Source organism: Benincasa hispida, unplaced genomic scaffold (genome assembly GCF_027475165.1).
Source record: "Benincasa hispida cultivar pf3 unplaced genomic scaffold, pf3_genome.v1.1 HicScf826, whole genome shotgun sequence".
NCBI classification, from domain to species: Eukaryota; Viridiplantae; Streptophyta; class Magnoliopsida; order Cucurbitales; family Cucurbitaceae; genus Benincasa; species Benincasa hispida.
Genome location: NW_028326961.1, coordinates 1 through 51,081, shown reverse-complemented (window position 1 = coordinate 51,081; position 51,081 = coordinate 1). Strand labels below are relative to the sequence as shown.

Below are 51,081 nucleotides of genomic sequence, written 5' to 3'. Positions count from 1 at the left end.
TTTTTTTTTTTTTTTTTTTTTTTTTTTTGAAAATTATGTTGTTTTTATCCCAATTTCTTATGATAATTTTCATCTTTTTTAAGTAAAAAAAAAAAATTGAATTCGTAGCAAAATTCTGAAAAACAAAAACAAATATGAAGAAAGTTACCTTTTTAAGTTTTAAAATTTTGACTTGGTTTTTTAAAACATTGGATAATAATGCAAAAATTTGAGAGGGGAAAGAAGTGTTTATATGTTTAATTTTCAAAAACTAAAAATTAATAACATCAAAATCCCATTTGGTAACCATTTTGATTTTTATTTTTGGATTTTGAAAATTAAGCCTGTTTACTTTCATTTTATTACAATGGTTTGTATCTATCTTCAGTAGAAGAGTTGCATTCGTAGTTAAATTCCAAAAATTAAAACAAGATTTTGAAAGCTACTTTTTTTAGTTTTCAAATTTTGGTTTGATTTTTAAATCGTTGGTAAAAAGTATATAAAAGAGGAAGAAAAGAAATTTGGAGGTGAAAGTAGTGTCTATAGACTTAATTGTCAAAAACAAAAATAAAAGAAAATGTTACAAAACGGGGTCCAAATAATTATCAAATGAGGCTTTACCTTTAAATACTACTTCCCTCTTAATTTTCTTTGTTTTATTGTACTTTCTAATAATATATTCAAAATTTATATTGAGTTTTAAAAACTAAAAATTAAATTCTAAAATTTTTTTGTAGAATTATTGGCTAAGAATTTAGATGTTTATTAAAAAAGTTTTAAAAAGGTTAAAAATAAATGGGATATAAAACAAACACAAGAATTAAAAAAAAAAAAAAAAAAAAAAAAAACAATTTTTGTTGTTGATTAAAAGTGTGTTTGGAATACATTTCCAATTGTTTAATTTAAAAAATAAGTTATTTCGAAAGAAATTGGAATGTTTGGCAACTACTGAAAATATCTTTTTAAGTATATTTTGATAAGTTTTTATCAAAAATGAATAAAATGAGTTTTTTTAGAAACATTTTTTGTAAGTAAATTCAAACGGGCTTAAGATTTCAATTATTTTAGTGAGAATTTAGAGGGTTGACGAGAAAAATATCAAAATTTAAAGTTTTATTTAGAAAAATGGCAAAAAAGTTTCAAAATTATAAAAATAGCAAAACGAATTTATTAATAGAAAATACTAATCAGTAAATGACAAAACTATCCTAAAAAAACAATAAAATTATGTACAAATGAGAATGCAAAAATACACTCCTTCAAAAATAACTCGAATAGTATAAATGTGTTCAACCTATACATTCTAGAACCACAAATACACAATATCTAAACATTCCAGAAGCAAAAATTAAAAATCACCCAATATGGTCCTTAAAGCTTTTGGCTACCTATAGAACGTGTGTATGCAAGGGAGGATGACAACCAAGCAATGGAGGTCATTAGAAACTTATGGATGTCCATAATGATGACTTTTTCCAAGGTGAGAATAAGCAAAGTTGAGGTACCAGTGAAGCTGTTGTTGGTATGTGAGTATTTGAAGGAATTGTAACTTCAAAACGATGTGACTATTGAAAATATGATTACTTTTGATACCAAACCAATTGTAGGAAATTCTATCATCTTCATTCCATGTGACCATTTTGCTCCTAGGATCTTGAAAGCTAAATTTAAACACTATCAATCCTAGAACGTCATTGTTGAAAACGATGTTCAAAGTAGAAACAAAAGCAAGAAACATGTGTGCGAGCGAAAAAGGTCAAAACCTGGTGAGAGTGGTTGTCAAAAGCTAGCCAAGACGATGAAATTCAAGAAAAGGTTGTTGAACCAACCATTGCAGACATGAAATTGAGAAGGAGAAAAAGAGATTTTGGGGAGCGACTAAGTGAAGAAGATGGGACTTAGGGTTTTTTGTTATCTTATAATAATAATAATAATAAACTTTTATATATATATATATAAACATGCGCATATTTCAAATATTTAAAGTTTAATTTCCATTTATATATTTCTTTTTAAGTACAATAAGCCATTTTTATGTGTTTCTATATGAAAAATTGAAAACATCGAAAATATGAAAAAAAAATGATCAGATTAATTTGATAGCAACATGTATAAAAAAATGAAAAAATAGTTAGATACAATTAAATTTGTAATAAATATTTAAACAAATTGAAAGTTAATTAGATAAATCAAATTTGGTAATAAAAGATAAATTCAAATATAAATTGGAGAGAAAAACTAGGAAGTTTTTATTTATTGTGATTAATTGGATAAGTAGTTAGATAAAATCTAATTTGATACTAAAATATGAATTTAAATATAATCCAGGGGAGAAAATCAAGAAAGAGGCTCGTTTATTTACAATTACATTGTATTCATAATTTCATTTTCATTTAAGCTTCAACAATTATACTGTATTTATAACTTCATCAACCACAAAACCTACAAACGAAGGCTAACTCGTTGTAGAGCATAGAAAAAAATAATAATATAATAAAATGATAATGAATAAAAGGTGGTTAAAAAATACGAAAAAATGATAAAATTTGAATGAAATATTCAATTTGATTGATGATAATATGTATAAAATACTAAGTAAAATCCTAATTAGAATAAAAGAATTTAATCCAAATTTAAAATAACAAAAAATAATAAAATAATGTAAAATCTAAAGATATATAATAAATTAAAATCAAAATGGTGATAAATAAATTAAAGATTGATTAATTCTGAATATTTTTTAAAAGTGGTTAAATCAAATAAAAACATATATGAAACCCCCAATTCAAAGTTTAAAATGGGAGAAAAATCCGGTATTTTTATCTCTTGAATCCGTTAGGTTGAAGTCTCATAGTCGATGATTCCATTTACATTGTATTTCTATTGAGAATTGATACATAGTCTCATAACAAATGATTCAATTTACACTATTTTTATTAAGAATTTATACACGGTATAACAATTACACAGTACTCGAAAAAACTGTTAATCGACCATATCAGGAGTAATTTGAGGATTAAAAAATATATGTTATGTGCGCAACACGCTTTTGCCAAAAATCTAATTATTTTTGTTTTTTTTTTGACAAAAATCAAAAGACAACCCCTGAATTCGCTTTTTCCTCCCATTTCTCGAATTTAAAATAAGGATGGTTAGCAACCAAACTCAAAGTTGGTCCAAATTGCAATGGGTATACCTTCTTGTTTAAATGTTTTGTTCTTAAAATAATAAACATATTTTTATATCTTACATCTTTTCAAAAATTGTTGAAATAATAAATATGATTGCATTACATTTAAAATTGATTTCATTCATTACAAAATTTGCAATGGACAGAAACTACCAAATGTCCCTTTTATTAGTCAAAAGTAACATCATCCCAATATGAAAAAGTTACCCATAGTTGAATTTGAGAAGAAAAAAAGAAAGTAAAAATAACAGAGTAGCTTTTATATGTTTTCTATCAAGATAATAATTTAAAACCTTAGTCAAAATTAAAATTTTTCAATGTGACATATCAAACTAATGTTCAACATCCACAGACAACTCACATTGTTTTAACTTGGAGGTCAAGTTCTTGATGGGATTGATTCCATCAGCTTTTTTTGTGAATGAAATTTCCTTACAATTTCACAAAAGCCAAGCAAGAACACTTTCTTGCATGTTCTGACATTTTTCCTTTTATATATATATTTTTTTAAAAAAAGGCATGTGACTTCAATTTATTAACAAAAGAACATCATAATTAGTTTAATTAATTAAGGTGTAAAATCATAGTGTCAGCCACCTGATTGGGCCTTATTCAAGAAACACAAATATATAAATAAATAAATAACTCTGTTTCAACAAAGAGAGCCTTCAGGAATCTCATTTCTTCTTTATTTATTTAGTTAGTTTGAAATTGCTATTCCCAAGTCTATATTGTTTTTGCACATTAATGATGTAAGTGTGATCGATAATTAGAGTTACATTGAAAATAATTTAATATATAATTAAGAAGATAAAATATTAATTACTATCTCAAATGTTGATGATTTGGTTCCTTACTTCATGTTTATTGGACTTCGAGGAATCAAATTATTCTTGATTAATTTTTTTCTACGTTTGTGTCTACCAAAATAAATGTTCGAATTTTTATATTTCTTATAGAGAAGTTGTATGCGGATTAGGAAGATTTCAAAAAAATAAAAAGAGAAAAAGTACATCCTACCATAATTTAAATGATTTCTTTTATAATTTTTTTAATTATTTTTTTTTTAATTTTGAGATCTACAAATAGTGTCCTTCCATTCTATTGTTTCAAATGAAATAGCTGAACTTAGTTCACCATAATTGACATGTACTCTTTTTCTTAAAGTCGGATATTCAAATTTTCATACCCTACTTGTTATATCAAAAATAATGAAATTGATAGAAATAATGTATTCAGTATATGCATTACTCTCTCTAATTAAAAAAATTTAAAACTTTAATAAAATATTATAATAACAAATGTTAATACTATAGGATTAAAAAAAAAAGATTTGAATTGTAAATTATGCAAAAATATGGAAGGGTTTTAGATTCAAATTATCTCTATATTGATTTCAACATTTCTATAAGATACCCTTTTTCTTGGAATTGTATTTTTGTAACAATTATGTGTAATCCATCTCATTCTATTTTAAATATTATTGGCTCCAAATAAGAAAGAAAGAAATTTGAGCAATTACAAAATATTTTTTAAATTCTTTGACTCTCTTCCCAATGTGAAAACCAAAATAGCTAATGGTATTTCATATTTACCTATGAAACTGGGTTTCCTAGAACTTTTCCATTCAAGTAGGAAGAGTGCTAAATATAATATTAAATACAGCTGCCTCTAATTACTTAGAATTAATTCCATTATTTATTTCATTAAATATTTTTTTTAGTACCACTTAGTATTAATTACTTAGTATTAATTCCATTATTTAACCATTAGATAAATAGATTATAAGCATTAAATTAATACTCAGGAAACCACAGTGAGAAACTAACACAAAGACTAAATGATATATATATATATATATGGTCAAATATCATAGAGCTTTATTCTATATATATCTTCAATGCAACTTATGAAACTTCTGGGAAATTTTGAATTTCTAGTATTAGAAAATAATATTTTCAATTCCAATTTATTTTTCACATGTGAATTTGTTTTTCCATGTTACAAAATTTGTTTGATTTTATAAGCCATGTGTACTTGAGCTTCATAACTTCTCATTTGAATTTAGGTGGTTCTAGAAAATACAAATAAAATGGTCCAAAATACAAATAAAATGGTCCTTACTCCTTACACATAAGTCTAAGAAGAATATTTATGACCTAATTCGGATTTTATTTTATGTATTTAGATACTCTGAATTTAATAAGTATGTGTTTAGCAGACAATTTGAATTATATTTTTGAAAACTACTTTTGTATTTATCATCCAAATATTGTAAATTTTTTAAAATAGCATTTTAATGTTTTCATTGTATCCTGATTTTAAATTTTAAATTTTAAATTTTAAAAGGCAAAATTATATTAAATAAAGATAAAACTATTTAGAAAAGCACTCTGTCATATTATAAACTCATTTTTTTTTTAAATTAAATAATGTATTATGTAATGTAATATAAATTATATAATATTATAAAATAATAATGTTACTATCTTTTTAACATAAAAAATGTTCATAAATAAATTATAGTTTATTGTCAAATTATATTGTGTGAGTAACTACAACTAGTTTTATGATTTATAAATATAGTATCAAACACATTTTAAACAATGGTTTAAATTGGAATTCAATTTTTGAATTTGCTACCAAATATATATTTAAAAACATGATACGCAATCTTATTTTCATTAGATCTCTTATTTTTAAATTTTTGTTTTTCTTACCCAACGGACCCTTAGATCTTATGCTAGACTCTCCTATGTGTAAAATGTAACTTAATGTTTGGATCCCTATCGTAATGAGGAAAAAAAAATCATAAGTTGATTAAATAGCCACAAAATCTTGAAGTTTCAAGAGACCAATTAGAAACATTTAAATTACATAGATACAATAGATACATCATTATGTTACAATATTACGGGTTCTTGTTCTATTTTTGATCTTTTATACTTTTAAATATTTTGGTACTTTTAATAAAGTTAATTTTTTCAAAAAAAAAAAAAAAAAAAAAAAAAAAAAACTAGTCTCTTCAACTAGGGATATTCGTGGATTGGAATGAGTTGGTGAAAAGACCTCTTAAACCCAACCTAATCATTCGGGTCGTTTATTTCTTCAACTAAAATAATCTCTTATTAAAAAACTAACTAAACTCAACCCAACCATAAAACATTCGGATTGGATTGGGTTGGGTTACTCGAGTCATTTATTTTAATTGTTATTCTATAAAGAAGTAAAGTGTTAATGCATAAAAATTTGGTTTAACTATTTTCATATATTGAATTAAGATTAAAAACTCAATTTCAATTTAATATAATAAAAATTGTCTTTTGAAAGTGGTGTAGAAAGAATTTTTAGGAGTTGTTGGAAAATGAATTATCTAGAAAAATAATGAAATTGAATAAAAATAAAATAAATATATGTATATATAATTATGTCATAACTAAAAAAAATATACATGTTAAAGTTAATAATAAGTTCGGGTTAGTTCGGATTATTTTAGGTGAACCCATGAACCAACCCAAGCCATAAAATTTCCATTTATCTGAACCCAATTCAACTCAAGTCATCGAATTTGTTTAACACCCCACCTTCAACATTCCTTTCCGTTTGAAAACAAATTCATATTGTGCCTTTTTATTGAATGAAATTTATTACTACTATTTTGCAAATTAAGACTATATCTATGACTCCGTAATCAAAATTGCTACAATCGTAATGAATTTTTTTATTATTCATAATTCACATAATATTGTTGGTTACTTTTTGAAATGTATTTAAATGGACCCACTTTTCATATTACGATCAAAGTATACCTGGCCTAACTTCAAGTTCAAACTAATCGCAAGGAAAAAATCTGAGATTTATATTAACAATATAATAACTAAAATTTAACCAAATTTGACCGTACAATAGATGAAAATGGAATGAATCTCGAGGAACATGAACCAAAACTATTTTTTAACCTAGTTAAAAGCCATAAACCTATAATTGACCATACATCCAAATGCAAGCTTTTGTTTTGCATTCAAACAATTGGCAGGATTAATAATCAAATCATCGACTTTGAGTATAATTGAGCATACCTTCAAATGGAAGATTTTTTTTTTTTCATTCAAATAATCGGTGGAATTAATAATCAAACCATCGAATTTTGAGATGTTAATTAGCGTCATATTGATTATGGAGTTATGATCCTTCCAAGCTCAAAACCCAAATGAGTATAAAGATGGCATAAATTCAAAGCAAGTGGAAGATTTAGTTAGGGTTTTTCACCAAACCTAAGAAAACGCGGTTGAGATTGAGTAAGAGCTAGAAATCCATCCATAAGCCTTTAAGCCAGTGAAGCAACAGCTGTTTTGTTTTACTTTGCCAATTCCCCTTTTGTTCTTATTTGATTTCAGAACCAGCAGCTCCACCACACACACACACACTTCAGTTTAATTTCTCTATCTCTTTTTCTTTTTCTTCTTTTCTTTTTTGTTTCTTTTTAATTTGTTTTGTTTTGTTTTCTCTCTCTCTTACACACCCAAAAAGTACTAAAAACTGCAAGATCCTGGAACCTGCCTCTCCATCCACAGCATCCTTAATTTGTCTCTCTTTTTTCTTGCAATAATTAATCACCCACACTACCCATTTTAATTATCTTTTTTTCCCTATGGGACCTTTCCAAACAATAGTAGATCTATGTCTTGTGTAATAGTAGATTTATCCCATCTTAAAATATTTTAGTTTAATTTTCATTTTTTCCTTTATTAATACTAACATATTAATACGATCATGCGATTCCAAGTGTTATAACTTAGGTAGAGATAACGGCTTGGCAAAGTGTATGTTAGACTAAAAAATAATATAGCAAATATCATTTAAAGTAAAGCTTAATTAGAACTTAAATATTCATTTTGAAATTTTTGGAATCAATAAGAAATAGACTTATAAGTTCAAAGTTTTGAAATAAGAATGAAAATGTAAACGAAGATCAATGGTTGTACATACTTTATAGTTTATACTGGGTATATCGGTTATAAATTTTTATTAATGATATATAAATAGATTAGTTTTTTCTATAATTTACGTTAAGTTAACAATTAATTATACACTTTATCGTTATATCAAAGTGGTACATTAGTAATATACTTAGTATATATATATATATATATATATATATATATATATATATATATATATTTATATTATCTGAAACATATGCATATATTACTCAATTAATGAATGTATTACTTATAGCTGCTTTAAAGGTTGTATGTTCGAATCTTCCATCCTTGTTAAATGATATATTTATTAATGTTTTGAAATTAAATTGAGAAAAAATCTCATATTTACTCGTTACAATTTTCTATTAAATTTTAGATTAAATTATTAAAAAGAAAACTTACCATTGAACTTTGTTTAAAAAATACTCATATACTTTCAAGAGTTGCAATATTTCTCCTAAGTTTTAAAAAATTAGAGTTATAAGTTTTTTAGAATTTTGGACCGATGATATTGAGACATGAAATGGTAGTGTGACAGTCAGTGACCTAAAACAAAATTTGAATCCAAGTCTCGATTTCTATTTAAAATTTCAAAAGATTTCTAATCTATCATTTTATGGAAGTTGAGGAATAATATTACAACGTTTGAAAATATAAAAATATTTTTTAAACAAATGACGAAGTTGAAACTCGAGTATATTTATAATAATAATTTAGCGTAGTTTTATTTTAATAGATATTTTCCCCTCAAAATTACTTAATTTCCTTCCAAGTCATCTCCCAAAATTTCCCTTTCCTTTTAAAGAAACAGAACAAAAGAATAATCCTCACCATATAAACGTAATTATAACTATAAGTTTGAGGACGAAGTTTGACTTCTTCAATAATAAAGAGTTCTGTATAACTTTTCTTTATCTCTTGGTTTTTTTCAGGACCCAAACGTCATTTTAACTTTGACGAATTTTAGATTTTCAAATCTGTATTTATATTTATTTAATCTAAAAAATATCTGTCACCCATATCGATTTGCGTGTGTTTGTAAATCAAACCATTTACACTAAAAATTAAACATAATTCACTTAGGAATCTAAGTGAAATAATCAAACCCACAATTATTATATATAAACCCCAAAAATCTAGCCCTTCTCTCTCTATAAATACACCACTCGTTTCATTTCTCCTTCCCTCAATATTTACAGTACTCATTTCTCCATTTTCAAGCATTATTGGTTCACAAACAAGCTTTATTTTACTTTATATTTTTTTTTATCTGATCAACATGGTGAAGAAGGAATTAGCAAATGATGACAATCATTCAACGACACTTCCAACAAGTAAAAAAAAATACAAGGGAGTAAGAATGAGAAGCTGGGGCTCATGGGTTTCTGAAATTAGAGCTCCCAATCAAAAGACAAGAATATGGTTAGGTTCATATTCTACGGCGGAGGCCGCTGCGAGGGCTTACGACGCGGCCCTCTTGTGTCTTAAAGGCTCCTCCGCCAATCTTAATTTTCCAATCTCTTCTTCTTCCTTTGCTCATTTTCATAATTTTCTCTCTTCCAATCATGATGATCATAATAATGTCATGTCTCCAAAATCCATCCAAAGAGTTGCTGCCGAAGCTGCCGCGAACACCGCCTTCTTCGATTGCAATGTTGACAGTAATACGTTGGGATCTAACGATGTGCTGCCATCGTCGCCACCACCTTCCTCCTCCTCTTCTTCCTCTGTCTCGTCATCGTCCAATAACGATTCGTTTATGATGACGGATCCATCGTGGTTCAACTTTGATGACATACTCTCCCCTAAGTATGTTGGGCAAATGATGGATGGGACTCTATTTGATCCACCCATTATTGATGATTTTTATGACGAAAGTGATATTAGTTTATGGAGCTTCTGTTGAAAAAAAAAATCAATGTTTTATTTATTCTTTTTTTTTTTTTTTTAATACATTTTTTGCATATTCATATTGTATGATCCCTCAGATTGTTAATTTTACAAAATTACTGACAAAAGTAAAAATTTACATAATAATATATAAATATAGGTTACAGCCGCAGATTATTTTTCTGGGTTGGTTGATCTCTTTTGTTGGATTTCATATATTGTTCTTCTGTTCCATTTTGAGTCTAATTTGCTCTCTACACTTTTAATAAGTTCTTGGATTTTTAATTTTGTGTCTGGATAAAACTTTGCAGATTCATGAACTTAAATAATATCAAAAGTTCAGATATTAAATTTTTAATTTTGAAAAATTATAAATTCTTAGTTTAAGAAACAAAACCAATGACTGTATGTAAATCTGACATTGATCTTGATGTGTGGTTTGCTGTATGATTGTCTCAAAGTTGTGTTTCCAATGGTGTGTGTTTTGGGCGGTGGGCAGGTTTTGAAACTAAGAAAACAAGTCATGATATAATGTCAGAACTATGTGGTGAGTCCAAAAAAATATTATTAAGGATAGAAATACCGTCACACATCTAAAGATAAACAAGAAAACGACAACTTCTTCGTTGAAATTAGAAAAATTATACAAATTTAGAGTTCATTTGAAATGACTTTCTCATCATTGCTTCAAAATAAATTCGTTTGGTGGTCCATAATGAAATAGGATTGTAATGTAATTTAACAAAAAATCTATGTTTAGATTGTACGTTGTGAGGAAATTCATTTCATTATGACAGTTTTAATCTAACCCTCTTTCTCATCGTTTTCATATTTTACGATCTCATTTTCATTTTGTCCTCGATTATTCACACTTTCCAACACTCTTTTAATTCTTAGTAATCTTGATTACATTTCAATTTCCCAAACGCATCCTAAGCTTTTTGCATTTAAAAACATTGCTGTAAGATAAGTCCATGTTAAGAATGTTGTCATTTGTAGAAAATCGTGTGGAAATTATAGTTTTGAATAAATAAGAGAGATTACCATAAAGGACTAGAGACGGGAAAATTGTCAAAAACTTGTGAGGGGGAGCAAAGGTTTTAGTTTTTGGGCAATGAATGGTGAAGCAAAGAGTCAAAATAGAGAAAAGGGTAGGTCCAAATAGAGTCTGAAAATGTCAAATCCAAGCCCTAAAACTAGACAAATTTTGTTGTGGGGGATGAGAGATAGATATTTGCATATTGCACATGATATGTTTATTTTTGTTTTTGATGTTTTTAGTTTTTATGTTGGGTAAGGGTCATGGAGTCCCATTCTCTGTTTATTTGTTGTGTTGCCTTTTACATTGCATCTAGTCCATCACTCATTCTCTCTATTTTCTTTCCTTTTCTTTCTTTCTTTCAAAGTTCATGCACGAAATCCCTCCCATAACTTTTCATTTCACTTCACAATCATCACAAAATCAATTAAGGGGCTATTTCAGCCTTATCTTTTTCAAAAACCAAAATAAATCAAATCAGAATCTTTTTTTTTATTATTATTATTATTTAGAATATCTGAAGTTATGGTCTTTCCTTAAAAAACATAGATTTTAGTTGTGATAGAATAACTTGTCTTTTTAACCCTAGCTAGCTAGTTTTAATTTCATATTAATATGCTAGTCATGATTTTAGTATCACACAAATATGGTAATGTATTGATTAAGGCTTTACAAAATATCTCCCTAACCTTAGTTAAAAGTTAGTACAAAACTACAACATTGAAACACAATCACAATCTATAGTATATATAAAGAAATTCTTACGGGAGAATCTTTATACATCTTCATATTTTGTCATTCGTCACAACTATTCGAGCAAGGTGGTTATATGTAAAGTGGTGTATTCTTTTATGTATGAACATGTCTAGACCATAAATATATAAAACATCACGATCTAATGGTAGAGACATATTTAAATGAACAATAATGTCATTTTTTGGTTACAACTATTTAAGTTAAAGTGATATATCTTTTCGCATATGGATGTAGATATAGATCTCATATATGAAAAATTATGATCTAATAGTGGAGATATATTTGAACAAACGGTCACATTCTTTGCTATGTTATACTTGAGTGTGATTTAGATCATATATAGGAAACATCAATATCTAACGGTGGAGATATATTTGAACGGACAATCATATATTTTTTCTTTTAAAATTTCATAAACTTTTATTTAGTTTTTCTCTTCAAATAAGTTATAATATTATTGGAGTCGATGTATTAATTATAACTTTTCTAAAACTTTTTTCTCTATATACTAAAATAAACTATAAATTTCACGTGTGATATACATTTATACAACTAAAAGCACATAAATTTGAAGTATAGGAGTTCCGATTAATTATTTTTGTAATTTATAATTTAAACTCATGCAACCTCTAAATTCACTTTAGGTTATTTCTCATAAAAAAATACTTAACTTTTAATATTTTCATATAAATGAAAAGGTTAAACCGTACTAAAATTAGGAACTTTAATATTAATATTATTGAAATCAAAATTTTCAAAACCATTTTTTCGTAGAATCAAAATAGATTCGAAGTTACTTAGAACCATTAGATTAGAAAGAGAATTAGTGGATAGATTAGGCAACTTGAAAGGTTGGATGGCATATATAATTAAGCATAGGATACCATATAACATGAAATGAGACTGAAAATGGAAAAAAAAAAAAAGGTGGAAAAGAGCATTTTATCCCCAAAAAATATAAAAATAAATAAATAAAAGTGGAAAATAGCACATGATCAGAAATGACAATTTCCAATGTTGTAATATGACACATCATCACATGTGCCCTTCTAAAGCATATATTCAAAGTTCGAGATTTTTGTTACATTTTTTGTTTATTATTTCATATTATTCTATTTAATTTACTTTGATAATTTATATTTTTATTTTTTGTTAGTACATTGCTAATTTAGAATTAATGCTGTATATGTTTTCGTGCATTTTGTTTTTAGAGATGGGCATTTTTGGAAGTTAGATCCAACACAGAGCGTGAAATTAATGATGTGGGCTTGGCTTTATTAAGACAAAGTTGAGGGATAATTGATTAAATCAACTTATAATTAATTGCCGTTTGATAATATTAATGATGGATTTTTAGTATTGTAATAGAATAACTAAATTATACAAATAATAGTAATAATAATAACAAAATTGAAGTTTGTGTTTAGCACCCACCAGTTACGTTCAAGCTTTTCTCTTCCCATTAATTTGAACATGATTGAATTGATTAAGACATTGTATTTTCCGACATTTTTCTAATTTAGAAGTTAGATATTTCAAAATAAAAAATAAATAGTTCTATAAAGAAAATTATATTTTTATGGAGAGAATTCATTTTTAGATAAATGAAGAGTTTAAAAGTAATTGCATATTACTTGTGCAAAAGAGTTATAAGTTGTTGATGCTAAAATCTAGACAAGACAACAATAGAAATTTTATTTTTGTGAAGCAAACGAGGAACCTGCAAAAGGGAGTAACTTTGTTCACCGTGTGTTTGATGTCATGTCTACTTTGATGCTTAAGTCTGAAAACAAGTAAAGTTTAAAATTTTGAACTACTGGAACTTAGAGAATTCACTTTTCTCTTAAAGAGTTCCCATGATATATTTATAGGACTAGTTGGCTTAAACCGCTTTTGGATTCAATTTCAAAGTCGCTTTGGGATAATCCTACAACTTTCAGGTTGAGAGGTGTACTCTATTTTGTGTTCGACCAGGTCCACCTCAGCCAAGAGCAAGGCCCAACATCTTCCCCTAAGTCCATTTTGGTCTTATGGTGATGCTTTGGGCTGGTGTATTTACTAAACATCCCATTAGCTATCTTTATCGGCTTGACCTCGGTCCAAAATGGACCCAAACCTTGTTATTTTATTGGCCTTATCTCTTCTCTCCTTATTTTTTATCGATTATATCATCCGATCCAAAATTAACCACAACATAAGTAAATGGCATAGCAAGTATAACTCAACTAACATGCAGTATGTGTTCGCGATCATGAGGTCCTTAATTTATATCTCTAACCCTTATTCAATTTCCATGTTCCTGCATCACAACTTGATCATTTTACTGAATACCTCCCTATGGGAATTTGGACGGTTGCGCCATCCAGGATATAAAGTATTACTGTAGGGGTTGTTTCTAATGAAGTAGATTGATTGAGGGTTCATCGGGCACATATCAAAACTATGTCGTTCATCGCATCCTATGCACCATGCTGCAACAACTTGGATCACTGCGTTGACCTGATTTATGCCATTGGCATTGACTTGATTCATCGTCATAGCTTTGAATAAGTTAGTAAAAGTGGTAATTTGCGTTGAGAGAGTACTAGTTGCTTCTGATTGTGATGTGATACTTTTCTTTCCACAAATTTTGATCTGAAACCATTATCAACCCATTCTTCATTGTTTCGAAAAATTCTGTCCAAAATTTGTTTGCCCTCTGTGTATGTTTTATCCATCAGACCCCTACTGTCATAGAGTCAATTACTGATTACGATGTCTTGTTCAGTCCATCATAAAATATTTCCATTGTTATACAATCAGGTAGACCATGATGCAGATACTTTCGAACGAGTCATTTGAACCTAGCACATGTATCACTTATGGTTTCTGAGTCTTTTTGTTTGAAGTTGGTTATATCCCTCTTGCGACAAGCATTAACGTTAGGTGGAAAATATTTTTGCATAAACTTTTCACCATGCATTCCCATGTTGAAATCTTCTTTTGGCTTGAGAGAATAAGTCCTTTGTCGCGCTTCATCCCTAAGAGTAAAAGGGAACAATGATAGTCTAATCCCTTTTGTGGTGATTCCAAGAATCACGAATGTGTTACAAATCTCCATAAAGCTCTTCATATGTGCATGTGGGTCTTCTCTTGGAGTGCCCCCAAACTGACTAGCTGCTTGGATCATTTGCAACATGACTAGCTTCATCTCAAATCTCATGTCATGAAAACCCGGAGGCACAATCCCAGACAAAAAATTGTACAAATTCGGCGATGCATAGTCCTTGATTTTTCTATTGCGATCATGCACTAAAAGAATAAGGTTTACTTGTATGTCTGCGTTGTTTGCAGAATTTGGTGTGTTGGGCTAATTCAGCTGAATTCCCATATTTCTCTGTCTTTGCCTCTTGTTTCGGTTTGCTTTAACTCTTCTATGTATAGTCCTCTCGATTCCGGGGTCAGTCACAAACTCTGGTTGGGTGTCGTTGCTCATATACCGTTTGCAATATTCCGGTAAACGTTGTACTAGTCCTTATGCTAAGGAAGTCTGTAGTCAAAGCTGAAAACCCAAAAACCAAATTAGTGAATTATAATTTTCAATTCTGGGAAGCAGTGCCGAAAACTTGTTGTGTGCTCAATCGTGTTCTATAAAGCATAATAATATTCTCGTAAATTGCACAAGTTTTACTCCTAATAGCCCAAGTATAAATTAATCAGGAGATAGTCTCGGTAAGGATCGAGGTCGAACACGGGGATTTGAAATTAAATAAGAACAAAATCAGTTAATGAATCTCTACTCTCAAATGCTAGGGTGATGTGCATGTTGATAGATGGTAATAGGTTTGTGAAATGCATGACTTAAATGAATGCAAGTAAAGGTGTTGAGAGAGTGGGTAGGTGAAAGTGAAATTGTGAACGCATAGCACAGAAGCAAATGAAGATGAAACAGATGAGAAAACGGAGTTGGGATAAGCAATCCTCAAACCTTTTGAGCTTAACAAAAACTCATGTTCATGTTCATAACCTTTTGGACTCCACATCTTAGTGAATTAGCCATATTAATCATGTCTCCATGATGCATGCATGGGCTACTTGGAATATAAGGAAGTGTTTATCTCTAAACATTTCACTTACTCAGATCGATGAAATCCACAATCACTTGCTCTCTTGAGTAGTTAATTTTTATCTTATGAATCCAATGGTTAAAAGGACTCACAAGTCAAACTGGAAGCTTCATTACCCAAATGAATACTTACTTAATCACTAAGCTCATCGGAATGAGGATTAACTCATCCCAACTCACTAGAGATTTAGTTACTCATGGTAAGAAAAATAAAAATGGAAGAGGTAGAAGATGAAGTCATGATTAGATATTGAAATGTAAAATAGTTCGTTACAAGAGCAAATCGAAAAGTGTGTAAAAAAGAATGTACAAGAAAGAACAAAGTAAACTAAAAGGTAAAAGGTTGATGATGAGGATCATCAAACGACCTTCTAAAGCTTCTGTGATCTAAGATGGACGTGAAGCTGTGCTCTACGGTGGACAGTGGAGGAGATGCACTCTCGAGTCCTCTTCTCCGGTGGCAGCGACATGTGGCTGGTAATTCTCTCTAATTTCAAAGTTGTATGGAAGTCTCCATTCTCTCTAATTCTTCCTCTCAGAATATTCTCTAACTCCCTAACCATCCTCCTTTTAGTGGTGTAATTTTCTTTGTTCAAAACTTATTTTCTAACTCGCTTGGGCGAGGAATATATAAAGATGGTCTTGGAGACCACTTCTGCCACATAGGATAGTGGCAGGCGTGCGTCAGGGAATGTATGTGACTGTTCTTGCAGTTGTTTGTGGTCCCCTTCAAATGCATTGGGCTTTTACATTTGTCGCTTTCCTTGCTCTATCGTGTGCCTTATTATTGATCTTCTTTGCTTCTATTTTTCTAACCTCCGTTGATCTCAGTGCATGGCTTCTTTAGTCGTTTTTTCTTATATTCCTACATTGTAAACGCATTAGAGATATCATTTTTTCACTTAGGCTATCTTTTAGGTTTAATAAATGCATGGAAATTGATTTTGCCTTATTTTCTTCTAACGTGCATGTTTTTCTCACTAAATACTCCTAAATATTCTAATGTCAATAGACAATAACTTGTAGAAATAAAAGTTATCAGTGTCGTATATATTTCCTTTTCCAAGTTAACATTAAAAATGCCATTTTTACATCAATCTGATTTATTAACATTAAAAATGCCATTTTTACATCCATCTGATGTATTAGAAGGCTACACATTGCTACAAATTAAATGCTATTAAGAATCTATATTAGCTATTTTAATCATGAGAGAGTATGCATCAAATTATTCGATGTCTTGCTTTGCATATACCCCACAACAACTAATCTACTTACACTTAATTGGTTTATTCCTTTAGAAAGTTTAATCCCACATCTGATTCATGATATATATTCATAAACTTATAGTGAGCATATTTCAAGAACTTCTAAATTTCTTCATCAGTTGCTAAATCACAAAACAACCATAAATCATCAATCAACATTTTTCCTTTTCAAGATCATATACATGCTCAATAAAACACAAATGAATAACTATTTTCAATCAAAAGAAAATATTTGTGTGTATCCTATGTATCCATCAAGACCTTGAAAAGCCTTTAAACAATATCACACATTTTATAGCTAGATAATATCCTAAATAACAATCAAATTCTACAAGCTTTACCATAGAAATGATAAATTTTGCATATTTCATACTACCAACAAGCTAGGTAATAGGTAAAATAATATTACAGATCACACTGAAATAAAAGTAATAATAATATTTTCAACTTCATGGAAGAAACATAATATGACAATTTATAACATGAGTCATACATAAACTTTGTCAGCTATAACATATGGAACATTATTTCTATTCATGATCTAAGAAATGCTCAAATTGATCAAAATAATGTTTCATTTAAGGTATGAAAAATAATACAATAACAATAAAATTATTATTTTCTTATTGTACATGTCATTTGCTACTCACAAAATACTATAATATATACTTATCAAGTAAATATTGAATATTATGCTTAAATATAGTATTGAAATAAAATTGCTAAATTCTCATGCCATATGTAAAAATTTGCTTTTTGGATCAAACTACCCGTCAAAATATCTTCACCATATTTGAAAATTAAGTATGAATTTGAAACTATATTTTGAATAAAATTAAGAAAATCTCATTATCATGATCATTTATTGAGAGTAATAATAAAGCAAAATTGGATGCATTTATGGAACAAACAACCAAAACCAAAGACCTTTTATCACAAGCACCTATGACCATTTATTTGGGTCATTAATTCCTTAATTTTTACTATCCAAAATTTATTTTCCAAAGATAAGTAAATTTGAAACACAATCTTCAAATGCATAAAAATTCACAACAAACAATAATAATCACACAACCAGACAATTTCTTTCTACATAAATTATTTCAGATTATGCAAATAAATAACAACAAAAATCCAAAGAAACTCACCTTTGAACACATTATTCTGTTGATTTAATAATTGAATTCTACTCAATTATGCATGCAAGTTCACATGCATCATAAGAAATTGTATTGAACATCAATACTTGGCCAACATTATCACAAAGCAAAGACAGCTTCTTCTATATTGCCAATTTTTGGCTTCTTGACGATTTAGCCAATCTGTGAAGAACGTCTGCTTGCTGAATTCTCGAAAGCTGAAGGCGACTCCACTGCAGGAATCATATCATCCCAACACTTTTCTCTCGAGAACATAAACACTTCATTATCTTCATAATATTCTCTCCATTTCCATCACTCCTCTCCCTTTTATATTGTTTGAAGGCCACACGTGATGATACCCAATTTTGGCTGATTGCCACAAGAAAGTGAAAGCTCCTTGGAGCATAATCAAATCTCTGGAACTTCCTTCCAGCTTCATTTTTCTTGTCACACTCCCTTCTAGATTACTTTCTTAATCTAAAAGGAGATATAAAGATAATAAACATCAACCCTCTTGTGACATTTACTGTCCACTTGTTTCCTGCTTAATCTGATATTCAACAGATATATATATAATCACATCATAACCTGCAGTGTCATGGACAATCAAGAACTTCATATCACCTATGCATACATGGATATATACAAACATATATAACCAAGTAGTTTATCTCTCATTTCCTGCTAATATGTTTTACATGACAAATGAAACCAAAACTATATACATACTAAAATCTAAGAGAACTCTGAGCTATCTGATAACTTGATGTCTTGGTAGATTGGGACTGGGGTAGGCTAGGCACCGGAAACTCTTCCACTACTTGGGGGAAATAAAAAATTTAAAAAGGGTGAACTAGGAAGCTCAGGGAGTGATGAGTTTAAAACAGTAATGTTTGTACACATTTATAAGTATTTCAAGTTTAGAAACATCTTTCCATAACTTTGATGAACATTTCCAAAATTCAGAAATCACAAATCATGCTTAAGAAAATTTTATAAAATTAGCGAACCTTAAAACATAATAAAGCATTCTCCTACTTTTATCATTCATAACATCACATTTAACCTGTACACAAAACCTTCCTTGAGGTTGAGCAAGCTCAATAGACTCAACGTTGTTAGCCTTAGCTAATGTAGTGTAAACTCGATGCTATGCGTCGATATCTCTCATACATGCATATAGAAATGACCCCAAAGGGCTTAGCACCCCTTCATACAGGCCAAAGCCTACATGTGTGCCAAGGTGGGTCTCAAAGACCTATATCATACTCATATACTGGATTCCTCGTATACCTTCTTCTACCTTGAGTATTGGGAATCCTTAATAACATTCCTAGGGTACAAAGCATAGTGGTTTGAAAACTATTCTTTTAAGGCACTAGAGTTCATAAATATCATTTATATGTCATTCCCTTGCTTAAAAAAAAAATAATTTTTCACATGCTTTAGAAAATCCATAAACAATCTTTGAATAAAAATCTTGAAGAACAAGTTCTTTTCCTTTATAAAGATATCATTTCAAAAATAGACTACCAAAGCTCAATTCAAATAAATCAAGCTTAGGACATACATTTAAGATAAGTAGCTCATTTCATAGGAAATCATAGTTAAGACCTTAACAATTTTTTTTTTAAAAAAAAAACATTTGTCACTCACAGTCAATGACGAGCTTAAGTGGTTTATTGGTTATTCCGATCTCCGTTTGACCTAAAAGTTAGATCATAACCCTTTGTTAATGTCTAGTCGCTTAATTCCCATATCCTTTAAATAGTCCACATATATATTCATACTTTCCTTAGATTGTATTTAACTCTTAAGATCTCTTTAGAGTCCATACTTAGTCATTTAGGGCTATAATGTCATAAACACACCAAATTAGTCTTAACTCCAACTTACCAACTCCAATGCTCAAGTGAATGTCTAAAATAACAAAATGACTGAGACAAGGCAATCGGTTTAATTGATGGGCAGTTGGGTGCACAACAACGATTGGGCATGGGTGTTAAGACATCCACACTAGGTAGGATAATGGCTGACAATTCACGCACAAGGCATTAAGTGTGTGCATAGGCAGGGCCTACGGCCGTTGGACACCTGGTGCTGTGCATTGAGTGGCCTAATGGGTGTCGAGTGTGTGAACGAGTGAGGCACGTCGCTAGCCATCAAGTGGGCGCACGGACGAAACAATGGACGCACAGATGGGTGCTGCGAGATGCACGGACGCATGGTGTGTGCGACTGGTGTGTGCGCACAAGGCACGTGCGCCCATCGAGCTCCACCATAGCCTGATCTTCTTCAACCTTTAGCTGCAACCCCCTACTCGATTCCCTGTTTTCCAATTGCAAGTTTAGTGCATTTTTTCATCATTTCCAACCAATTTAAACACATAGTTTCTTATAATGTAACCGAACAATAAAGAAACTAGAAGTTTTAATATGTTATTTTTCTGGTTTAACTTGTTTTGCAAGGAAAATAGAATTGTGAGGCACAAGACAGTGAGGTATACACCTCAACAAAATGGAGTTGCTGAAAGGCTTAATAGAACTATGTTAGAAAGAGTAAGGTGCTAGCTATCAAATACTCTATTGCCTGAGAAATACTGGGCAGAAGTAGTATCCTATATAGTCGACACCCTAAACAGATGTCCACATCAGTCTATTAAGCTAAAGACACCAGAAGAAAGGTGGACAGGATAGCTTCCCAAATTAGAACACTTGAAGGTATTTGGGAGTGTAGGGTATGTGCATCAAAGCCAAGGTAAGTTGAAACCTAGAGCTATTAAATGTATGTTTCTAGGTTTTACACCTTGAGTAAAAGGGTACAAATTGTGGCATCCTATTGAAAAGAGATGTATCAATAGTAGGGATGAGGTGTTCAGAGAAAATGAGATGTTCATGTTAACTGAGCAACAACCTACATCTATGTCTAAAACTTGTAGTACAAGGTTTGAGGTGGAGCCACTGAATGAACCAGAAACCTCCATTTCACAATAGAACTTAGAGTTTGAGAGTGAAGACATTGTAGAGGCTGGGGAAAATATGTCTAATGAATAATAAGAGATACAGGAAGACCTACAAAATTATTCCTTAGTAAGGGACAAGACAAGAAGAACAATTGTGCCCCTTGCTAGGTACTCAGAACCTAACTATGCTAGTGTTGCTTTAAGTGCTGCCATTACATTAAGGAACAATGAACCTACAAGTTTTGAAGAAGCAACTAATAACCCTAATGCTAGACAATGGATTGAGGCCACGAATGATAAAAATGAGATCTCTTAACCTGAATGATACCTGGAAACTAGTACCCTTACCTAAAGGGTACAAACCTCTCTCATGTAGGTGGATATACAAGTTTAAAGAAGAAATTCCATAAGTAAAAAAGTCCATATTCAAGGCAAGGCTAGTTGCAAAGGGGTTCACACAGAAAGAAGGCATAAATTATACAAAGATGTTCTCCCCTGTTGTGAAACAAACATCCATTAGGCTACTCATTTCCTTAGTTGTTCAAAAGGACATGGAGTTAGACCAATTGGATGTGAAGACTACTTTCTTACACGATTTTTTTGAAAGAAACCATCTGTATGAAGCAACCTTAAGGATATGTGAAGAAAGGTGAAGAAGAGCTAGTGTGCTTATTGAACAAATCAATTTATAGGCTCAAGCAGTCTTTTAAGTGTTGGTATGACAAATTTGATGAGGTAATTTCTAAAATAGGATTCAAAAAAAGTTCCTGTGATTGGTGTGTGTATACTAACACTAAAAGTTTTGAAGAACTTGCTACTCCTATATGTAGATGATATGTTGTTAGTAGGAAGCTCTAAAGAAGTTATGAGCCAAGTCAAGGCTCTTCTAAAGAAAGAGTATATGACATGAAGGACCTAGGGGAATCAAGGAGAATCCTAGGAGTTGAAATAGACAGGGATAGAAAACATGATAGACTTTATATAAGTCAGACTGACTATTGTGATAAACTGCTACAGAGGTTTAAAATGAGTCATGCCAAGCCAGTCATCACCCTTCTTGCACCTCATTTTAAACTCTCAGCTGTTAATAGCCCCAAGAGTACAGATGAGGATCATATCAACTTTATGAAGACAGTACCCTACTCCCAGGCAGTGGGATCATTGATATATCTAATGCATCTACAAGGCCAGTTTTGTCTTATGCTACAAGTATGGTCAGTAGGTATATGTCTAATCCAGGGAAATGCCATTGGGAGACTATCAAATGAATACTAAGGTACCTATGCTCCTCCAAAGGAGCTCGAATCCTATATAAACATAATGATCCTTCTAATGATGAAATCTACGGATATGTGGATGTAGACTATGCTGGAGATCTAGACAGAAGGCGTTCATTCTCATAGTATATTTTTCTATGGGGAAATAATATAATAAGCTGGAAGGCTAACCTACAATATGTTGTAGCCCTATCTACAACAGAAGGTGAGTTTATAGCCTTGTCCGAAGTAGTAAAAGAAGGCCTATGGTTGAAAGGGTTACTAAATGATTTTGGTATCATACAACTTAAGGTGAGAATTTACTGTGACAATCAAAGTACAATATATTTATCTATAAATCAATGGTTTCACAGCAGAACGAAGCATATTGACATTAAATTCCATTTTATTAGACAAGAAATTGAAAAGGGAGAAGACCTCTAACAATGTGGCTGATATGTTGACCAAGACTGTCCCTCAAAGCAAGCTTGTTGTTTTCTGGAACTCTTTGGGTTCGAGCTACCTGAAAATGGTTAGCTCAAAATCAATACAAAATGAACAGAGAGGTTCACAGGATGCTTACAAAGGTGGAGATTGTAACAGAAAAATAAAGAAATTAGAAGTACTTATATGTTATTTTTCTGGTTTTTTTGTTGTAACCACCGGCTCACGTTGAGCTCATCTCTTTGTAAAGAAATTCTACATATAAAAGAGAAGAAAAACAGTGTGAATGAGAGAGTTCAAAATCTGTAAAACTTCAAAGAAAAGCAATAAGAAAGTGATAGCCTCACTTTGAACAGTGGGTGTAGGCTTTCTGGCTGAACCACTTAACTCCAGTGTGTTCTTCCTTCTTCTCTTACCATCATCTTGTTCCTCTTTGCATCTTCTACTCGTTTTTGGTTTCATGCAGGTGAGTCATTGAAGGTTTGAGCTCAAGATCTTCATCATCTCTATTGAAACCCTGCACAAGCTAAAGGTATATGGAGGAACGAAGACTTCCTCGAAACCCTCATATGATTTCTCTTGTTTTCCCACTCAAACTGATTGACAAAGCTGAAAAGAGTTATTAGCTTTAGCTGATACATGGCAAAGTAGCAGGCTTTATCAGGCAGCATCAGATCTTTCCTAAATCCACTCTCATATTTCTTGGGTTGGTTCTTCAAGATTGGTGTTGGGCTGTCTGAGGAGCCATCGCTCCAGTTCCCAATTCAACGACGACCCAAAATGTTCGGGATATTTATGATAGGTGGGTAAGGACAAATGAAAAAGCCCGGGCCTATATCTTGGCGAGTATATCTGATATACTCAACAAGAAACATGAGGTCATGCCCACAGCTCGTGAGATCATGGCATCATTACAGGAGATGTTCGGGCAACCATCATCGTCTGTGAGATATGAAGCCATTAAATATGTGTATGTGACATGTATGAAGGATGGGACCAACGTGAGAGAACATGTTATCGACATGATGGTCCATTTTAACATCGCAGAGGCTCACGAGGCTATGATAGACGAAACAAGTCAAGTGAGCATGATACTGGAATCTCTTCCTGAGAGCTGTCTATCGTTCAGGACAAATGTTGTCATGAACAAAATCACTTATAACTTAACGACATTGTTGAATGAATTGCAAACTTATCAATTGATGATGAAACTCAAGGAAAAGGAAATAAATGTTATTTCTAAACCGAAAAAGTTTTACAAAGGGTCTACGTCTGGTACGAAACCCATTAATGATAAGAAAGTTGGTCTTCTTATTCTTCTAAAGATAAAACCATACAAATGAAAAAGAAAGGAAAAGGGAAAAAGAAAACCGATGCAAAGAAAAACAAAAACAAAACTCCCAAGGGAAAATGTTTCCATTGTGGAGAGGTTGGGCATTGGAAGCGTAATTGCCAGAAAAATTTGGCTGAAAAGAAAGCAAAAAATAATAAACAAGGTAAATATGATTTACTAGTTGCTGAAACATGTATAGTGGAAAATTCTCACCTTACCTGGATATTAGATTCAGGCGCCGCTAATCATGTTTGTACTTTTCTACAGGAAACTAGTTCTTGGAGAAGACTTTCTGAATATGAGATGACTTTCAAAGTGGGCACAGGTGAAGTCATTTCAGCCGAAGCAGTGGGAGATGTGAAGTTGTTTTTTGGAGATTCTTTTATCTTACTCAAGAATGTGTTCTTTGTACCGAAGATGAAAAGGAATCTGATCTCCATTTCTTGTCTTTTAGAAAATATGTACAGTGTATCTTTTGAATATAATGAAGTGTTTGTTTATTCAAGAGGTGTTCATATTTGTTCTGCTAGACTTGCAAATAACTTATACATATTACAACCAACAGAAGCAAAAGCTATTTTAAATATAGAGATGTTTAAAACGGCTGAAACTCATAATAAAAAGTGAAAAATTTCTCCTAACGCCTATCTTTGGCACCTCAAACTTGTTCACATTAATCTCAACAGGATTGAGAGATTGGTAAAAAATGGTCATCTAAATAAGTTAGAAGACAGTTCCCTATCTCCATGTGAATCATGTCTTGAGGGAAAAATGACGAAAAGATCTTTTTCTGACAAAGGTCTTCGTGCCAAAGAACCTCTTGAACTTATACATTCATTGTGGTCCGATGAATGTTAAAGCTCAAGGAGAATATCAGTACTTCGTCAGTTTAATTGACGATTACTCTCGATATGGCTATATTTACTTAATCAGTCACAAGTCTGAAACTTTTGAAAAGTTCAAAGAATTTAGGGCTGAGATTGAAAATCAGTTAAGTAAAAGAATTAAAACACTTCGATCTGATTGAGGCGGTGAGTAAATGGATTTGCAATTCCAGAACTATCTAGTAGATCATGGAATTCAATCCCAACTCACAACACCTAAAACACCATAGCAAAACAATGTTGCAAAAAGGAGAAATCGAACCTTGTTGGACGATCAACGCAATGACGGCCATGCGACAATCGATCAAGAGCTTTGCGATCAATGCAACTTCAACTGCATGCGGTAATAAAAAACAACACTGCATGTAGACAAACGATCGAAGATGCAAAAGAGCAACGCAATTGCGGAGGATTCAAAAACGTGTATAGCTGACCGTTCTGCATTTCTGACAGGATTGATTGCGTAATAGAAGGAATATTCATTCCACCATTTTCGAAGTTGCCATAACAATAAAGTTGAGTCCACAAGTCAGAGAGTCAAAGTTGAGCCTATAAATAGCCTCTAAAATTCTATTGGAAAAGATACTTGATACAGGCATATTTTGAGATTTGTATATTGAGAGAAAGACTGGTCTGAGTGTTGATCGGAGAAGATCCAGGAAGATTTAAGAGACAAGGTCGAGAGGTGAGTCTCAGGGCAAATCCTTTCAATCCCCGCTGTGAAGCTCTGTACCAAGGTCACTCCTACCGGACGAGCAAGCCTGAGAGGGAAGCTTTTCCTTCCATTCACTCCATTCACCGGCAAGCAAATCCACCGTCCAAATCTGTGTCAAGACGTTGGCACTCTTCTGTATTTGTTTCTATCTCTTATCATCAATTGTATTCATCTTCTTAATCTCTATCATTCACACCATGTATCAGACGCTAAATATGAGTATTAAATGTCATGATCATTTTTATCTCCATCTTTCTATCTATTTTCGTTCCTCCATTAATCACTTTCTCCATGAAGTTTTCTTAATTCCTTAGTAATTAGAATGAATTAAACAAGTAAATTAATCTATGCTAAAGAAATAAATATGTTTAGCTAAAGCGTGCTAGACGGCATCTTCACCTGTGAGAGCAGAAGTGAAGATGCCATTCTGCCTGTCGAGAGAAGGTTAGAAGAATGTGTTAACTAAAGCGAGAAGTACTTCAAGAGATGGAAGCAACCTTACGTTCATTACGTTCATACTTGTTTCACCATAGAGATGTGGGAACGCAGCCGATCACCGAGAGGTGTACGCCAAAGGAAAGCGGAGCCGTAGTTAAATCTTTAACGCAATTAAGGGACTTGCGATGTTTATAACAATTACCCTTTCTATTTCTGTTTCATACACAAAGACTTGCCACCACATAACACGACCCTTTGTATAATCTTCACAGTCAGTCCCAATCTCAGTATCATGTATCAGTATCCTGTATCTTGTATCAAAATAACTTAGGTTTACTTTTATCGCATTATATTTTATTATCGCAACTTTACTTTACCGCATAATTTTACTTTGTCGCAATTTTAAATATATGTACACAAACAACTTTTATTAATTGAAAAACCCCCGATCGCATATATCACGAACGTAACGCATTAACTAAGAAATCTCTGTGTTCGACCTCGGATCACTCTAAGAAACTTGCGGTAGAATTATACTTGGTTTCAATGCAAGGAAACTTGTGACAACACATAGCATACTACAAGCATTTCGTTAATAACGCATACATCTAGAAGTAGTATCGCATATCATCGCATCATCGTATTATGCGCTTACAAGTTTATGGCACCATTGTCAAGGATTGGTTAACGTTAGTGTTGAGTATGTTTGTGGTATTTTGTAGGATATATCTCTTTGTACTGGCTGTTCATCGCGGAAAGCAGTCTGATGACTTATGAGTACTAGAGTAATCCAGATATTCTAAGCGGACCCAGAGATCAAATGTATTATTCGGGCAAGAGCACATAAGGGCCGAATTAAGTGGTGAACAAGCATGGCTAATAATAATAATGAGGCACCCGCAGGGAATCCAAGGGAAAATTGGCCAGTACAAGACTCCATATTTCTTACGGCTGATCGCAACGCCCCTATGAAAAACTATGCAGCGTCGAATTTTTATGACGTCTCGCCAGGAATTTCAAGACCCATGGTTGAGGAGGGTGTAAGCTTTGAAATAAGACCTATTATGCGGCAGATGATTCAGAATGTGGGGCAATTTGGAGGATTAAAAGGAGAAGACCTACATATTCATTTGACGAGTTTTGTAGACATGTGCAGCGCATTCTCCATGCCTGGTGTGACTCAAGAAGGACTTAGGTTATATCTTTTCCCGTATACACTGTGAGATGAAGCAAAGAGATGGGCTCAGTCGTTAGAGCCGGATGAGATGGACGCATGGATACCATTGACTTGGGCAAGCAGGATTAACCGCTTGCGGGGGATGCGATTGCGGTAATTCTACGAACTTCTTTCAACCAACATCTCTATCTATGTTTCCTTGCTTTCTTTACAGCTTTCCTTTACGGCTTTCTAGATTGTGTTATTTACTGTTTATTAGAATTAGCCTTTAATGCTTTCTGTATTTACCTTCAATTTAGTTCAGTTGCATATTTCCACGTCATGTTTAATTACTTTAATTTGTATGCATTAGTAGCGTTGTTTTTAAATTTTTGTGAATGACTGGATGAAACGTTGAACACCACAAAGTCTTTTTGACTTGAATTATTGATGAATTAAAAAGAAAAAAATGGTATGTAACGCAATGATGGGTACATTGTGGGATAACAAGAGACACCTTGCGTCCTTTACACTCAACTGCATTGCATTGAGGGGTGTGTTGTGCGCATATGTGTCCTCTGTTCATCCTTAGCGAAAAATGCACTATGTTGAGGTAGTGTTGTGTTGGTAGAAATATCGTGCGCCCGATCCTCCAGAAATGCATTGAGTTAAAAGGTTTGTTGCGGGGATGTATACGTTGTTGCCCGTCCTCAGCAAAAGTGTATTTGTGTTAATGGAAGCACGGTGTTAATTTTTAAGCGTGCACCTATCTGAATCAAATTCAAAGATAATTTTAATTCATTATTTTTGTGTTAATTAAATTCTTTGATTCTTTGTACAAAAAAAAAAATAATAATTGTATTGCGTTAATTGTAGTTATTTGTATACTTAGTTAATTTTCAATACAACTAAGTAACAATTCTATCCATATGCCTGTGCCTCTTCTTTATCATCCTTTGTCAACTTTGCGATATTATTAATCTTTCTTTTTGTGTTATTCATTGCGCTGTCATGATGTATAATATGCATTCACTTAGAAACATTTTCCATACTTTGTAATTTCTAACTAACACTTAGGTAATTCGTATCTTAGCAATGCTTTACCTTTTACCTTTCAAAATTCTGCTCAAACCTTCTTTTTGAAATTTTGGCTAAGTGTTTGTCTATTCTGTCCAAACAACGCAATGAGACCCTTGCGCATCTCTAAATTTTGGGGTAGGGAAGGTCTGAGCAGATGAGATCAAGAATATGCGGTCATCAAGAAAAATGCGTTCATTTTTCATCTAAAAAAAAATCGTATCAACTCTAATGTCAACGCAAGGGAAACTTCAAAAACATTCTCAACCTGATAAGAGTTAAGTTGTGAAAGGAGCCTGCTCATAGTTGAATGTTCGCATGACACCCGTGGGAACAAGCCAAAACGAAGGTGGGATTCCAGGAACAACGCAATATGAAAAGAAAAAAATGCATAAGAAAAAGAAAATCAAAGAATGCAAGAGACAACTCCTCTAAAATTCATGAGTTAAAGTTGAGATTGGCACACAACCGAAGTTGGATGTTCATATGGCACTCGTGGGAACAAGCCAAAACGAAGGGTGTAACCATGACCAACAGTCTCTAATAAATGATGCAACGTTTGACCACCGCATCCAGACGCATCAAGTTGTTTTGACAAGAAGAGGTAAACATTCTTTTTAAAACTAGAAAAGCATTTTTTAGCAGAAATTTGTAGTATAGAAGAATAAAGTAGGGTTTTGTTATGAATCAGCAAGGATAGAAGGAAATTGCGTTGTCAAGTAATGTGCCTAGTGGAGCATTCGGAGCAACCAATCGACGCAAAATTTAGGATAGGAATTGAGCATTATTGTCTTAGTAGAAGATATGCTTGAGGACAAGCATATATCTAAATTTGGGGGTGTGATAACTTGTAGAAATACAAGTTATTTATGCTGCTTTATTTAGATATTGCGGTTAAAAGAGAGAAAAGTTGCGTCAATTGTATGGAAATTGCCTAAGAAATGCAAGAATTATAAATTGTCGTCAATACACCCACTGACACCATCGCAATGGTAGAAAAGGATGTTTCAATTCTGTTTTGCAGGAAATCAAGTCACCGTATGCATTCATGGCTCAAGAGAAAAATATTAACGCATTTACGTCGCATTGCGCCTACCATTCAGGAATGAATAGACGATCAACGTAATGATGGCCATGCGACACTCGATCAAGAGCTTTGCGATCAACGTAACTTCAATCGCGTGCGGTAATCAAAAACAACACCGCATGCGAACAAACGATCGAAGATGCAAAAGAGTAACGCAATTGCGGAGGATTCAAACACGTGTACAGCTGATCGTTGTGCATTTTTGACGAGATTGATTGTGTAACAGAAGTAATATTCATTCCACCATTTCTGGAGCCGCCATGACAATAAAGAGGGGTTCACAAGTCAGAGAGTCAAACCTGAGCTTATAAATAGCCTCTGAAATTCTATTGGAAAAGATACTTGATACGGGCATATTTTGAGATTTGTATATTGAGAGAAAGGCTGGTCTAAGTGCTGATCGGAGAAGATTCGGGAAGATTTAAGAGACAAGGCCGAGAGGTGAGTCTCAGGATAAATCCTTTCAATCCCCACCGTGAAGCTCTGTACCAAGGTCACTCCTACCAGACGAGCAAGCCTGGAAGGGAAGGTCTTCCTTCCATTCACTCCATTTGCGGGCAAGCAAATCCACCGTCCAGATCTGTGTCAAGACCTTGGCACTCTTCTATATTTGTTTCTATCTCTTATCATCAATTGTATTCATTTTCTTAATCTCTATCATTCGTACCATGTATCAGACGCTAAATATGAGTATTAAATGTCATGATCATTTTCATCTCCATCTTTCTGTCTATTTTCGTTCCTCCATTAATCGCTTTCTCCATGATGTTTTCTTAATCCCTTGGTAATTAGAATGAATTAAACAAGTAAATTAATCTGTGATAAAGAAATAAATATGTTTAGCTAAAGCATGCTAGATGGCATCTTCACCTGTGAGAGCAGAAGTGAAGATGCCATTCTACCTGTCGAGAGAATGTTAGAAGAATGTGTTAACTAAAGCGAGAAGTACTTCCAGAGATGGAAGCAACCTTGCGTTCATTACGTTCATCCTTGTTTCACCACAGAGATGTGGGAACGCGACCGATCATCGAGAGGTGTACGCCAAAGGAAAGCGGAACCGTAGTTAAATCTTTAATACAATTAAGGAACTTGCGATGTTTATAACAATTACCCTTTCTATTTCTATTTCATACACAAAGACTTGCCACCGTATAACACGATCCTTTGTATAATCTTCACAGTTAGCCTCAATCTCAATATCATGTATCAATATCTTGTATCTTGTATCATAATAGCTTAGGTTTACTTTTATCACATTATATTTTATTATCGCAACTTTACTTTACCGCAAAATTTTATTTGTCGCAATTTTAAATATCTATACACACACAACTTTTATTAATTGAAAAACCCCCGGCTGCATATATCACGAACGTAACGTATTAACTAAACAATCCCTATGTTCGACCTCGGATCACTCCGAGAAACTTGCAATGGAATTATACTTGGTTTCAACGCAAGGAAACTTGTGACAACGCATAACATACTACAAGCATTTCGTTAATAACGCATACATCTAGAAGTAGTATCGCATATCATCGCATCATCGTATTATGCGCTTACAAAGGGTTATTCAACAACCTAAACGCTACATGGGCTTAATAGAAACTCAAAACATCATATAAGATGATGGTTTAGAGGATCCATTAACCTTTAAGAAGGCAATGGAAGATGTTGACAGGGAAAAATGGATAAAATCCATGAACGATGAAATGGAGTCTATGTACTTCAACTCAGTCTGGGTGCTTGTAGATCAACCACAAGGTGTTACACCTATAGGTTATAAATGGATCTACAAGAGAAAACGAGACCAAACTGGCAAGGTACAGACTTATAAAGTCGAGCTCATGGCAAAGGGTTTTACCCAAAGAGAAAGAGTTGATTATGAAGAAAATTTTTCTCCTGTTGCCATGATTAAATCAATAAGAATACTTCTTGCCATTACCACATATTATGACTATGAAATATGGAAAATGGATGTCAAGACAGCTTTTTTGAATGGCTATCTTGATGAAAATATTTTTATGTCTCAACCAGAGGGGTTCGTCGAAACAGGATAGGAACAGAAAGTCTATAAGCTTAATTGATCCATTTATGGATTGAAACAAGCGCCCAGATCCTAGAATATAAGATTTGACACTGCGATCAAATCTTACGGCTTTGAACAAAACGTTGACGAACCTTGTGTATACAAAAAGATAGTCAACAAAGTTGTAGCATTCTTAGTTCTGTATATTGATGATATCTTGCTCATTGGGAATGAGATAAGATTTCTTGTTGATGTAAAGAGATGGTTAGCATCACAGTTCCAAATGAAATATTTGGATGATGCTCAGTATGTTCTAGGAATACAGATCTTTCGAAACCGAAAGAATAGAACATTAGCACTGTCTCAGGCATCTTATATTGACAAGATGTTGTCAAGGTATAATATGCAAAATTCCAAGAAAGGTTTATTACCTTTAGGCATGGAATTCATTTGTCGAAGGAACAATGTCCTAAGACATCTCAAGAGGTTGAGGAGATGAACAGAATTCCATATGCTTCTGCAGTTGAAAGTTTGATGTACGCTATGTTGTGTACACGTCCCAACATATGTTTTGCAGTTGAAATCGTTAGCAGGTTCCAATCTTATCCTGGACACGGTCATTGGACCACTGTAAAAAATATCCTCAAGTATCTTAGGAGAACGAGGGAATATATGCTTGTGTATGAACCTAAGGATTTGATCCTTACGGGATACACTGATTCTGATTTTCAGACTGACGTAGATTTTAGGAAATCTACTTCAAGATCAGTTTTCACTCTTAACAGAGAAGCTATAGTTTGGAGAAGCATCAAGCAAAGTTGTATCGCTGACTCCGCCATGGAAGCGGAATACGTGGCTACATGCGAAGTTGCTAAGGAAGCAGTATGGCTACGCAAATTCTTAGCTGATTTGAAAGTCGTTCCAAATATGCACCTGTCTATCACATTGTATTGTGACAACAGTGGTGTTGTTGCTAACTCAAAGGAACCTAGGAGTCACAAGCGTGAAAAACACATTGAACGAAAGTACCATCTCATCCAGGAGATTGTACACAGAGGAGATGTGCTCGTCACAAAGATAGCCTCTGAAGACAACCTTGTTGATCCATTCACCAAAACCCTCTCGACTAAAGTTTTCGAGGGCCACCTAGTCGGACTAGGACTCTGAGTAGTGTAATCTAGGGCAAGTGGGAGAATGTCTATGGTATTGTAAATGCCCTAGTTTATTGTATTTTTTCCATTATGTATCTCAACATTATATTGTATATATTTGTTCTCACTAGAGTTTTAGTTCAAGTGGGAGATTGTTGGAAATGTCCTAGAACTCGCAGTTCGTGTTAAACATTCTATTTAATCAATAACAATGACTTGTTGATTTTGCATCTTATTATGAAAATCCAATAAACGCATCCTTGGCTATAGTCTGAATGTTGTAACTTTATGTAGTGACATAAACAGGATCAAGTTGACAGTATATAGCCTAAATGGTCTAATAAGTATATGGATGAAATTGGGTATCTCATCCTGATAACACTATTGGATGCAACCCACTCTGTAGTTGTTACAAGAAGTTGTAAAGTTCTACAAATGATGTCATCCATAAATCGTTCATATTGAGACATGAGAGTGGGGGTATCCTATGCAATGAGTTTGCATATAGACTGGACCACGAAAATAGTCACTCTTCTTTATAACGATCGTTTATTGTTAAAACTGACTATTTCATTTATTATATAACCTAGGTTAACTCGATCTAAATCCTGAGCTAGCTATGAACTCCTGTTTGTTCGGGATTATCCTTTGATCTACAAACGGTGAGAATAGTCCAACAGCACTGCTCAATAAGCTTACCATTTTGGGGATAACACCGGATGAATAGCTGGGGACATAGTATTGCAAGATGGAATTCACTCCTACCCTATTTAGGGTTAGCAGATAGGTTATTCTCTTAAGTATTGACTCCAGGTCTTGAACAATCGGGGCCTCGCCTTCTCATGATAGAGAAAGGATTTGATTCATAGAGATTGTGAATCAAAATCGTTCATTAAAGGATTAGTAGGAACTTAAGGAACAAGATGTAGTCACAGAGGTAAAACGGTATTTTTAACCTAGCTGTGATTACGAACAACCTGTGAAGGATCGACTTACTGATTATGGTTATTAAGTGGACATAATATATCTATAGTGAGGGGAGTTCAACTATGGGCTATAGTGGAGTGTCCCATTAGTTAACGAATGGGGGTTAGATCAGACTAATGAGTTTAACCGATTAATCTCGAATCGTTGAAGCCCATGATCTGTAGGTCCGCGAGGTCCCCCTACTAGCTCGTAATGGATAAGCTTTAGGGTAGCTTAAAAGATTAATTTAAAACGTTCAAATTAAACGGAACAAGAGAATAAATATTTAAATATGATTTAAATATATAAAGATGATTATTGTGCAAAAATTAATTTAATATTTGATATTAAATTAATTAATTTTTTAAATTAATTTAAGAAAATTAAATTTTGAATTAAAATGATTTAATATCATTTTTTTAAAAAAAAAAAGAAAATGAAAAATCGTTTGACATGTTTGTACATAATGAAAAAAGAGTTTTCTCCATTATCATCATCTTTATGCTCACACACAAACCATGATCTTCTCTACTTTAATTCTCCAAGCATGCGCTGCAAGCCATGCACTGCATCTCTTTGCATGTTCATCTTAATATATAAAGAAGATTGGAGTTATTGGATAGGAGGATAATTAAAGAATTTTGAGAGAATTTTTTCTAAAGAAGAAGTTGTCTTCTTCAGCTATGCTGCTGTGAGTTTCTCTGGTTTCTTCACATCTTCAAGTTGTTCTTGAGTTCCACAACTCTGCCTAAAGCTCCAAGAGCATAATAGGGAAGGCTTTGAGGTGGTTCACGTTGATAACAAGAGAAGATAGCAGCTGAACGGGCATTTTCTTGGAGAGTTCATCAAAGGTATGTTCATAAAACCCACTTTTTGAGAAGAGCATGCTTTAGTTTTTGCTTAAATTAGTAAATTAGAAAGCTTATGGATCTTTGATACTTTCGCTGCATGTTGTTCTACTCTTTCAGTAGGTCTATTGCCTGCAGTTAAGAACTGACTAGCGACCTAATTCCAAATGAAAGATTTTGGAGAAGCTCTGTTTGTTCTGGGTATACAGATCTTTCGGGATCGTAAAAACAAAGCCTTAGCACTATCTCAGGCATCGTACATTGTCAAGATGTTGCTCAAGTACTCAATGCAAGAATGCAAGAGGGTCCTACCGCCGTTCAAGCATGGAGTCACTTTGTCTAAGGACATGTGTCCTAAGACGCCTCAAGAGGTTGAGGAGATGAGACGGGTTCCATATGCGTCTGTCGTTGGCAGTTTGATGTACGCGATGCTCTATACTAGACCAAACATCTGTTACGTTGTGGGCATAGCCAGTAGGTATCAGTCTAACCCAGATCGGGGTCACTGAACGACTGTGAAGAACATCCTCAAGTATTTTCGGAGAATGAGGGACTACATGCTTGTGTGTGGATATAGGGATTTAATCCTTACTGGATACACAGATTCTAACTTTTAGACTGATAGGGACTCTCGCAAGTCTACTTAAGGGTTAGTCTTTACTCTTAACGGATGAGCTGTAGTGTGGCGAAGCACTAAGTAGGGGTGCATCGCTGACTCCACTATGGAAACGAAGTACGTAGCGGCTTGCGAAGCTGCTAAAGAGGTCGTCTGGCTCAGGAAGTTCTAAGCAGAACTGGAAGCTATTCCAAATATGTCTAGGCCCATTACCCTCTATTGTGACAATAGTAGGACTGTGGCGAACTCCAAAGAACCTAGGAGTCACAGGCGCGACAAACACATAGAGCGGAAGTATCACCTAATCTGCAAGATAGTGCATCGAGGGGACGTGATCGTCACGAAGATCGCTTCGGAGCACAATGTTGCTAACCCGTTTACAAAGGCTCTCACAGCTACAGTGTTTGAGGGTCTCCTTCAGAGCATGGGCTTACAGGACCGCCTGCGGTTGGACTAGGGCAAGTGGGAGATTTTTTTGTACTGGCTTTTATGCCCTATTTTATTGTTTTGTACTAGTTTTTGTACACCCCAGTTCGCTTTAGGACAAGTGGGAGATTGTTGGGGTTGATGCCCTAAAGTATTGTGTTCTATAGTTTGTAAACAGTTTGTACGAATGCTTGTGATGTATAATATATGATATTTTACTTCACTTCTTGATTTTGCTCAGTTGAATGTTTTATTTTCTTTACCACAAACCAATAAACCTGAAATCTCTAGTTATCTTTATATAACTTAAGCATGTATGTGGTGACATACAAGTGGATCATGTCTTAAGGGATAACCAAAATGGTCTGTAGTATATGGATATATGAGGGAAACATTATCCTAGTAATGCTATGGATGTAGCCCGCTTTGTGGAATAGTTACAAATGTTGTGACTTGTCACAAATGATCTGATCTTGATCATTTGTGTAGAGGAAATGCGAGCGGGGGGCGTCCTATACAAAGAGTTTATATAAGATCTGACCACGAAGTGTTAACATCTCGTTATATAACAAGGTCCATGACAGAGACTTCACTTCACTAGGATGGAATCACTCCTTCCCCGATGTATGGGTAAATAGATAGATAGCTCCCTTAACGGTTGCTTCAGGGCTTGAACGATGTGGCGCCATACATCTTCTCTTGGCCCGAGAGGTGTTCACACATAGTTGGACTATGTTGTATTGTTCATTAGAGGGATCAGTGGTACTTAAGGAGTGAGACGTAACTACATGGGCAAAACGGTAATTTGGCCTAATTGTACTTATGAGCATCTGTGAAGGGTTATCATACTCATGATTGGTTATATCCGATGGTCACATAAATATATTTGTGGTAAAAAGAGTTCAGTTGTCGGTCTTTAGTGGAATGCCTGGTAGTTAATGGATTGTGGATCTCGTGGCTAAAGAATTTAGTCAGCTATTCACATACTGTTGGAGTTTTGAGCCATAGGGACATAAGGTCCCCTTGGTAGCTAAGATAAAAGTTGAGAATCAGTTTTTGGGTCAGTTTGAAATGTTCAAATTGAAAAGAGGGAGTTCAATTATATATCATTAATTATATATGATATAATTGACTAAATGAATGAGATACATTATTTGGAGAAAATTGGATATAAATATGATTTATATCAAATAAAGGAGAAAACACTATAGTAGATATATGATATCAAACTATAGGTTAAGAATATAATATGATTATATTCATTAATTACTTAATTGGGCAGTTATGAAATAATTGGCCGAGTTTTTCTCCAAATTCGTGTGAAAGTGGGAAGTTTGATTCAGTTCTTGTAACTAAAGAATAAAAATGAAAATAGTTTTCATTTTTGTGAGATATCTGCAAAATTCGCTCACGGTGTGAAAGTATACGATCGGTTAGCATTGAGAGCCTATACAATAGTGCCCATCTTCCTAAACGATCGCACACCCGTGTACTAAACGATTGCCCGCGATTTCTAAACGATCGCTTAAGTTTTCTGTACGATCGCTTAGCGCACCAAGTAGAACTAAACGATCGCTTACCATTTGATAGACGATCGCTTAGCTAAACCTACACAATCGTGTACCCTGACCTAAACGACAAGCACCCAACTATACGATAGTCTTCTACTATCTCCCACTTGTTTGTTCGTTCTACACGATCGCTTTTCCTCCTTCCCTTTACCAACTCCATCAAAGTCCACCCTTTGATTCTCACTCCGAGAATACCGAGGGCTTCGAGTGGTGATGTCGTCCTCGGTTGTGTTTGTTTGTGCGCTGTTAATTGTGTAGACGACTGCGGTGCTGTTAGACAATCGTTTGCTGGACAAGTAAGAACAAGAGTAGTTCGTTTCTGCTGGACCGAGTTCGATTGAAAAAAGTCTTCAACTGGTACGTTTACTTAGTCTTTTATTTTTTATTGTTAAAGCATGCCAGTAATTAATGTTTACAATGCATATCTGTATGTTAGAATATATGTGTAGTAATTCTGTCACAATGAAATCGGAAAGATCCGCTTCCGTTCATAGGCACTCTTGTTTAAGAGTTCCTTCAGTTTGCTCTCAAGGAAAATTGATAATTAGATCATCACCAGCTAAAGTGGGGATTGAATCACCTACATTTTTAGAACGAATACATGGTGATATATGTGAACCTATTAACCCACCAAGTGGACCATTTAGATATTTTATGATATTAATAGACTCATCTAGCAGATGGTCACACGTGTGCTTATTATCAAGTCAAAATCTTGCATTTGCAAGATTACTTGCTCAAATAATTAAGTTAAAAGCACAATTTCCTGATTATACAATTAAAACCATTCGTATTGATAATGCTAGTGTTTACATCCCAAGCTTTTAATAATTATTGTAGGTTAATTGGGATAAGTGTTGAATATCTTGTAGCTCATGTTTATACACAAAATAGTTTAACAGAGTGTTGAACATCTTGTAGCTCATGTGTCATACACAAAATGGTTTAGTAGAATCATTCATAAAATGTTTGCAGTTAATTGCTAGACCATTGCTTATGAGAGCTAAGCTTCCTAAATCTGTATGGGGACATGCTATTTTGCATGCAGCGTCTCTTGTATGCAATAGGGCAGTATCTTTTGATAAGTACTCGCTATTACAAATAGCTTATGGCCACGAGCCAAATATTTCCCATATGAGAATTTTGGATGTGCAGTTTATGTTCCAATTGTTCGACCACAATGTACTAAGATGGCTCTTCAAAGGAGGTTAGGAATATATATTGGATATGATTCTTCATCAATTACCAAATATCTTGAACCCCTGACGGGTGATGTATTTACTGCACGATTTGCTGATTGTCATTTTAATGAGATAAATTCTCCAACATTAGGGGGAGGAATTAAAAAGTTGAAAAAAGAAATTACATGGAATGCATCATTATTGTCTCATCTAGATCCCCGTACAGATCAATGTGAACTTGAAGTTCAAAAGATAACTCATTTGAAAAATATAGAAAATTAGTTACCAAATGCATTTATAAATGCAAAAAAAGTAACTAAGTCACCAGCTGTAAATGTTCCATCGAAAATTGATGAGTCAAAATAATTAATAGTCAAGAGACTTGGTTGACGATATAAATATCCATGAAGAAATCCTGAGTGCTGGTGAAGATGGTGAGAAAAATTCCTAAGAGATCACCCAACATAGGATTGCTCCAAACTAAGCACGCTTAACTTTGGAGTTCCTATGATTGAGGCACCGAAAAAGAAGATGCACTTTGTTGGTATAAGTAGTAACTTTCAATTCTTTTAAGCTTTTCTTAACCATACTTTCATGTCCTCAAGATTCCTCTCGTTTGAATGTGATACCGGTTCATTCATGTACCCCTCTTGAACTTGGGTGTTACAGACATTATACCTGAAAAATGAAGATTCTAAACCAAAATCAATTGAAGAATGTCGACATAGAAAAGATTGGCTTTAGTGAACAGAAGCAATCGAATTAAATTCACTTTCAAAACGTCAGGTTTTGGACCAGTAATCCAAACACTAGAAGATGTCAAACCTGTGGAATACAAATGAGTATTTGTGAAGAAAATAAATGAAAATAATGAGGTAACAAGATATAAAGTAAGACTAGTTGCACAAGGTTTTTTCACAAAGACCTGGTATTGATTATGAGGAGACGTATTCTTTGATGGTGGATGCAATTACATTAAGATATTTAATTGATTTGATTGTATATGAAAATTTGGACATACATCTAATGGATGTAGTCACAACATATTTATATGGATCTCTTGATAATGATATTTATATGAGAATCCCAGAATGATTTAAGGTACCTAAAACATATAAATCAAATTCTCAGGAATTGTATTAAATAAAGTTATAGAGATCGCTATATGGATTGAAACAATTAGAACGAATGTGGTATAATTGTCTGAGTGGATATTTGTTGAAAGAATGATATCGAAGTAATCTAATATATCCATGTGTTTTTATAAAAAAAATCACAGTTAGAATTTGCTATTATAATTGTATATGTTGATGATTTAAATAAAATTGTAACTCCTAAAGAGCTTTCAAAGACAATAGAATATCTTAAGAAAGAATTTGAGATGAAAAATCTCGGAAAAATAAAATTTGGCCTTGGCTTGCAAATTGAGTATTTAGTAGATGGAATATTTGTTCATCAGTCAACTTATACATCAAAAGTTTTGAAAATATTTTTTATGGACAAAGCACAACCATTGAACATTCCAATGGAAGTTCGTTCATTAAATGTGAAAAAAGATATATTTCAACCTCGAGATGATAATGAAGAACTTCTTAGTCCTGACGTGCCATATCTTAATGCAATTTGCACACTTATGTATCTTGCTAATAATATAAAACCAGATATTGCATTTTCAGTAAATTTATTAGCAAGATACAGTTCTTCTCCGACTAAAAGATATTGGAACGTAATTAAGCATATACTCCATTATCTCCGAGGAATGATTGATATGAGTTTGTTTTATTCAAATAAATCAAATTTTGATCTAGTTGGTTATGCAGATTTTGGATATTTATCTGTTCCATACAAAGCTAGATCTCAAACAAGTTATCTGTTCACATGTATCGAAATTGCTATATCATGGTGATCGGTGAAACGGACCATAACAACTATTTCCTCAAATCATGTTGAAATTCTTGCAGTTCACGAGGCTAGTCGAAAATGTGTATGGCTAAGATCAATAACTCAGCACATTTTATGAAATATGTGGTTTGTCTTCTAGTAAAAATCTTCCAACAATATTATACAAAGACAACACAACATACATATCACAAATCAAATGAGGATATATTAAATGAGATAAAACAAAACATATTTCACCGAAACTTTTCTCAACTCATGATCTTGAAGAAAATGGTAACATCACTGTACAACAAATTTGTTCAAAAGATGACCTGACAAACTTATTTACAAAAGCATTCCCTACCGCAACCTTTGAAAAATTGGTGCACAACATTGGAATGTGGTGACTCAAAGATCTTAAGTGATGTTTTCATGAGGGGGAGCAAATATATTTTTTTAAAAGTATAAATTATATGAAATATGTACTCTTTTTCCTTCACTAGAATTTTTTTCCAGTGGGATTTTTCCTAGTCAGGTTTTAATGAGACATATTATATATATATAATGGGCATCTAAGTGGGAATATTATAAATATTATAATAATAATAAAAGATGCTCATTAGTGTCATGCTTAGTGTCAAATTTTTCATTACCACATTTGTTGGTCATGTGTCATTCAACCAGCTATGCATAGTGTCCAAGTGTATCTTTTTTACTTGCCAAAATTTTCTATAAATAAGTGGTCATTTGTGGATTTTGTAGATACATATACATTGGTTGAAATTCCATGAATTTTGGAGAAAATGGAGATTTTTTTTAGGAAGTTTCTATTTTCTATAATTTTCCTTATTTATTCCAAATTTAGTTATTTAATTATTTTATTTTATTTTATTTATTTATTATTTTAATACTATATTTTTTCAATATCCTTGTTCCATTGTGTCTCATTTTTCTCCTCAAATTTACAACACATTTAAAATTATATAAAACCAACTTGAAATTTTATAACAAAGTAAATTGGTAATTTACCCAACAAGTGAAGTTGTTATTGTTAGTTTTAGATGAATTGATGTCCGAGTCGTTTGATGATCAACTGTTGTCCGTCTGATCTAAATCCAATTTCTTCCCACAGTCTAAGCGTCCACACTGTAATATTTCCCGCTATCGTTTTTCCCTTTCTTTCAAAACCAAAATTCTCTGTTTCTCTTTCTCTAGGAAGCTCTAGAAGACGATCAAGCTTTCGTTCAATGGCTTCTATAAATTACTCTTCGCTTTCCACTTCTTTCTTCACCGACTCATCTCGTACCTTCTTAAGATTCCTCATTGCTCTTTTCCTTGCTCCTCTTTGCTGCTGAATTTTGTCTGTCCCGTTGCTTATTTCTGCCACCTGCTAGCTCGGATCAACAATTTTAATCGCTACTGCTTCTGGTAATTCCCTTTTTTCTTTCTTCAATTGATTGATCACGGAACTGGGTATGTCTTGTTCTTTGATTTTCTTGACGATAGTTAGCAATTTTCAATCCTTTTGTGCTTTTCTAGAATGGGTTTGATGTATTATGGTTTTTCTTCGTCTTTTTAAGTGATTAAATGTAGTGATATTCCGAATTCTTGCTGCTTTGTTGAATTTTTGTGATGCAATTTCTTTTACTGCCTTTCTACTGTTTACGTAGAGAAATGGTGTTTGGAATTGCTCGGAAGGTGTTTGTTAAAAGAACCTTCGTGAAGTGCATATTAATTTCAACGTCTATGCTGATATTCGAATTGTTTTCATCGTAACGAGAATTGGACTAGAGAGACAGATTATATTTCATCTTGTTTATTTGAGTTTTGTTTAATTCCCGTCCTAGTATAATGAACCTGCCTATGTGAAAGAAATCTTGTTTTTTAACAAGCATATGTTCATATCTAGAATTCAAGGTCAAACATTGTCCGTGATGTGTAAGAAAAACACCCTGAATAGTTTACATGTAATATTGTTTGTGTTTTTAACATGTTTTAAAGTCATAGAATCAACCAGATTTTGTCCAAAATGTGTTTCTCCTCTTTCTCTGTTATAGCTTAGATCGAGTATGAACAGTTTGCTCTTGTCTATTCTTTTTCAAGTGTTCGAAAGATGATTGATTGGACTGTAAATCCCATTTTAAGGGGTAAAGTTGTTGGTTATCTTTTCATTATCCTCTAGTGCAATATATGATTAGTAATGATGATGAGTTACCCGCTGAAAGCTAGACCATACATTGATCAAAATGCAGATCATGGCTGAACCAATATACACTGTAGCTTCTGATAGTGAAACTACTGGGGAAGATAAGACAACATCAACTTTTCCGGATATTGCAGTTGGAATTGATATTGGTACTTCACAATGTAGTATTGCTGTTTGGAATGGATCTCAGGTAGAGCTTCTTAAGAACACTAGAAATCAGAAAATTATGAGATCGTATGTCACCTTCAAGGATGACACTCCTTCTGGAGGAGTTAGTAATGAGCTAAGCCATGAGTTTGACATGCTCTCTGGTGCTGCAATTTTCAATATGAAACGCTTGATTGGAAGAGTTGACACCGACCCGGTTGTTCATGCAAGCAAGAGCCTTCCTTTTTTAGTGCAAACATTGGACATTGGTGTTCGTCCATTTGTTGCGGCTTTGGTGAATAATGTATGGAGATCCACCACTCCTGAAGAAGTTCTGGCGATCTTTATCGTTGAACTGAAAATGATGGCTGAATATCAACTAAAGCGATCAATTAAAAATGTCGTTTTGACAATTCCAGTTTCATTCAGCCGATTCCAGCTTACTCGGGTGGAACGAGCTTGTGCAATGGCTGGGCTTCAAGTTAGATTGATGCCTGAACCAACAGCAGTAGCTTTATTATATGCTCAACAACAGCAGCAGGCTGTACATGAGAGCATGGGCAGTGGAAGTGAAAAAATTGCCCTTATTTTCAACATGGGAGCTGGGTATTGTGATGTTGCTGTGTCAGCGATAGGAGGGGGAGTGTCACAGATCAGAGCCCTGGCTGGAAGTCCTATAGGAGGTGAAGATCTACTTCAAAACACCATGAAGTATCTTTTGCCAAATTCTGAATCCATATTCTCACACCGTGGAATTGATGAGATCAGAAGGATGGGATTGCTCCGAGTTGCGACTCAAGATGCTATCCACAAGCTTTCATTCCAGTCTAGTGTTCAAATAGATGTCAACTTGGGAAATGGATCAAAGTTATGCAAGGTTCTAAGCCGAGAGGAGTTTGAGATGGTGAATAGCAAGGTGTTCGAAAAATGTGAGAACCTCGTAAAGCAATGCTTACATGATGCAAGGGTAAGGATTGAAGATTTGAGTGATGTAGTAGTAGTTGGTGGATGTTCATACATACCCAAGATCAGAAATCTTCTGATGGAAATATGTAAAAATAAGGCACTTTATGAAGGAATGGATCCTTTAGAAGCTGCTGTTTCTGGTGCAGCTTTAGAAGGTGCAATAGCATCAGGCATTGGCGATCCATTTGGCAGTTTAGACCTTCTTAGCATCCAAGCAACGCCTCTCGCCATTGGAATCCGAGCTGATGGAAACAGCTTCATTCCAATTATTCCCAAGAACACCACAATGCCAGCACGCAAGGAGTTGGTTTTCACAACTGTTCGAGACAATCAAAGTGAGGCCCTGATTGTTGTCTATGAAGGTGAAGAGACGAGAGCAGAGGAAAACCATCTGCTTGGCTATGTCAAGATCATTGGAATTCCGCCTGCACCTAAAGGAGTCCCTGAAATCACCATTTGTATGGACATCGACTCTTCAAATATGCTTAGGGTTCTAGCTGGGGCAACACTCCCAGGTTCTCAACACCCTGCAACTCCTTACATGGAAGTCAAGATGCCGACCGTCGACGATGGACATGGCTGGTGTGCAGAAGCTCTGCATGGAAAATATGGTCCCACCATGGAATTGGTTTCATTACGGAAGAAAAGCTAGGTGACTTATCTAGACCGTGCTGTTCTGTTTCTGCATTTATGACTCATAAGTTCAGTACAAGTACATAACGAAATAATGTAGGGTGGATAATGTAATGGTTACGCTTTTATGTTTTGAATTGTCAATAGCGATCCTAGAATATTGAACTACTGTGATAGATGAAGAAGTAGGAACACTTGTAAGTTGACGATGTTGTAATTAACTAGAGATTTTGTAAGTTGTAAGTTGTAACTAGTTTGTCAAGCGCATCCTTAAATTGTAACATATTCTCTTTGTTCATTAGTATCTGAGGCTTGATCATCACTTGACCATGATGCCCCAAGGACACAAGGAGACAATTTGTTGTCCCAAATAAACCTCTAAAATGATTTTAAGAGATTTATAGTACAATACAATAATGACTTGTTCCAATTTGAGACTATGTTTACAGATGTAAATTGCCAAGTCTTCTTGTTTGTTTATATTAGAGGGGCTTGAAATTGACTTCATCATGACAAACCAACGACACAAGGAGGACAATTTGTCACAAATCACTGTCCAAAATGATTTTATATGATCTTTGTTGTCTTAGACAGAGAACTTCCTCCCCAGAAAAGTAGAAGTTTACAGCAATTACCCTTATTAACTTAATCCAGTACCTATTTTAGGACAATGTTAAACCAGAACTTGGTTTCCTGACCTTATTACTCTCATTTCTAAGAAACAGTAACTTATCCATCCGACTCCAAGTAAATTAAGTTGTAGTGTTTTAAATTTTACTTAAAAAGACTTTATAGCAATAGAAATGTCGTCATCATTTACTTTTATATACTAAAACTATTTCGTCCTCGAAAAATGTCTTTAACATAATACCCGTCATTTCACCGTCCAAATCATTTAAAAGAGGAAATTATCAGAGTTTTGTAAACAAGTTCCAAGTTGATGTGTCCATATTCCTTTGAAAAGAGCAGAGTAGTACCCAGCAAAACTGCAAAGAAAAACCAAAAATTCCTACACTACAACTAGTAAACTCCAAATAAAACCTCTGTACCTACTTAAAACACTCTCAAACTCTAATGCCTTGTCCTCATCCAAATCCAACCCAATTTAGAACTTTAAAGAATTTTTTTTGTTAAAAAACCCAAATTTACGGACCCCATCTTTATAATAATAAAACTACAGATTTTGACGATGACACTGTCACCATTAGATTCCAAACACAAAAGAGTCACTGATTTTACGACGTCATCTCTTTTGGATGAAATAAACACAGAACAGAACCCCTTCCTTCATCTAAAACGACATGTCGAATACGACACGAAAAGACATATTATAAAATCTCACTCCCCAAAACTACATGTGTTCTGATTCTGATGTCTGAAACCAATCCCCCTTCTCACTATATCTCTGTGCTGTGCTTTGCCATTGTTTCAATTCCCAATGCCCTGTTTTTCATATTCAGAACCTCCGTTTTGACTTTTCTCTTTCAACTTCAAAGAAAAATATATATAAACCGACACATATTCCCAATCTATCTACCCACTTGCTCTCTCATTGTTCCATGTATTCTATCTTTTTTTTTAAATGAATTTTAGTCATAAAATTTCAAACTTTCTTCTTTTAATTTTGGTCGTTCGCTTATTAAACAAATACTCATTTGACTAAATATGAAAACCCAACTTAGTATTATAAAAGTGGAGAAGATTCCTAGTACATATTAGTAACAACAAACAACTTCATTCATATAAAGTCTTCCAAGTAAAAGCAAAATATAATATACTACTTTCAAATTGTTTTGGTATTCAGCAACATTAAAATGGTTGAATTACAAATTTAGTCCTTATAGTTGAGTAAAAGCTTGAAGTCTATAATTAAAATTTCAGTTGGATGGTTTATGAGAGTTCTATCAAACTATATGGACTAAATTTCATCTTTCTCTAAATTATAAAGACTAACTTTGTAATTTAACTTATTAGAAAATTATTTACAAGAAAAAGTATAACATGGATGGAGGATTTTGAGCCTAAACTTTTTAGTTAAAGGCACACTCTTATATCAGTAAAGCTAGGCATAATTTGTATTAAATGAGAAAAAGAATAATACAGGAAATGAGGTTTTTCACTTTTTTTATATAAATAAATAGTTGGGAAATTTTTAGAGATAGTAAAATATTAATATTTTGTGATTGGAAAAAAAAGTATTAGTATTCATTCCAAACTATAGGCTATTACTTGGGTGTGACTATTTTTGTTGCAACTCAATTTTATGCTCAGTCGCATAATGTCACGTGACAAATGCATCTTCTCTTTAAAATTGGTAAAAATATTGATGTCTAGTTAAGAGTCGAATATTATTCTAAATAAATAAAACTATAATAATGGAGCTGGGAATTCTCATAAAATTAACAAATACACAAAATATATATGTATATATAATAATGATGATAATTAACAACAAATAGTTAGACTTTGTGTGTTCTTTTCTTTTTCCTTTTTTTTTTTTTTTCTTTTTTTTACCTTTTTTGAGGTTTCAACGATCTTGACATTCGATTTCACCGGTTCGACCACGCTACCCAATTCCCATGCATGGTTTTTTTTTTTTTTTTTAATAATGTTCCAAACCCCAAAAACGTAGACTTTGTAAAATTAAAGAACCACAAAGTTCAAAACAAAACAAAAAAAGAAAAAAAAAAGGACAATTTGCACACCATTTCACACCCCGCGTAGCACGTTGTCTTCTTGTCCTCAAACTCGAAGCTCTTTTTGGTCCTCCCAAACTCAACCTCAACTCGGCCAATGACTCGGACTGAGTTATCATTTCAATTAGTCAACACATTCACCCACCAACTCGGTCAATTATTTATACTACTCATGACCATTTTCCACTCTTTTAGTTTTTCCTTGATTCATGTTAAAATATTTTCGTATGTTGTTTGTCTATGTAGTAGTAGAAAAAAAGTGATTTTCCTTTCTTTTTTTTTGTAATGGATCAGAACCGTTGAGACATTGATACGTGTCGACGTCTAAGATTTGGAGTGACGATGGAGATCAATCCACCAAGTGGGGGCCTCATCTTTGACCTATAAACCATTTCATCGTACGGTCTTCTGTAAAATTTCAAAATCGGCCGGAAAGCTTCACGGTTTCTCTCCGTTCTACTGACGTGGCACTCTCTTCGGAAGAATACCGCCGGCGATTGGAGGAACGACGGCCGTGGGGTCCTTGGGGCATTTTTACCCTTATTACCACTACCGTCCATGGCAGCGCTTTTCGGCGGCAGCGGCGTCGACGGGAACAGGCTTTTCCTAGTCAGTCTCGAGCTGAAACTACTTCCGTCGTTGATTACGCCACGTGGCATTCTGGCAGCCGGAGATGCGAACGACAGGGAACGGGCGTTGAGTGGGGAGATTAATGCGGGGCCCAGTGGAGAAGGACTGGTGGGTCCTACTTTGGAAGCTGACGTGTCGGTTAGGCTGAGGTACCAAGGCTTGAGTGAGTCGAAATGATGGGATACGGTGAAGGAGAAGCGTGAGGATGCGGATGAGCCGATCTTTCCCGTTGATTGTATTGACGCTTGATCGAATCGGAGAGAGGAGGCTCGCGGATACGCAGCGAAGTCGTTGAACTCTAACGAATTTTCAAAGTCTAGAGATGATATCACCATCGTCACCGTTGATAACTCAACGAACGGTCGAACGCCCTGCAGTTCCATCGTATAAAACATATTATTTAAAACACCATTATCAACTTCGAATTACCTTTTTCAATGAAAATTAAAACAAAAATTGTGATAAAAAAAAGGTTAGAATAATAGAAAAATGAATAAAAATATTTACAAAATATAGCAAAATTTTATAACTGTCGATGATAGACATTGATAGACTTCTAGACACTGATAGAAGTCTATGAGTGTCTATCATTTTAAAATTTTGTTATATTTTGTAAATATTTTCAACAATTTTATCATTTGAAATAATTTTTTAAAGAAATAATATTAAATTAAAATAAACGGATAAAAACCATAAATTTTAAAAACAAAAAATCTAAAACTGATGTTAAACTAAAATTGACAAAAGGTAAAAATTAAAAAAAACAAAAACAAAAACAAAAAAAACAACTTGACATTTTCAATTTTTCTTTTGTTTTACAAAGTTTGACGTTTTAAAATTATCTGGAGTATTGTTGAGAGTTAAAAATATAATAACTAAGATTAACATTTTAAAACATAAACAAAAATGATCATATTTATAATTATAAAGAAAAAAGAATAATAAATTGAAATACAATTTTGATTCTTACCTTCAGTTTTGATTTATATATTTTTAAAGTATTCATCTTCGTCCTTATACTTATAGCATTGGTTCAATTATGAAAACACTCATTTTAGCTACTATATTTCTAAAAATAATATTTTGGCTCATTCATTTTCATCTTTATTTCACATGACATTAAATTCACTTGCCATGTAGTCATAAATTTGTACTTCCATGATACAATAAATACATTCTAAAATTTTCAAATGGAGATCACAATAATCATATTGAAAAAGTACAAAAGTTAAATGCTGGTTTTAATAGTATATATGGACTCAGACGAAGAAAGTAAAAGTATAAAAATTAAAATAATCGAAAGGTTTCATTAAAATAAGTCCAGAATAGTAAGAAAAAAGGGAAGGTGCATAAATTTGATTTTTGAAAGAAAGCTAGCATGGTAGACATTGGACAATCGTCTCTAACAAAAAGCAAAAGACAAAATAATTTAAATAAAGTGCTAAAACGTAAACATATATGCAGTTGGAGTTGGAGTTGCAGTCAATATTTCTAAAAATTACTTTATCATAATTAAAAATAATAATAACAAATTATACCTTCCAAAGATATGAGAAAAGAGAAGGAGGATCGATAACAAAAGCAGAATGAAGTTGTCCAGGATAATAATCAGCCACCATCTTCAGCATTCCCACTAATAAATTCATAAAAGCCGATCCCGACCTGAAAAAGCCTGCATTTTTCCCACGCTTTCACACATTTACTCCATTATCCCAATCATCAATTTTTATTTTTATTTTCTTCTTAAAATCTGAGCAATTTAAAAAAAGTTGAATTCTGGGGACTTCTGCTTTTTTTAATTTTTACTGTTCAATCTCCCACTAAAAGTACTTACTACCGCTTATACTGGCAAAATTGACCAATTCTACGACACTACCCATTGATACATTGCAATTCCCGATAATACCCTTCCACCACCTCCGCCTATAAAGCGGTTGCTATTGACAACGACACCGCCGTCCCACACCGGACACTTTCTGATGCACTTCTCAGAACTCTGCCGCCAATCCGACATGTCGTTCGTTTTCAAATATTATTGAATTTCATTTTTATTTGTTACTTACTTGCGTCCAAAAGGATTATCATTTGGTTCACGTTTTTTGGCATCGTCCCAATGGCTACTTCTACTGTGAACACCACCAATCGAGTAAACCTATTTATTAAAAAAAAAAAAACAAACAAACAAACAATATCCGAAATTAAATGGGTTTTGTTTCTCTGTAAAACTAATCATTTTTTCTTTTTTGGTTTTTGATTTTACTCACAGTTTCTGGGAATGGAACTTCTGATAATCCTGCTTAATCCGGAAAATCTGACAAACAAAGTACACAAAAAAAAAAAAAAAAAACTAACACTTTAAGAGGGGGAAAAAAACAAAGACCAAATATTTAAATTTTGGTGAGATTGTTATCAAATGGTTACCACGATGGGGCGAGATTCTTCGTCGTGGCCGGCAACATAAGCGACGCCGTCGGCCAGCTCAGCGGAGAACTCATCGGCGATCAGATGGTCTGCAAAAAAAGGAGAATATTCAAATAAAATTTTTGGAAAAAGAGGTTTTGGTTTTTTTCTAATGTCGTTTTTTAAAGGAATGGAATCACGTAGGGTAACTTTAATCATTACTATGAAGATCATGACACAACTTTAAAACGTTTATATATTCGAAAAAAAAATCAGTTTAAAAAAGAAAAAAGCAAGATTCTTCAAAAACCAAAAAAAAAAAAAAGTAATTAAGTTACCAATGCCAATGGTATCTCTCCAAGAAAGGCAAGCTCTCAAGCTCTTAACAGCCTTCTTCACATTATCTCCTTTAGCCTTGAGAAACCGCTCAACACAAGCTGTATTACAAAATTTCTCCTACCAAAAAGAAAAAGAAAAAACAGAAATTTAAAAGAAAAACAAGATTATTAAAATTTGGGAAATGGGTTTGGTTTTTAGTTTCTGAAAAACCTGTTTGAGGGAAAGTGGGGATTGTTTACGAAGAAGGTGAAGAACAGATTCAACTCTGTGATGATTCTTCCCCATTTTAATCTCCGAGAAAAAACAATCCTTCTTTGCTTGTATCTTCTTCTGATGATAAATATACCAAACTTCAGCTTCACGCAACTGTTTTTAAGAATCTGATCGTTTAGATAGAGAGAGAGGGAGAGAGGGGAAGTGTGAGTTTGAATAAATAAAATGGGGGATGGAGGATTTGGAAGGCTTCTATTTATAATAAACTTTGGATGAATAACGCCGTTATAAAGGAAGGGGCTTTTCAAAAAGAGGGAATATAAACGGTAACACTCTTATATTTCTTTTGGTCAATGAGTTTGTTTGAATATGTAATAATTAATAGGATCCTTTGACACCCATTTCTAACGCCAAATTGAGTCGGCGGCCACGCCGTTAACTTCTGGTTTGTGAGATTTTGTTTGCTTTTACACCAT

The 51,081-nt window shown here is 33.3% G+C and overlaps 3 protein-coding genes and 1 long non-coding RNA gene across 4 annotated transcripts; 2 read left to right on the top strand and 2 right to left on the bottom strand.

Moving 5' to 3' along the window:
• Nucleotides 1-9,324: 9,324 nt before the first annotated feature.
• LOC120076439 (ethylene-responsive transcription factor ERF014-like) lies at nt 9,325-10,258 on the top strand. Its single transcript, XM_039030266.2, has one exon. The coding sequence runs from the start codon at nt 9,434-9,436 to the stop codon at nt 10,058-10,060; it is 627 nt and encodes a 208-aa protein (XP_038886194.1). The 5' UTR covers nt 9,325-9,433; the 3' UTR covers nt 10,061-10,258.
• Nucleotides 10,259-20,229: 9,971 nt separating this feature from the next.
• LOC150029891 (uncharacterized) lies at nt 20,230-23,646 on the bottom strand. Its single transcript, XR_016527279.1, has 4 exons — nt 23,364-23,646; nt 23,199-23,271; nt 23,011-23,095; nt 20,230-20,682 (listed from the first exon to the last, which is right to left on the bottom strand). It is a non-coding gene; the product is annotated as an uncharacterized LOC150029891 (long non-coding RNA).
• A 17,879-nt stretch (nt 23,647-41,525) lies between these two features.
• Nucleotides 41,526-44,631, top strand: LOC150029890 (heat shock 70 kDa protein 8-like). The gene is made up of 2 exons (XM_090310273.1): nt 41,526-41,803; nt 42,628-44,631. The coding sequence occupies exon 2, from the start codon at nt 42,631-42,633 to the stop codon at nt 44,344-44,346; it is 1,716 nt and encodes a 571-aa protein (XP_090166399.1). The 5' UTR covers nt 41,526-41,803; nt 42,628-42,630; the 3' UTR covers nt 44,347-44,631.
• A 2,095-nt stretch (nt 44,632-46,726) lies between these two features.
• On the bottom strand, nt 46,727-50,894 carry LOC120074971 (Sec14p-like phosphatidylinositol transfer family protein). The gene is made up of 7 exons (XM_039028131.2): nt 50,603-50,894; nt 50,392-50,509; nt 50,075-50,163; nt 49,918-49,964; nt 49,717-49,805; nt 49,192-49,325; nt 46,727-48,024 (listed from the first exon to the last, which is right to left on the bottom strand). Exons 1-7 carry the CDS (start codon nt 50,675-50,677, stop codon nt 47,314-47,316), a joined length of 1,263 nt encoding a protein of 420 aa, XP_038884059.1. The 5' UTR covers nt 50,678-50,894; the 3' UTR covers nt 46,727-47,313.
• Nucleotides 50,895-51,081: the final 187 nt, after the last annotated feature.

Bases quoted from the DNA above. Each gene is read 5' to 3' on its own strand.
- LOC120074971 (XM_039028131.2), bottom strand. From the start codon at position 50,677: ATGGGGAAGAATCATCACAGAGTTGAATCTGTTCTTCACCTTCTTCGT. The intron at 49,965-50,074 runs GTAACCATTTGA...TTTGTTTGTCAG, and splicing joins AAGAATCTCGCCCCATCGTG to ATTTTCCGGATTAAGCAGGA. The intron at 48,025-49,191 runs GTATAATTTGTT...ATGGAACTGCAG, and splicing joins TTTTCTCATATCTTTGGAAG to GGCGTTCGACCGTTCGTTGA.
- LOC150029890 (XM_090310273.1), top strand. From the start codon at position 42,631: ATGGCTGAACCAATATACACTGTAGCTTCTGATAGTGAAACTACTGGG.
- LOC120076439 (XM_039030266.2), top strand. From the start codon at position 9,434: ATGGTGAAGAAGGAATTAGCAAATGATGACAATCATTCAACGACACTT.